The following is a 65,202-nucleotide window of genomic DNA, read 5'->3' as shown; positions in this document are numbered from 1 at the left end:
CTGGGAGGGGGCTTAAAGAGACAGGCACTAAAACAGAGAGTTTCTGACAGATAAAGGTATATAAAGACAGAAAAATAATGTTTTTTTTTTGTCTTAGCATTAAAGCATGTAAATATAGCAGAAACCCAAATGAACCTGAAAACAAGCGTAATATGGGGACTTTAATACTCTTTGTACAAACGTTATTGGACAATATACAGCATTAAGAACAACGTAACATAGTATTTATCTAATAATCACATATGGATGTTACTTGTTGTTACTGAAAACTGGGATGTGGGCCTGTTCACTTATATTTTACTGTAATAACAAACTTCCAAACATTCCCCCAAAACAACGAACAAAAGACACAGATCAACATTTAACTTGGACAATCTATAATTACAGAGTATGTAAAATATGAATAGGTTAGTTTAATAGACAAAAAAGTACTTAAAATCAGTGTTATTTATTTCAAGGTTCCCCTTTAACAAAAAATTGTGTATCATATTCGGTGTTGTTCCCCCGTGAAACTACAGATAGATACCAATAGGTATATGTTTCTAGGTACCTAACATTGTAATTTAAGGACGTTATTAAACTTTACCAAATAAAGTCTGCAAAAGTGTCACAGACAAGATTGAGAATAACACAATTTGGGGCAAACATTTCTGGGAGCAAAATATATCTCTGGGATGATTTATGGGTATTTATGGCGTCTGGAGGTGCGGGTGTGGTCAGGTAAATGAGATGGGTGAGGGTGTTTGTTTGGTGTCGAGCTAGTAGGGGGTGGAGACGGGGTAGCGGTAGTGGTAGTGGTGTCTTCCCGACAAGCTGTGTGTTGGCGTCTACACAAAAACTGACGCCTACAGGCATGGCCCCGCCTCTTTCCCACCAGATCGACTTTCTTCAACGCAGGAATGAGACACAACACCTCCTCCAGGCTGAGACATATAATCTGGGCCTGTCAGGGCCTTTATCAAACAGGATCAACTGGTGTGCTGGGCCTTTCTCCACAGTCCCCACAGGCAGCAGGATACCTGCACATGCATTCCTTCGACACATCCCTGTCCCAAGAGGCGTATCACCTGTCTTTTATGGCAGCTCGGCTCGAGGATGAGGGGGGAGAACCGGGGTACATTTGCTCCTCTGCATTGTCCTGATTGAAAACTAAGATAGCAGCATGGCCTTCGGTTTGGAGTTTTTTTTTCTTGATCCCCTGAGTCTCAAAATGTCAGAATGCCGATCAACAGAAAATCTCTGTCTTAGAAAAAAAACGTTTTTTGTGTTTGTTTTGTCTCTGCAGCGTGTTTTCCTGGCAAAGATAATGACAATATGACCTGTTGATTGTCAGAGATTAGTTCAGGAGGCCTTTCATAGCCCCCTGAGGATACTGCAGCCCACCTGAGGGAGCCCTCCTTGGCTCACTTGCTCAAGCCCGTCGCTCTGAGTGACCAGATAAGAGAGGGTATGAATCAAAGCGGCAGCGTCGTTGTGCACAGAACTCTAATCATATCACGCACCCCTGAGCCATATGTCTTTGTACTCTCTTTAATTGAATTGAGCCCGGGATGAGATTGGCTGACATACCTTCCAGTGACTGAACCGCACTTAGAGAGCGAGGCGAAGAGCAATTTGGGACGGTTATTTTTCTTGGCACAGTTTGGTATAAAATCCTAAATGTATCCCACAACCCGCGGTTTCATTTCACAGGTTTCGTTGCTGCTGACATACTTGCCCGAGGTACCAACCTTTATCGTCTAATATGAAATAAGTGTGAATGTGATTGGCATGTTTGCAGCCTGCCGATTGCTTATTAAAGACAGACTCATCAAACATGACAGATTTGTGCACAGCAAGGCTTGTAGTGACAAACACTTACCTTATTGAATCTCTCGGTCACGTGTGAATGCATTATTTGCTCCTGACTCACAGAGGAGGACATCTGACGTCAACTTGTCCTCAGACTTGGCCGACTGAATTACTGGCATCTATCAGCTAGTGACCTCATGACAACACATGAAGATTAAGTTAATGATTTAATACCTGGGAATCGCCTGTTTATTTGTGCCCTTGTCCACCTCTGTTAATCACTTTGTGTAAAGAGTTGCAGAGGAAGTGTTCACGTGTCTCCAACAGTACAGCATCTACAGCACAGAAGCACCATGACATGTAGGTGCACGTCTGACTGAAGTCTCAACACCTTTGTGACTCTTGTATGAGACACATCGCCTGGAGCGGCTGGGATTTTCCCTGAAAAGAACTGAGGTGAAACACATTTCGTCTTTCTTCCTATTTTGTTTTTCCTGCTTCCTGTGCAGCCAGGAGGCTAGAGCGTGAAAGCCAAACAGAAATGGAAACAGACAGACAGAGAGGTCTTTTCAGGCTCCTTGGCCCATAATCAGAGTGGGATGTGGGTTTGAAACTTAAGTGAACAAAGTCTGCGTTGACCGTGGTCGTGACGTTTCCCGGCAAAGAGGTGAAAAGCTCTGATTTTAGAATACACACGAGCCAGACAGCAGGAGATATAATGAGACGGTGAGAGTCTGGCACAGGAGGCAGGAACATTTTGAGATGTTTGATGACTAATTTTTGCCAAACTCAGCATGGCCAAGTGTTCCTTCCTTCCCTTAATGCTGAGCCCTCAGAGTGAGTGCTAGCTTGGCTGAACTTCTTTTATCACTTGAAAAGTTGATATGAAACGAGGAGGCTTAAGATGCACAGCTGTTAATGTTATACAGTACCCGACTGACTGAGAGATGTGCTGAGGCTGCACTTGTGGAGACGCACTGAATCCTCCCTGTTTGTCCTCACTGCTGCATTTATTTGCCTGAAAGCGGCTAGAATTGGTATTTTTTTAAATAGTGTGAACGACAGAGAATTATAATCGGCTCTATGGAGCTTTAGAGTTGGTCTCAGCTTGCTGTCTAGCTGTCTGGACAACTTCACTGTTTTGGTTACTCCCGTCGCTCTCATGGTGCTGTTTTCGGCCACAGTCAAGTGGCTGTTTTCAGTGAGAAACCCACTGTACACTGACTGCCCAGCACCAAACAGCAGTTAGCAATTAGCTGGTGAACACAGTGGAGCATTTCGCAGCTCGACAGTCAGATATTTCTCTCAGGAGCTGGTGGAAAACAAAAACAGAACTAACAGTCAATATTGGACTAACATTCGCAGGAAGCCAGAAACGCCACTGTAAATGAATAATAATGTCTCTCCATAATGGCTAGATGAGTAAAGTATCAACTGTTTGTTAAAAACTTTGCCATATCAGCTTAAAGTTGTTGTTTTTTTGTAGTTTTTTTCAAGTTTTTATTATATAGGACAGTCAGGAAACAGGGTGAGACAGAGAGGGGGAGACATGCAGCAAAGGGCCGCGGGTCAGAGTCAAACCCTCAACCTCTGCCTCGAGGACCTTCAGCCTCTTTACATGGGGCGACCGCTCTAACCACTGTTCCACCGACCGCCCCATATCAGCTCAAAGTTTGATTTTTTTCCCCCCAGTTGCCAAAAAAGTGAGTTGATATGAATAAGAATTTAAAAAGTATTTTAAAGTACAAAGGAATAGTTTGAACATTTTAAAAATAGGCCTCATTGCTTTATTACAGAGATACCCAGGTTAGCACTCTCATTTTTGTATGCTAGCGTTAAATAAATGAAGTTGGCTTAGCTTAGCATAGAGGAAGCAGGACGAAACCCTTAGGCTAGGTTGGGGTCATCCCTATGTTCCCTTTGTTTTTCCCGCATAAGCCTATTCCTTTGCTGATTTAATGGCGTATTTTGTCAGGGTTAAGGGTTACGGTAAGGTAATGGGGATAAAAGTGTATTAGGACTCCTAAGAGTCCTTTGGCGCAGGTTTCTCTTGGTATATTCTCTTATTGAACCCAAAAACAAAAAGGGAGAAAAATGAAAACATACCTTGAAAAAAATAAATAAAAGAAAAAGAAACCAAAAGAGACAAATTGAAACGGCGTAAAATTTCAGATAAGGATGTGATGTTGATGGTGATTTAAGTTTAGGACAGGGTCCAGAGATGGGTCAGGATTAGGGTTGGGGTTAGGGGCTAGTGTTAGGGTCTTCATTTCGTCACTAATTGTGAAAAAAATAACATGCCCGGGAACATAGGCCCTTTCTGTGAAAAGCGGTCATAGGACTCGGGGAACATAGGACCCGAGGAACATAGGACCCGGAGAACATAGGTACACACTCCCCTTAGGTCGGTCCAACCTCCACTTATGAGCACATCTAAAGTTGATAACGCTTCACACTTTTTTAATGTTTGTTAAGGATTAAACAAGATATTACGTAGTAAGCTTTTAAGGTTCTGGTAGCTGCTGTTTCCTTATTTCCACTCGTTTGCTATGCTAAGCTAACCGTCTGATGGCCCTAGCTTCACACCAGTATTCACCGTACAGGCATGCAACTGGTAATGGTTTCCATCTTCTCATCCAACTCTACAAGAAAGTCAATAAGCGTATATCCCAAAATGTCCAACTATTCCCTATTCAAAATGCAACATAGCTCTGGGCCTAGTTGCCTAGTTCTCTGATGTGATAACACATTTATTTCACCCAGCACATTTTCCAAAACAGTGTTTTAGGCTGAAACCGGTGATTTACTTAAATACTCTTGTACAGAGAGATTTTGTGGATTAATCTCAGCAGCATTTTAGATTCCTCAGCCTCACACAGCGGGGCATGTTTGGGTTTCCAGCTGCTGTTTCATGCTCCGTTCTCTATGCCATGCAATTATGCTGGTTCCCACCGGAGGTTGGGTGGAGCTCAGCGAGGAGTAAGCTCAGGCATTAACTGCTCCTCACTGAGCGTAACTTACATGAATCCACAAATACAGTTAGAAACAAACAAAAAAAGAGGCTAAGACACACGCAAACACACGGCACTGAAGTACAAAAGAAAATCAGCCATAAAAATAGCTGTTGCACAGGAAATGGCATTCCTTAAGTGGATAAGGCGGAGACACCACCCATACTTTTGTAACTGATTCACATGTGAAATCACTCTCTGTAAAAAGGCCTGTTACCTAGCCGCAGAGAGGCTTCACGGACTTGAGGGATGGACAAGAAAGATTCTTTGAAATCCCTTCACCGATACGCATCAGACTGTCCCGAGGCAAGAAAACATCTAACAGATTTCAAATGAAGCCCCTGAAGACATTCTGAGCTTTTCCGCTTTCATCAATCAAGATAATGCTTCTAATGTGATTTCATAGCCTAGGGTAGGCGTACATCAGAGCACAACATAGCACCAAAAGAAAGAAACGTTAAGTCAAAACTGATTGAATGAATAATAGGTTAAATATTGTCTTATTAGTTATTGTCATCTGCTCTTCAGTTTGCACAAAGAGCTTCTGCCTTGGATCAGATGTTTAAGACCACATGCTGTGTCCCTACTGTCTGTCTGTCTGTCTGTCTGTCTGTCTGTCTGTCTGTGTGGGTTGGGAACAATGTGCTGCGACCCGGACAGTGCAGTTGCAGGGTCTCTTTGCTTGTGACAACAGAGTCGTTGTGAGGGAAGGCTGGTAATGCCTGGCACTGAAGCTGCGGCCCTGCCCGTGGCCATTCAACCACCCAGCAAAGTCGCCTGCCCACGATTGACTTTATTTTGTGGACGACAGCGCCCTCTGCTGTCATAAGGCTGAGTTACAGGGCAGAAACGTTTTAAATCATGTCTTTTCTGTTTGTTATCTGCCATTGTGCATCAAATAATTAAAATGAAACAAAATGCCATTCTTACACGTTCTGGTGGCATTAAAGCTAAAAATAAAAAACGGTTTGAAAAAAATATCTAAAAACAAATTATATTAAAGCGTTCAGCCTGTGAAAAACAAATGTGTGTCTTCTGTGGGTCTGACTCAAAGCAGCCAGGCCCTTAATCATACAGAGCTTTATTTCTTAATGTCATTTAAAGACTAAGTTGTATAAAAACTTGACCCCATTATGGGCAGAGAAATCAAGGATCAAGACAGTCTTGCACCAGGCTGTAAACATGTCTATCGCTGCTGTAAAGTCAACCCAGTCGCCAGTATAAAATGTTGCCATTGTAAATTTCTGCAAGATACAAATACGTTGAATCTCGACATTTCAGAAACGCTGCAACCCCTTCTCGTTCCACCTGTTACGTATGGAAGTTCTGTTAGGACCCCTTGGCAACTTGTGACGCTCCACAGTCCAGTTTTAAACACATGGGTATCATTGTAAATTCAAACAAAATGTACTTGGTTGGGTTTAGGAAAAGATTGTGGTTTGGGTTAAAATATGAACGTGTGTTAAGTTATTTAAGCTTCACTTTCACACAGGACACGAACAGAACCTGCACCGTGGCCTCCAGGGTGAAAGTGGTGTTTGTATGAGCCAACCACCCACCCTGACTTCCTACCAAAGCAGAGTTTGGGGCTCCTTTTACCACGTCACCCTTACTTAAGGAGACACTGACACTTGCTCTGAGCATCTAATATTGACGTGGATGCTCTGGAGTCAGTTGTAAGCCCAGTGTGTCTCATACAGATGCTAAATGGTGCCAAATACTTTTCATATCTGTGGTTTGCCGAAACGCACTAGGCCAACATTCTTCTCCGGTGACTGGGCTGGTAAAGTCATTTTCACATGGGGCTCTATGAGGATTGACTCACTTTTGGAGCGTACAACAGTTGTTTTGGCTCTTCCATGTTGGCTTCATTATTCAGCCCTGGAGGTTGCCATTTGGTCTTGACGGAGCTTTTGTCTCCGTCTGAAAAAATAACCCTGATGATGTAATCAGGGTTATCTCAGATTGGACTTTTTAAATTTTTAAAAGAAAGCTCATGTTACAAACTGGGGGCAGAAGTTTGAAAGACATGGGTTGAGATGCTATTGAGTTCTATTGTAGGTTAAGGTTAAAACAGTTTAAAATTAGATAGGTTAAAGGTTAGATAGGTATGATAGGTTAAAATGTTTCTGTATAGTTGCACTGTTGTTATTTGCTGCTCTGTGTGCCCTGAATTGCCCCCCGGGGATAAATAAAGTTTTTTGAATTGAATTGAATTGAATATTATGGCAGTTTTAGGAGCTTAACCCAGACTACAAACAATAAATCTCAGCATCTGATGTTTTGATTTAGATCTGACCTCCGACCTAATGGAAGTGCAATACTTGAAGGTGTCGCTCATCTAATGTTAATAAAGTCCCAGTGTGTGTGCCTCTTCATGCTGATGCTGTGAGAAAGTCAAAGCACTGGTTGCTGTTTAAAGAATACAACCAACCTCCCACACACAGCCACTGACACATGGATGCATGCACACACTTCTCCCTGCATCCTCCTGGTCTGCTTTCATAACTGCAGCAGCTCGACACAACTTCACACCTGATAAGAGCTCCACGGAACATGGCAGTAAAATCTTCCATCAACACAAACCCGGCCACTTCACACACACACCCCCACCCGCTGCTGTTGGTTTCCTGCATGTGCAATAGTAAATAATTCATTGTCAGCTGTGCTGCCTACAGGTCTTAGTGCGGAGAAAGCAGCCTCGCTCGTCATTCCTGCAGTGTGCACTCTGGCAGTAGCTCCTGGGAGAGACAGACAGAAGGATCGCACAGACCCAAGGAAGCTGCAGAGCACCCACACCCACCAAGGATACACAGGACCATTACTTACTCCCCCCTCCTCCCTCCCTTCCTTTCTCTCTCTCACCCATCCCCTCTCTCTCATGCTCTACTCTGCACTCAGCATTATCAAAACTGCTGGGGTTGTAGGCAGGCTGACCATCGCCTCTCAACAAGCCACTGAGGAGAAACTTCAAGACACTCATCCACACAGCTTCCCTCTCCTCCTGCGCAAGGATGCTGGAGCTCGGAGAGAGATGGACGAGGCTTATCTGCTTGTCACTTCTGTGCCTCTGTGTGTGCCTGCCAGAGGAATCGAACGCCAGGAGAGCCCCCAAGACACCCCGCTGTCCTGCCACCTGCTCCTGCACCAAAGACAGTGCCTTCTGTGTGGATACCAAGGCTATCCCAAAGAGCTTCCCCCCTGGAATCATCTCTCTGTGAGTCCACCGTGTGTGTGTGTGTATGTGTGTGCGTGTGTGTGTGTGTGTGTGTGTGTGTGTGCTTTTCATAACCTGCATGAAGTGTGAGCACTATGCAGGCTGTTACAGATGGCTACATCACTGATGTCACCCTCCATTATGTAATGATGCGTGACTCCCTACTTGTCTTTTAATTACCTAAAAGAGTTTTCTTGATGCAGTGTGTCTTTGCGTTAACAGAGAGATGTATACCAGACAGCATTACGTAATAATAATAATAATAATGTCACTTTACTGTACCATATACTGAACTTCGTTGAGGGGGCACAGCAGTAAAATCCTGTCGAGCTCCAGGGAGGAAAACTAACAATAGATTCCCTATCCCTGTGCAGGGGACCTGCTTCTCCTCTGAGAGATCTAATCTTGAAGAGTTACGCTCAATAAATAGAGCAAATGTAATGAAGTGAAAAACTTGATGGGGGAAGGTTATGTTTTGCTGGTTTGAAGGTTACAAGGTGCCCCCTTTCATGTGATATTGACCCCCATCGCTCATGGATTGAATATTAAGGCGAGGGATTTCCAGAGCACAGGCCGGTGGAGGTGCCCTCGTTTTGAAGTTAGAGAAGAAGGAACCTGTGTGTCCTAGTTCTGTAATATTCAGCCCTACTGGATATTAAAGCAATAAAAAAATACACTGTGAACAATCTTCTACCATCTGATGATAACTGATGTTGTTTGTCTGAACAGGACGATGGTGAACGCAGCCTTCACGACCATCCCAGAGGGAGCTTTCTCTCACCTCCACCTCCTGCAGTTCCTGTGAGTGTCACACAACAGAGCACTTGTACAACTTGGAAACATCCTAAACTCTTAATTCACTCTTTCTCTCTCACCAGTTCACACTGTTTTAAAAAAATACAGGCACGGCACTTAATGTCCCACGCATGTTTTCACACAGCCGACACTGTTGCACACGCAGACGTCTTTTGTTTTGCCGTGACAATGAGAGTGACTTCAGCTACTAGAAATGAATGGTTATTGAAAACAGTGGTGACATAGCAGTAATAAGAAAGTGGCTCTGTATCAGTGTCATTGCTAATCACTGACTCCCTTCAGTTCTGCTCTGCCAGACAAAAGGCCATTTATCTACTCAGATGCAATCATGAGCGTGGGTAGTCACATCCTTGTGTGTGTGTGTGTATGTGTGTGTGTGTGTGTGTGCGTGTGTGTGTGTGTGTGTGTATGTGTTCCTGTGTGTGTATCTGCGTGTTTGTTTAGATTTGAAATGCATCATGTGTTTACATTAGATTAGCTTATGTTATATGTGATAAAGACTGAAACTGTTTTTTATAAATGCATTGTATTCGCTTCTTTAAAAAGCATCTGTAAATCAGCCCAGAGACGAATGAAGTTTAGTTTATTTGAAAACAGGGACAGTGCACATTAATAACATTACTGTAAATGCGCCATAATTATCATCTGTGGTCCCTAGACAGATGTTAAAGTCACCCTAAAAACAGAACAGAATATAGAATATTAAAAAAATTAGATTAAAATTACAAAATTACGAGCCAGGGCAATCTACAAAACATGCACAGCAGTTAACAAACATGACCAAATAGCATATATAACATCAATTTAGACAACATCATTCAAGACGCAAGACACATCACACCACAGCATGCAAAGCAGAAGCACAAATACAGAATGCATGCAACAAGACCACAATAAGACAGCACGCAGTAAAAAGAGAAGATGGCTACCGGTTCAGCACAGACGGACCCAGGACAGGCAGGTGTAATCAAGTGTTAGTGCTGACAGAGCTGAGCACCAATTAATGGAAATAGTTCTTTTTAGATATTAAAGTGGCAGCCGGTTGTTTAGCCCTCTGGCTTCAGTTAAAGATGAACTACATTATTGACATGACTTAATAATGACCCACCTCCTTTTTGCAGGCTGTTGAACTCCAACACATTCACCATGATCGCTGATGATGCCTTTGCTGGTCTGTCTCACCTGCAGTACCTGTAAGTGTCTCACTGTGTACTTCAACGATGAGTTTGAACAGTCTTTTAACCTGCTGTGTTCTGGTGAACCTGGTTTTTCTGAAATATTGATAAAATGTAATAAATATGTTTGAAGTGAGACTATGTAACAACATAACACATACTTTATATTACAAATGTAAAGTTAGATTCATAAAATCAATACAGTCAGGGCTTAAGCCACCACAGCTTTACCTGTTTTGGTATGATCGGTAGCTAACGGTGGCTAATGTTAGCAAGAGTTAAAGTGAAATTCCAGCATAAAATCATCCCAGGGTCTTTTTCGGCAAACACACTCATGAAATAAGCCATCGAGACAATTTTTTTCATGTTACTATTAACGGAGAAATCCAGTAGAGTCACTAACAGACGAATGCGCCTAACCCTGATCACCTCAGGGCATTAAAACTTTTTTTTTAACCACTAATACTGCTCAAAATAACACCAAACCTCTGCAGTAGCATGAGAAGAGTACCTACATATAAAAAAAAAACATTTGGTAATCGACTTAAATGGGCTTTACCATGAGAGGATCTGCTATCGGGGCCAGTAGGTAAGTCTTTCAAAACACTCTTTTAATAATCTCTGGGTTCACTAACTACGTTGTTGGTGTTTTGTTTTATGTGTAAGGACTCTTATCATGCTACTGCAGAGGATTGGTGTTATTTGGAGCAGTATTAGTGGTTAAAAAAAGACGTTTTAATGCACTCATCGTGCATCCCCGAGGCAATCAGTGTTAGTGCACATTCAGCTGTTAGTGATTGTCCGGGATTTCTCTGTTAACATTTGTTACAGTAAAAAAAAAATTCTCGATGGCTCATTTGATGATTGTTTTTGCTGAAAAAGACCCTGGGATGATTTAACACCAAATTTTAACTTTAAAGGTAACATATCATGCTCATTTTCAGGTCCATACATGATGAGATACTTTAATGTTAAAAAAAAAAAAACAACACTTAATTTTTCTCATACTGTTTGTCTGAATATACCTGTATTCACTCTGTCTGAAACGCTCCGTTTTACTTCCTGTCTCTTAAAGCCCCCCTCCTGATAAAGCCCCGTCTGCTCTGATTGGTCAGTGTTTCTAGATCTGCACTCTAGGCGTCTCTGCACTGTCATTGCAGCTGGGTAATGACTCTGACTGCACTGGTGCGGCACTTTCTACCTATATATAGTATAGTTGTGACATCACGACCGTACAGAAGTCCTGGAGGCTCTTTTGAAGACAGTTTCTGAATACGGGCTGTGTGTATTTGTCTGTGGATTGAGCATTTTGATAGTTTCAGTATCTCTATAGAGTAGCAACTCCACCTGCTTTATTATCAAAAAAGACATGGAAATCTCCCTTTTTACAATAAGAGACCTTTACATAAACATTGTTGCATAACTTATGTTTCCGAGTCAGCTACTTTACCTTTACTAGTTTTACATTAAGTTTTGCATTCACCATGGTACTATAATTATTTAGCAAAAGTTACATAAGCTCAGTTTGAGGCAAAGTTTTCAGCAGATCAGCACTCCTTCCTTTCTTTCCTTTCATGCGTTGTTTTCTTTTGTGAATGATTAATTGCAGGCGGGGTTTATTTTTCTGCAAAGTGAATACAATTAACCTCAAGGATGCAAAGCAAGTTTTCGGGATTGGCAAAGGAAACCAAAAGTAAAAGAGAAATAAATCCTCCTAGGACAGCGAGCACACAGCCTCTGTAGTGCGATAAAGCTGAATGTTCCATTCGGTGAATTGATGGGCTTTAGAAAGTAGTTAGCTGATGGCTCGGAGCGGGCAGCTCTCCCCGATGGCCGTGCCTCTGGCTGCGTACTGCGTGGCTCTGGCTGCGGCCCAGCAATCAGGCCTCTCTGCATCACTGCCACTACCGTCGCTACCTGCTGTGAATGCTAATAAAGTCAGACTTCCATATCCAGCCACCTCCAAAGAGTATGCACATGCCGTGTGGCCTCGAAAAATCAATAGACAGACGGAGACAGGATTGAATTATGCTGACCCGCAGATCTTTGTAATACTCGCTGCACTCAGTGTCTTATTGTTATCACATTAATCAAAGGCATGAAATGAGCTTTTACCATTAAGAGTCGTACAATTTATTACCTTTTCTTTGCAAGTGAGTATTAACCCTTTAAAGGGCACTCTTTTATTGAAATCTTTGGAAATTCAAAATTCTAACCTCAGAGAGCTAATGGAGGGGTGTTACACCACATTTTTTGGTAAAGAAATATCAATATTTTTCCTCTTTGCATTGCAAATCAAGGTCAATGAAGTTACTGAATATGAGCACATGCCTGTCTCGGGTAAAACAAATTACAGAGTGAATTAAAAAATATGAGAAAAACACACATAAACTGCCAGGAACATTTATTTAGAGACATCTCTGTCTTGAGGCACTGATACTGGCTTGACTGTCATACAAGAAAAATACATATTCAACAAACACATATATAAATACATCTACAAACAATCAGTTTCTGGGGCTGATAACAAGCCCACTTGTTACACAAGTAAGAGTCAAAATTTTGCTAAATAAGAAGTAAATACATAATAAAATTGGCATAGAAATTGTGAATGAATAACAATATGTGAAACAAACGTTATAATTGATCAAGTGAGTATTAAATAATATTATCTGTCGAATACAAAATAAAGATCAAATATCTATCCGTATTGTCACATCTTTAGTTGCTGTCAACTTCGGCTCAGTCCTCACAATAGACAAGCCGTAACCTTTTGATAGTAAATCCCCCATAGGCAGCTGCTCACAGTCACACTCTGCACACTATGGTGCCCCGCAGGAGGACATCCCATAATACTGGCTGCATTTCAGAGTTTGGCATTACCGTGTGACACGTGAGTGGTTTGTTGTCTCCTCAGGTTCATTGAGAATAACGACATCCAGGCTCTGTCAAAGTACACCCTCAGAGGACTCAAATCGCTGACTCATCTGTGAGTATTTTGATGAGCTAATAAGATGGAGAACGCCTGTTTACTGTTTGCACTATAGACTTTCTGAGTCTGTGTCAGAGAGAGAGTGTCCTTCATACGATCAACTTCACACTTTCTGGGTAGTATTATTATGGCCAGATGCTGGCACTATAACAACAAAGTTTATGTTTCGTCCTGTAACTTTTTAGAAACCTGGATTCTTTGGGTCCAAACGAATGCCCATTTGTGTCTAGATCAATCTCCCGCCACTTAAATTGTGTTCAAATCCGTTTTTTTGCTACGACTCCTACACATTTTGAACAATAACCAAATTTTTTATACAGAACATCTCTGGACCAAACTAGAAAATGTAACTTTTTGGGGGGATTTTGATCTCCCATACAATTATTTTCTAAAACTGGCCCACAAAGTTTGGTTACAAAACCAATATTTTATGGTCAACACATTGTTTTCCCCCAATTTCTCTCACATCACAGACACATGCACGCACACACACACACACACACACACACACACACACACACACACACACACACACACACACACACACACACACACACACAAACACAAACACATACGCACAGTGATCTGTGTTTAAATATTTAATCATTTTTATGTATTTATTTATTTTATATGTATGTATTTTTACCTCTATCTCCGTTATACATTTAAAAAGTAAATGTATGACTGTATACATAAATAAGTATATGTATTTGATATATGTGCATTTACATATTATCTTGTATGAACACCCCTCAACCCTATAAACTCTCACACTTCACTCCGACCTCTCTTTCTCTCTCTCTCTCACACACACACACGGGCACGCACGCACGCGCACGCACGCACACGCACACACACACACACACACACACACACACACACACACACACACACACACACACACACACACACACACACACACACACACACACACACACACACACACACACACACACACAACCATCTGCATATACAGCTTCTCTACCTCATTTGCTTCATACCGAGCTGTTTGAACGAATGTAACTAATGTAATTCTTGTTTGTTTTACTTTTTGTTTGTACTCTTCGATTCTCTTTTTGTCTCAAACTTTCAGGCTGTCTGTTCCTGTACTTATCTGCGCCTGTTCTGTCATCACAGCATCACACAATAATAAACAGAAAAAAGACTTGGAAAGAGCAGGGACACTGTTTCTTTAGCATGTCCATACAATACGAGCGTGACAAAGTTATAACTCTTTTCATGTTTTATCAGGTCTCTCTCAAACAACAACCTCCAGCAGCTGCCGAGAGATCTCTTCAAACATCTAGACATCCTCACAGATTTGTAAGTGTGCCTTCACTGAAATAAAAACTTGACTTCTTGACCTGTCACTACAAAACACTGGTTTGTTGGTTCCCTGAGGGTTTAGTGGACTACCACACTTGCAAAAACTGTCATGCTTGAGTGCGTGGTTTGTATCTGAGTCAAACCATACTGGTCACAACAACACTTCTCTGTGTTTTCCTTCCTGTTGGCTCTGGAAGAGTTATGTTTTTTGAGCATTTGTGATCTAAACCGATGTGTCACCCTATCTGTTACTCAGAGACCTGCGGGGGAACTCTTTCCGCTGCGACTGTAAAATTAAATGGCTGGTGGACTGGATGGAGAAGACCAACACTTCTGTTCCTGCTATCTACTGTGCCAGCCCCTTTGAATTCCAGGGACGCAGAATCCACGACCTCGCACCACGAGACTTCAACTGCATCAGCGCAGGTTTCATCTTGTCTCTCTCCAACATTTTGTAGTGTCATGGCACACAATCTTGTGTTGTGTTTTGTTGTAATTCTCTGCTGTCTTCCTATAGATTTTGCTGTTTATGAGACCTTCCCTTTCCACTCTGTGTCAGTGGAGTCCTATGAGTTCAATGAGGACCAGTTTGTGGCATTTGCTCAGCCTGATTCAGGGTTCTGCACCTTGTATGTTTGGGATCATGTTGAGATGGTCTTTAGAAGGTTTCATAACATTACCTGTAAGTCGCCAGCGATTAAAGCATCACTATTGTACAATTCTGTATTTAAACAAATAATAATTCTACTGTATTTTCTGCTTCTGTGTATCTCTCTTGCAGCTCGCTCGGCTGTGTACTGCAAACCAGTGGTGATAAGCGACAGTCTTTACATGGTTGTTGCTCAACTTTTTGGTGGATCTCATATCTACAAGTAAGGCTTGCAATTGAATCAGGCGAACAGCTGGTGACCTGTTCAATTTATCCAGAAACAAAAGAAAAATAGCTGGAGACTTTGGGAAATACACTTATCCGCCTTCTTGTCGACTGTTAGATGAGAAGATTGATACCACTCTCTTGTCATGCGCGAGCGGGGAGGTGGGATCTGTGGCGTGTGCACGAACTGTGAACTGCACTGAGTGAACATGACGATACGGGCGCGGTTGATTTATGCAAAACAAACAACAAGCTCTATGTGCACGTAGAGGCGCCTTTTTTTCAAAAAACGGATGATTTATGTTGTTCTATCAGTGCATAGTGTCGGCGTCAGTGAATATGATTAAACAAATGTTGCCGACTGCGTCATTAATGCACCAAAAGAAAAAGTATACTCACAACTTCTTAATTCATTAGTTGATTTATATTTTGTAGTAATAATCAGAATCTGCAAACTACTTTGTCACATAAATATAGTGGAGTAAAGAGTACAAATGTAGTGGTGGATTAGCAGAATAAAGTAGCATTAGAGAAGTTCTGATAGCATTTCTTCCTTCCTGATAGCGATTCCTTGAACTTGCATATCGGCCAAGACCGAGTACCAAACCAATAAGATAACGTTAAAAACAAAATATTATATATTATACCATCATAGTTGTATTGGCTGGCTCAGGTTTGTAAATCATGAACAAGAATACAGAGAATTATAACCACAGAGCTTTCTTATATAATGTAGTTGGACAGTCAGTCATAACGGTAACAGAACACAAATAAACTGATAAACTTGGCTGAATTAAGTGGTATCGGATCGGTGCATAGACTTGTGTACTTGAAGATTTAGGCAGTATCATTTCTGATACTTGTATCGGTATGAACAACTAGAATGAAATGGAAGTACTTCAAAATTGTACCTAGTTACCTTAGTACATGTACTTTGTTAGATTTCCAGCATTAGCTTCAATCTTCTCATCTAACTCTGTGCAAATAGGCACATTTCTTTTAATTGTAAACAGCTTAAGGAATATTATAACATCCTCTTTGTTATCACAGGTGGGAAGAGGGCCCGCAGCGCTTTGTAAAGATCCAAGACATTGACACAACTCGCGTGAGGAAGCCCAACTTTGTGGAGACCTTCCAGCTGGATGAGGAGTGGTACTTTGTAGTAGCAGACAGCTCTAAGGCTGGCTCCACCAGCATTTATCGCTGGAACAGCAATGGTTTCTACACCCACCAGTCCCTCCATCCCTGGCATCGGGACACCCATGTGGAGTTCCTTGATGTTGGGGGAAAGCCTCACCTCATCCTCTCCAGCGCCTCTCAGCCCCCAGTGGTTTACCAGTGGAACCGGGGCCAGAAGCAATTTGCTTTCTTCTCCCAAATCACAGAGCTAGCAGACGTGCAGATGGTTAAGCACTTTTGGGTGAGGAAAGTTCTTTACCTTTGCCTCACACGCTTCATAGGTGACTCCAAGATCCTCCGCTGGGAAGGGCAGCGTTTCATAGAGATCCAGACTCTCCCCTCTCGGGGCTCAATGGCGGTGTATCCTTTCACAGTGGGCCTCCGCCAGTACCTCATTCTTGGAAGCGATTTCTCCTTCTCCAGAGTATACCTGTGGGATGACCTCACTCAGCGCTTTCAGCCCTTCCAGGAGCTCAACATGAGAGCCCCGCGAGCATTCAACTTGGTATCTGTCGACAACAAGGACATTCTGCTGGCTGCCAGCTTCAAAGGCAACACCCTGGCCTACCAGCACCTGGTGGTGGATCTCAGTGCCAAGTAGATACAGTATGTCAACGTCAGAGCGAAAGGAGATGTTTGCGAGCATTTATCAACAATGTGCCAAATAAATGAAAGACTGCAAAATGTTTTAAGCCATGTAACTAAAGGTTTGCTGTTTTACCTGATGTTTTAAGCGAGGCAGTTAATCTAAAAATGATTAATCTATTTTATGCACTATCCCTTAACATCTGAATGAAATTTGTGATAATACACAGTATCGGTAACATGCCAACTTAAGTGTCATGCCACTGCCGCATTACTGCTTCTGTTCTGCCAACAGTTATTTTTCAAAAGTGTTATATTGTATGCTGCACTTTACTAATGTGAAAATGATGTGCATGTGCATCAACTGGAGTACTCTCTGGATGAGTCTGGATATTGTAACTGACTGTAAAACTGACGGGTTGTTAAGTTACACAGTGTAGTTTATCTGTGTAGCATTTTGCATGACACGGTGCGAATGATATAACTATGTAAAGCAAGCAATACCTACCACTGCAATAAGGTAAATCCCTTTGATTATGTTTTATCGTTATATAAGATGCTCTTGAATTTGTTTGGATTTGATGTTCGTTCTGCAATAATAACATGGGATCAGAGCCTGCCTGAGGCATGAGCAGACTAAGCAGGGGGTGTGAAGATGTGACTGATGCTCTTTACAATTTTAGTTTTTAAAGATATTATCCTTGAGTTTTGTGAATGTTCCCAAATCCCAAAACGTCTCAGGGGACGTGGGAAATGAGAGAACATTTGTGGGCACTATAGCAAACCTGGGGATTATAACCTCAGTACAGTACAGCATTTGGGGAGCTATACAAGATCAGAGAATGTTTATTTAAGTTATAAAAACTTCTTATTATTTCCTTTGTTCTGAATGTACACTCACAAACTCTATTTAATTGTTGCTTTGTACATTTGCACATGGAAGGTTGGATGCAAGAGGGTATCATTAAATCCAGATTATGGACTCGAAAAAGTTCTGTGTCTTGTCTTAGAGTTCCTTTTTTTTTTTTTTCAAAATACAGGATAACCCTAAAACATAACTCCTGCAGCAAATAAATAATACGGCATCACTCTGTAGCCTGTTTGCTGTGAAATCTGGATTATGGTGTAGGAAGCCCTTTCAGTTGTAGACTCAAAAACCATCAAATGACGCTGCTCGCATGTAAAGCAGTTTGTGGGCGACTCACTAACCACAACCCCGCAAGGTTTTAACATTTAATTGAATCACATTGAATTCATTTTTAGATATCCATAATACAATTTCTCCTCGTCAAAACTGAATTCTTAATAGTCAGAATGATAATTTAAGCAATCCACAATGACATTCGTCTTATCTACAATTTTCAATTCTAGATAACTACAATTCTTACTAGTAAAATTGCAGTTGTACATATCCATAATGACATTTTTATTAGTCAGAATGTATTTTGGATAGTCAAAATTACATAATGGATATCTGGAATGGTTTTTCATTTGGGAAACCTGAAATTAAAATGATGACTAGTAACATTTGGATTGTAGATATCTGAAATGTTAGTTGTTTTTTGTATTTGAAACATTATCATCAAAGAGAATGAACAATTGAAAAAGGAACAAAAATTATATAAGGGCACGTTATATTGGCATTTTAGATCAATTAAAATAATGGGAATGAAGGGGTTCCCTCGGACATTTTGACTTTATATATATGGAATTTACCTAGTAACATGAGAGAAAGAGAGAAAGACAAAGACAGACAAAAGACAGAGACAGACACACTTGCAGAGATGCAAGCAACCAAAGAGTAACAGTAACTATAACAATATCTATAGTAATGTGAATATGACTCATATGTTATGGCAGTTAATACAGCAGCATAGTAGGAACATGCACATCTAAGGTTATAGTGTCCGGAGATAACTTTTGTTATGAGTTGGCACTATAGTAGCTCAGTCCATAGGTGACTGGGCTGGAACCCGGAAGGTTGCTGGTTCGAGTCCCTGTGTGTTCCATGAATGGAGTGTGGACTGGTGGCTGGAGAGGTGCCAGTTCATCTCCTGGGCACTGCCGAGCTGCTGTTGAGCAAGGCACCAAACCCACAACTGCTCGGGGCGCCGGTCACTGGCAGCCCCCTCGCTCTAACATCTCTCCATTGGTTGCATGTATAGGTCCTGTTTGCGCATGTGTGTGTATTTCGGGCCTGTGTGTGTGTGTAACATGAAAAAAAAAATAATAGAGTGAAAATTGAATTTCCCCATTCGAGGGACAAATAAAGGAATTATTCTTCTTCTTCTATAAATAAAATTGAATTAAATTGAATTAAAAATGAAATGACATATATGTAATGCAAACATACCCAGTCTAGCTATCACATGTTAAAAACCGCTTGCCATATGCGCAAAAAGGGCGCAAACTAAAGGTGAGCTGAATCCTGGGTGCGCTTGCTTTGTCCCTCACGGTGTCTGCGTGGGCGGAGTTAACGCGTTTGCTATTTTGGGACACGTGTCACCGCCTTTTCGCCCGGTTCTGAACCATAAAACGCGCGTCCACATGTGTTTGTTGTTGAAATGTGAAACGTTAGCTCGTCACAGCCACATTTCAATGCATCATGGTGAAGTGACGGTTTGTTTTGATAACCGGAGGCGACATTTGTTTACGTACAGATATTCGAGCTCAACGTTACACGACTTTAACGCTACGTGGTGATATCTGTTTATGGGAAGTGTGTGTGTGGGGGTGTTTAACCCGGGACTAGCTAGCTGTCAGTTTAGCATAATAAACAAGTCGAGTTAAGCTAAAGTTCAGAGGTGAGTGTCGCAAATGTCTAACCCCACAGAAACCACCTTGCCACCCGAGTGGGACGACGACGAGCGCATGAATTTCATGTTCTCGGACTTTAATGAAAACCGAGATGTGAACACGACGGACTGGGACAGTAAGATGGACTTCTGGACGGCTCTGGTTGTAAGAGGCTGCAGAGACCGAGCCACCGTGTGTGTCAGTCTGCAGGAGCTGAACAAGAGCTTCAGGAGGAAAGAGAAATCCCCGCTGGGCTTGCCCACTGTCATCCAGTCCATGGCCAGGTACCTGTCATTATCAGTGCTGGCTGTCACTGTCTCTGGGCCCGTCTGCTTACCTCGTCTGTGTATATCTCCTGTCAGGTGTGGGAAGATCCAGAGGGAGTCTGAGTTTGCTGCCAATGTGGACTGTGGATGGCTGTCCTGGGGTGTTGGCCTGCTGCTGGTGAAGCCTCTGAAATGGACCTTCTCCACTCTTCTGGGGAGCAGCCAGGTGCCTTTGGAGGAGTCCTTTGTTGTCATTGAACTAGTGAAGGTTTGTTTAACTTAGGATCTCAATACAATCTCATCAATATGTGAGAAGCCCTGATTTATGCAGTTTTCAGTTATACTTCCTGCAGTAATATGCTGTGCATTACATTTATTGTATTTCCCTTCAGTTCGTGTATTAGATTTCCAGTACAACACTTCAATACAAATTCATTAACTAGATTAAATATAGTATGCATCTCATTAAAAGTTAGAGCTGGTTAGTGTGAAGGGAAGTTTCGGGTCCCCTGCTAAAGCTGCTGCCCCCGCGACCCGACCCCTGATAAGAGGTGAAGATGAGATGAGATGAGATGAGATCTGATTTAAAAAAATGTAAACATGCAAACTGGGGAATGGCGTACGGCCGCCACTGATACTTCAAATTTGTTTATTAGAATAAACCCCTTGAGATGCATCATCTTGTTTTTTAAGGAGGCCCAACCAGGGGCGGGTTAAGGTAGTCAGGGGCCCCCAGGCTACTATGTCCCCCCCCGCCCCCCATTATTAATCATGCTTAATCAGAAGAAGAAAAAACGCTATCAGAAGAAGAGTCCACAACCTTGTGAAATCCTGTCAATTTAGGAATTTTCTTTAGTAGATCTTGGTCCCATTGTTCTTTCAGTCGTGCTTTTCTTTTTCGTGCTCCACTATCACATTTCCTTTCTGACATTTTGCTGTTGTACCGTGTAGTAACAGTCAGTGAGGTATCATTTGGCAACAAAACTGACCTTATGAACTACCCACATGATTGCAGCTGATAAATGTGTCCCCTATCTAGCCAATCAGTGACTTCATTTTTTTTTATGTTTCTAAGGGCCCCAATGGAAGGTACGTTTTTTTTTTTCCCAGTGAGGTAAATTTAAAAAAAATATATATATTCTGGCAAATCCCGGGCCCCTTGGTTGCAGCCTAGGCCAGCCTATGCATTAATCCGCCTCTGGTCCCCACATACGGTATATCACAATCAGTATATGACATACTCAATTATCAATACACCAACATACATACAGACTAAAAATAAAACAAAACACAAACCATGTACCATATATTCATCAAAACATTACAACCATTACTAGTTGGCCAAAATGACCAATTATGAATAAACAGTAGTGGATCACCAGATACAATCAGGATAAACATTAGATATAAGTATTACATATAGACAGTGACAGTTTCATTGATAACAATAGCAGACATTGAAAACTGGTCAGCTTGCAATCTTGCTGGATGGTTTCTCTTTCCTTATCTCTGATATTTCAGTCCGACAAAGAAGGTTATTGCGATAGCAGAGAGATATAAAGCTAGTTATCTTTTGTTTTCCAGGAGAAAGCAGCAGAATTACTCAGGGTGTACCGGAGCAGTGCATTTGCAAGCAACTCCATCGTGTCATTTCAAGAGCTATGCACTCTCTCCTCTGATGTCTGTGCTGATGAGAGCACCCTGTGCATGGCTCTCCTGCAGCTGCAGAGGGACAAGCAAGTGACAGTTTCATTGCATGAAGGCGAGAAGGTAAACAAACTGCTTGTTCAAAAGAGGCACGGCAGAGCCTGAGGAGGGAGACAGTTTACTCTCTGACTGATGGTGTACTGTTTTAGGTTTTAGCTGTCTTCATGTGTCATCTTTACAGATTGTCAAGTTTTGTCAGGCTGGGCAAGATCACGTTTCCCCAGTCAGCGACGTGGATATGGGCATCTACCAGCTGCAGCGCAGTGAGAAGCTGCTGGGAGAGCGGGTGGAGAAACTGGGCGTTGAGGCTGACAAGTACATAAACTCAAATATGAACGTAGAATAGAAATAGAATTAGTATTTGTTGGAGACAAAGAAAATGGTACTAATATTCAAGACAATGACATTTCTGGGTTGTGATTTAGTCACAGTTAACTTAATGTGTGGAGTTTGACTACGTCTTTTCTTCAGGTTTTGGACTAATAGTCATTTAAATGGTTCTGAGAGTCAGCCTTTCTTGTGATTATTGCTAAAGCTTTGCATTACCTAAGTGCAGGTGCAAAGAGGAAGCAAGGGTACTGCTCCGGGAAGGAAAGAAATCACAGGTCCTAATATCATTTACCTGGAAAAAAACAACATACAAACAAATGTCACAGCACTTGGTTCAGTAATATTCACGGTCCATCCCACAGGCAATGAGGTGTTTAAGAGGACGCAAGAGGGTAGAAAAGAGAGCCGACGGCTTGTTTGCCAAACTGGAGTCCATTAGGGGAATCCTGGACAGGATAGCCCAGTCACAGACTGATAAGATGGTAAGAGGCAACATGAACACACTTTCTGTGTTCTCTGTGACCAAGTTTGTCGTCAGTATTTTAAGAGCGTGTTGTTTTTAGGTTATGCAAGCGTATCAGGCCGGAGTGTCAGCCCTGAGACTCTCTCTTAAGGATGTGACGGTGGAACGGGCTGAGAGCCTTGTGGATCAAATCCAGGAGGTACGGCAGCTGTTTATTTCAATGCATTGTATATTTTATCATTTTAATTGACGCTTACACGCAAACATCTTAATGCATCTTTTCTATGATTTAACCAGTTATGTGACACTCAAGATGAGGTGAATCAAACTATATCCAGTGGCGTGACCAGCGCAGGTATGGCACATTAGTGGAACCATATCTTTAATACATTGTTTATATGAATATCAAGGAGATCTAAGAGTTTTTTCTTCTTTTTTTTGTAGATGAAGACATAGACGAGCTGGAGGAGGAACTGAAATTTTTGTTGGAGGAGTCAAAGCCGGATTCTACCCCAAGTTTCCCTGAAGTTCCAACAAACGGCGTGCGACCCTCTGGGGTGCCCAACCTCCCAAGTACTGACCTGCTCAGCTCGCTGCCTGCGGTCCCTTACCGCCAGTTGGACATTACCGCTGAACAGCTGGAGGAAGAATTAAATCAGTTAACGCTCACAGATTCAGGTTTGCACTTTCAGATGTCTCCCTTTTCTCTATTGGACTGTAACATATATAATGTTTTTTAGTCATGTATGGTCTCCCTTCTCTCTGTCCAGGCGTTCAACAGAAGAAAATGACATCACCAGTCAAGACATTAGAGCCCGCACAATGACGACACGCGCAAAACATGGCAAGTCGGGGATTCCTGCGTCAACATATCAAACTGTATCTCTAAAACATTTCTGTGAGCCAAGTAAATTAAAGAACTGAATAACTACTTTCATTCATTTTAAAATCAATATCAGGATTGAAATGCGGCATTTCTTTCAGTCATGAAAGTGAAAATGCCTTTTCTGTGGAGGCATGCCAAAAAGGACTTTAAAAATCATTTTTCTTTTGTAAATTCAGATGCTTTTCAACTTGGAAGCTTTCAGATCTGCTCTGCCAACAGGATCTGAAGGCTCTCAGGTCAAACGTGCACATTTTAACAGTTTAACATGTGCTCTTTGGTATGCCGCCACGAGGAATGCTTTAAATTTTGAGAGTGTGAACAAGTATATTTGTCGGTTGTTGTGTGTGTTTATTGATGTCTTTTAAAAGTCTCTCATTGACAGTCCTGTAAAGTGAATTAAGTGGCCTTTTGAACTGTACATGTGAAAGTAAAGAGAATATCATGCCAAATGGTTTAATCAGTAAATATATTTAGTTTCATTGCAACATACCTGCGATGACTAAGAAGTCCACCTTAAGTGGATTTAACCAAATATGTTTCTGAAAATAAAATTTATTTTAATCACTCGTCTGTAGTGGTATTTACATGTCAGTATGTTCGAAGCAGACCCTTGGTTTTTTCCAGGGTTGTATTTTTACTATAATTTTCACTGGGCAGCTGTGTATAAGTGGAAGAGTGGGTGAGGGATCGGCGGTTCGATCCCCAGCTCCCCTGGTCTGCATGTCTAAGTGTCCTTGGGCAAGACAATGAACCCTGCGCATGGGTGTGTAAATGTGGTGTGAATGGTTAGATTAGATCAGATTAGATGGTATGTAGATGTCCACTGCCATCTGTGTGAATGTGACAAACACTGTGAAAGCGCCTTGAGTAGTCAGAAGACTAGAAAGGCGCTTTATAAGTACAAGTCCAAAAGTCCATTCACTGATACAGTCCAAATTATTAGTGAGCGCAGTTGTGCTGGTTCATTTGTGTGTGCTGGTCCATTTGTTGATGTTAGCTGACTCTATTTAGCTGTGAATTATTCATTCATTCATTCATTCATCTTCAACCACCACTTATCCCGGGGTCGGGGAGCTGACATCGGGTGTGAGGCGGGGTACACCCTGGACAGGACGCCAGTCTATCACAGGGGACATAGAGACGTACAGAGACAGACAACCATTCACACCTATGGGCAATTTTAGAGTCATCAATGATCCTAACACACACATGTCTTTGGACTGTGGGAGGAAACCGGAGAACCCGGAGGAAACTCAGGCAGACACAGAAAGGCCGAGGCCGGGATGCGAACCTGTAACCTTCTTGCTGTGAGGTGACAGTGCTAACTACTACACCACCGTGTAGCCCTAGCTGTGAATTATGATAGTCGTAAAATGTTACACACAGAACCTTTAATATGCATTTAATTCTTTGTCTTGAGATTGTTGATTTGATCAAAATGAACCATTCAGAGCAAGTCTTTGTTATTGGGACTTATATGAAAGCATTTAAGGATGGATGATAAGGATGCAGTGGCAGCACAGAGGAGTGGGTTGCAACATGGAGACCAGATTCCTTTTAAGGGAGAAAATGTAGGATGTTTGAGAGTCAGATCATTTAAATGCAATCTGTTGCACATTAATTCAATTCAATTTTATTCATAGTGCCAAATCATAACAAAAGTTATCTCAGGATAATTTACAGAGTAGGTATAGACCACACTCTATGACTCATTCATGATTTACATAGACCAAACGATTCCTCCGTATAGTACTGAATAACCACTGAAATGTGCTTTGGAATAATGATGGATTAAAATAAAAAAAACTAATTGATGCCTGCTTAAAGCACAGCAGGGATGATATACTGCAGTATCAAGATCCTTATTTCATGATGCGCGTGGTGTTCGTATCAAATGTCCTTTTCCTTAAAACCTGTTCAGTGCTTCTTAAGCAAATATTTAAATGTGTTTACATGAAGACTGTGTTTTAGTTCTTAAAGCATCTGCAGAGTCTAGCAGTGTTTAACATTCAATACATAACATTCAATCCTGGTTCTGGTTCCACATGAGAGACCTTTGAAATCCAAAGATTTAAAAATGTATCACTCCAAGTTACCCGTAGTGTTGGTATGCAGTGGTGGCACTTTTACTCTGATTCAAGGAGGACACCTAGTGGCCATCTTTGTGAAGTACACATACATTTGGACCAGTGCTGCTGAAATAAACTCATTGCTTTCCCAATGAGATTTGTGTCCCTGTTCAGTAACAGAGTCACACTAAGGGGCTGTTACTGCTGTGGAGCACCATGATGTTATTCATGTGATACTGAATGGTTGTTGGTTCAACCAGATAATCATTTCCCCCTCCTTGTTAATATATTTACTTATTTCTTTTGGCCGTGACTATGCTTTTAATGCTAATGCATTTAGTTTTCATGTAAAAAAAACAAAAAAAAAACATGGTTGCAAAAGAACATACTGTTCTCTTTGTACTTTAAATGTGAAATTTATAAATTAGAGTCAGCAGAACTTCAGGCTAAATATTTCCAGCTCTTACAACAAATGATAAGAGAGACAGGCAGAATGTATTACTTGGTTTGATTTCTATTGTTTTCTTATTTTGTTTGCTGGATCACCCAGCACTGAATGGGGGATATTTCCCCTACATATCACCAACCCAGATACTGGAGATGTCTTTGCACACAGAGGAAAAGAACCTGCAGATGGCACAGTGGTGGTTTTGGTGGTGTCATCAGGTGATCTTTGACAGAGGAGGCAATACAGTTTAAGTGCTGGTTCCCTTAACTTCATGGAGATCAGCACCAATTCTGCATATCAACACATCTTAGACAGATCCTGGAAAATGGCCTCTAATCGTTTTTTAAAGTGTTTGAGGTGGCATAAAAATCTACATCCTCCACTTCGGCCCATGTTCCTTCAATCAGGCGCTTACTGTCTCGGGTTTTCTCATGGTCCAGTTCACTTTTACAGAATTGAATATGTGTGAGAACAAACCTCCAGGCTGTTCTGCTGCAAAATGTGTGCGTGCTTCCTCACATACTGAGCCAAACCTTGCAGCAGCTGCCACCGGCACCCTCTCCTCAACGACCTCTGGTAACTGTGTCGGTGCCAGTGACTCCTAATCCATTGTCACCCTGAGCTTTCAGCCACCATCTTATCAATCCCAGGAGACTCCACGCATTGTTCCGAAATGTCAGCATTAATGTCAGCATGTGACTGAGGAAGGTACACTGTCCTGCAAGATTGCTTGCTTCCAGTTGGTTCTGGGATCGTCTCGGGCACCATACCCTGTGTGATGTGACCGTAGAGGAGATCACTGGTGCTGTGTGATAATCAGGGCTTTACCAGGGGAAACTTTTGTGAACTTCTTAGGGATACAAACTTCCTTTCCAACATTTGGCTTTTCATCATCCTCTTCCAGCAGCAGAGTGAACACGCTTTATGTGACTACAATGATTCCCTGCTTTCATCTTTGGAGTCCTTTTGGGATTTTGTCTTCAGTTGTTCCACTATATGATGATTCCATGTTTTGGCAAAGCGCTAAGCCAAAAGGGTCTTGATCTTGCCCCTTATTTGTTTCATACAGTTTGCTCTTCTGTAAGGATTCTGGACTTTGGCCTGCAGCATCTGTCTCCTCTGAACTCTTCAATTGTTCAGCAATGAACTAAGCAACGTCTTCTGCAGCAGCTTCAAGCTCCTTAGCTTTCAGATTAAGTCAACACACATAGTAACCGTAAACGTGACAAGAACAGGCTCACCTGCAATTATTGTACATCTTATCGCCAAAGAGCCGCTAGAAACAAGGTGTCTGAAATCTTACTGATATGACTTTAAAGAGAATCGGACCGTGCTCTCCACGATCATCAAAAAAACACAAAATTAGAATATCTCTTGAAAAGTTAATTGACTTATTTTGTGAGGAGTCTGGTGGCTTTAAAAGGAGCATAGATAATGACATCGGTTCCGTTCTCCTGCCTGCTTTTCCAAACTGGGGGCTTGCTGACCACTTCAAAATTTCCCTTCCTCGTTTCCTCGTCACCCATCTGTACAAACCGAAACCAAGTAACCAAATTAAAAAGCATTGCTTTATTATTTGATTGGTTCATACGTTAACTTCTAAGACAAGTGATATTAATGTGAAAAGCAGGTTATTGAGTGACTATAATTATCATGTTGGTGGTGCAGTAGCAACTGTCAGTATCTGAGGTGCTTTTGTGTTTCCCTATTAAACAATAAATTAAAAAAAAGAATTCATTACAAACGTACAGCCTTTATAAAGTACAGTTAATAATATCACAAAATCCTATTACAGCAGTGTTTTCAAAAATGCCCTTTATCACAAATAAAACAAATCAACGGTTTCAGCCAGAACTTCATTCTCCCATTTCTCCCTTAAATTGTCTCTCTCACACACGCAAGCACGCACACCCTTGCACACACACAGACACACACGCACACACACACGTCCTGCTCACCATCACGTCATACTGCATTAACACATGTGCACCGCTGTTATTTTTGCAAGCCAGCGAATGAAAGGTGAAATTACAGCTCTTTCACCTTTTACCAGCAAATCTCAATTGCACATTATGCAGCTCGTACTTAACAGTTACGTTATTATACTGATATCACAAGAAGATGAAAGACATTCGGGGAGTATTAGTTTAATAATTTCACTTCTATCCTATGCAGCTGCAGACATCTTGTTATATAGTTTGTTGATATGTCCAGACGGTTGGTGAGAAGATGGAGAAAACAGAGATATGTAACGAATCGATAATTAGAAGCCATGACTACACGACACAGCTTGTGTATTGTTGATCCGGTCGAGCAGGCACTGATGCAGATATTTGGCTGAGAATTGGTTGTACGCACCACACAATGAAGCAAAAAGTCAAGATGTGTATAATACAAGATCTCATTGGATTTTAAATAAGAAACATTTGGCATGCTTTATAGTAGTCCTTTCCTAATGTACTGAATATTAAGAAAATCAAAATGTCTTTATAGAATACCATGAACAAAATTATAATCTTGTACTTTTTTCATATAGCAGTGTAAAAAGCAAAATACACAGTGGGTCAGGCCCCTTCCTGCTCTTGTAGTGTGTATACAGTAGATGTGTGTGTGCGTTAATGTGCATGCTAGCATTGCACTGTTAAACTGTCCTGTCGGCTCCCGAGCGCTTCCGCACCACCTTCTCTTCTTTGACCTGGTCCACTGCCAGCGTCTCCAGCTCTGCTTGTGGTGGGGCGAGGGGAGGGGTGCCATGTGGGATGCGGTGTGCCACGCCCACATGAGCCCTGTACTGGCGGTCCCGAGCAGGGCTGTGACGGGGGCTGGCTATAGCAACCCCCTGGGTGGAGCGCTCAGAAGCAATAGGAGGGATAACGGCATGCCGTTCTCGCACTACCTGCGGTTCAGGAGATTCTCTACCAGCCTGCAGGAAGGGTGTGGGGTCGGGCATGGCGTCTACCGTTTCTCGTAGAACCAGCCGCCTACCGTCCGGGCCGAGCCGATACACCTCTGTTAATTCTGGGTGAAGAGGCTGGGAGAGACTCTTCTTCATGCGGCGTCGTGGGGTTTCAGGCTGCCTGTCCTTGGCCGGTGGAGGCGTGGGCTTGTATGAGGTGACTGGACTAACGTTGGGGCTGGCCTCAGACGAACTGCCAGCTAACAGCTTCTTCTTGGTGGCATGCAGCTGTGAGGTAAGGTAAGCAATAGTGCTTGCTCTCTGCTCGAGCTCGCCGGATAACACAGCCAGTTTGTGGCTTTTCATCTTAAGTTCCTCCAGGTACTTCTTCTCCCTCTCCTTAATGGTGTTTTCCAGGACGGAGATCATGGCGTTCTTCTGTTCAAGGTCCCTGAGCAGCTCTGTGTTCTCCTCCTCCTTCTTCTTCAGCTGGGCCTCCAACTCCTCACATCTCCTTTGAAGCTCCCTGCAGCGGACCTCACCGCTGTCTGCACACGCACACACGCACGCACACACACACACAGACGCACGCACACGCACGCACACACACACAATTAAAACAGAAGCTGTGACACCAGATGCACAGGTGCATACATGTAGTAAACAGCAGACATAAGTATGTGCATAAATATGTGCGAACACAAGAAAACACACAGAGACCAGAGACATTCATATCCAGAGAACAGGCCAGTCATTAGTACATTAAGCGCAGACACTGACTGTGGACAGTCTTCCACCTGACAGAGACACTAGGATCATATAGATAGATTCATCTGCAGTGGGCAGAGCTCCAGTCTCACATTACAGCTCTGGTATACGGCAAGGGCGCCGCTCTCCTCTGACCTTCATCACTCTGACGCCACCTTGCCCTGCCTCATGCAGTTAGAGCCTTCACGGCCATGTCCGTATATGTACGAAAACCTAGAATAAAGTACAATTGTGTATAATGTATTTACACAATATATACTTTACATTAACCGTTCCAAAGTCTCCTAACAAATACAGGGATGGTTAGAAAGATGCTTTACCTTAATTTTTTGAAGGGGGGGTGATGGGGACTGACATATTTTCACCCCAGCTGGAACAGCTGAGTCCAGCTGCACTAAGCAGCAGGCAGTGCATTAGCGCTGTGACAGATAATCTCATTTCCTGCACTCCAATCTCTGAGATGTCCCACGCTAACATGATAGTGCCTCTAACTGGGGGCCCTGACTGCTAAGATCTAGGCCGGCAAACAACACATAGTGATCATGTGGAGATGCTTCCTATTCTGTTACACACATCAGCAGGGTCATCAGTATCATGTAAGTAAATCAAACTGTATGCAGCCTGCCAGGGGCCTCCATGACTCTGCTGTACGTCAAGCCATTACAAAGACAGTGGAGCTGGGGCTGAATCAGTGTTTTGACTCCATGTCATGACCATGGTAACCTGGGGGGAGGGGCAGTGAAAGCTGTAATGAACAGCAGGGATTCCCACATTGCAATGCTTCCTGGGTGGGACTTTGTTACCAGGAAACAGACAGAGCCTCCTGCTCTCACGTCAGTCTACTGAAAAAAGCCTCTTTTTCAGCAGAAATCACAAACATATAGCCTTGACTGTTTTGTCTGCTGTCGCTGTGTATTTACAGAGTGACACAATAGTGATGGTAACTTAACATTGCATGGCAAAACTGATGTGCATGTGATGTGTACTATACAGTATGATGGGAGTCTTACCGGAGGGATCTGAGCTTCTTACAGTGAGCTCATATGTCAGATCTGTAAAGAAAAAAGGGAGAGGGTTACTGTTTCATGTCACATGAGGTTGCAAAAGGACAGCAATCAAACAACAAAGACTAACAGCATGTTTTGGAAAGCCTCGTCAATTCATTTAACAAGATCAGTGAGAGTACCATGTCAGCTTTGGTGCCAGGTTAGCCAAGGATACAGGAAATCAGGTTTAAAGCATACAGTGCACTGTGTTCCTGGGTACCCATATTCATATCATTTTTGTGGAAGAGTATATCTAGTACTGGTGGTATACTCAGTACAGGTTTCACCTCATACATTGCAGGGTGGACTCACTAATGCTTGAGTGCTTTTCCCGTAAGTCATCATATTCTCTCTAAAAGATTTAATAGTAGCACTACAGCGTCTTGTTGACTTTTGGTCTCAAATATCCATTTAGGTTATACATCAAGGATACCTTCCGTTTATTTTTCTGTTTATTAGTGTTCCATTTGTTTAGGGCTCTAACTTAAGGGCATCCTGGGGATGGATGAAAATGTTGATTCTATAAATCGGGAAAACCATATAAAACTGTCTATAGCTTATATTTTCTATATCTTTTCTATCCATTTACAGCAATATTTAAGTCATTTGGATTATGCTATCACACACACTGACATGCACACACAGCAGGAAGATTCTCTCCCTCCCTCCTTCATTGGAGAAAACCACACACCTGGCCCTCTCAAGTACACTGCACATGCCTGTGTTTAACAAATGTTTGTAGAAATAATGAGCTAATTTCAGCGTTTCCACTGTGTTGATGCGAAATAAATGTAGTGTAGAATAATAGTCACAGTTCGGTCATCAATTAGTTCAGGGCAGTTTACATTGTATTTCTGGATTGTGGTGAAAAAGGATAAGCTAGAGCCCTGCATCACATCCTAAGACATTCTTTGATGTGCTGATTTTACCCAGCAGCATGAAGAGAAGAGAGGCGGATACTTGTGGACGCATTCACCTGTGCATTGTTGTTGTAATCTCTTAATCTCTGCGTGCAGTCCCTTTAACGTGTTGGCATGGTCTTGCTGGAGGAAGAGCAGGTTTTTCTGTGCACTGTGCAGCTGATTTTCCAGTGTAACATTCGCTGATGCCATGGCTGATTATGTCCAGACACACCGCAGCCTTGCAACCTCCAGACACAGGTGACAGAAAACAGGGAGAGAGAGAGCAAAAGAGAAAGAGAGGGAGAAGAGGATAAACAAAAGTCAATCCATCTGGCAAACAGACCATTCATTTCCCACTCTTTCACCTATAAACATCTGGGTTTTGGGATGTGCTCCAACTTTGCTCTGTCTGCCAACTGGCCAAGACAATTTGCTTTAGATTACAGATTGTGCTAATCACTATTTTAAACCTGTTGATAAAAAAAGAGTGGCAAACATGTTGAGGAAAAAGTAAGCATGCATTTATTAATATGCAGAGCAGGTGTGTAGGCTATCATCATTAAAGGCTGGGTCAATGCTATGGTGAGACTCTAGCAGAGAAAGGCTAAGTAACCGTAAATACAGTACTCACACTCCATTGATTGAGAACCTGAGAGTGAGCAGTATGGGCCTTAAAAAATCAGACATTTGAAAGGTAACACTAATCTAATATATGCTAATCTAATCTCCACTGTATATTGTAATTTTGTTAGGACGTACAGTGGAAATACTCTTCCTCAGCAGAGAAGATAGGTAAGAAAATTAAGTGCATATCTTACACTGGAGTTAAAGTGGCACATAAGAAAAGCTTTCTCTCTTTTCCTGCTAAAAAAATATTCACTTTCAGTGTTCATACCATCGTCAATAACAACAAAAACTAAAAAAATATATATCAAAGCTGAACACATTGACAAACCCCACAATAACAATGGGTGTGGCATGCCAATCTCAAATGGATGCACTTAGATGCTATCCCTTCTTGCCTTGCCCCCACCTTCCATCTCCCTCCCTTTTCTGGATGTCCTTGTCTCCAGAGCCAAGCCGGAAAGAGAGAGAGAGAGAAACAATCACTCAGTCCAACGTCTCCACCCTCTGCCACACAGCTGTACTGGGCTGAGAGTTGAGAGCCCATTGATTCCTGCAACATCCCTCCTGAGTGCAGAGAAAGCCTCTCCCTGCATACATAAGTGTGCTTCAATAAAACATCCCAGAGCTTCTCACTCTTACATCATCAGCTCACTAACATAAATAATAAATCACATGACACCTCTCTGGACACACAACAGTCTTCTGTGTGAAAAAAGGTAAGCGTGCGATAGTAAAAAAACGAAATTGATAATAGCAAATAGAGCCAGTGATGTTGTATCGTAAAGGCTGAGGAGATAATCTATTATTGATGAGTAATGTGGAGTCCTTACGATAAACCCTGCACTACAAGCATATCACTCATCATCCCAGCTCTTTCCTAGAATAGCTTGGATGGCTTTCCATTTGCATGACCTCACCTCAAAACATAACTCATAGCATGGGCGACCAAGGAGTATAGGGGTGTAGGACTTCAGTGAATTAGAGAAAGACAATAACGTGTATCTCTCTCTCTGTGTGTGTCCAGAAACAATGTAGGGGGTAAATGCAAATCAATCAGTAACTTTATTTTTTAAAAGAAAGCTATTGATGTCATATCAGTATGACTTTTAATGCCTTTCCTCTGCTAATAAACAAACCAGCATTTCCCCATACAGAGAACATAAATAATCAATGAACTGCAGCAGCATGAAACATTAGCAGCAGCATTAGTAACTACCATGCTTAGCCTGAATAAGAGCTTAGCAGTCACTGTATTTATGTCATGAAGCCCTTTCTTTGCACACAGATGCTTCACCTTTGGTTTAGACAATGTTGACTTTTGCTTTTCTTCTCATCTTATCTATTTTTTGCCAGTATTTTAGGGCAAACATGCGAATGGGAGCCTCTGATCATGGTTTATATCGATGTAACCTTCCACGTCTAACGCCTACCACGTTAACAATAACATTAAAAAAGGCAAACAGATAAAGAACTAAAGGTTAGCCATCATAACCATTAAAAGCACTGCCCACATGACATGAGCTACGTATTATCCGGCAGGGATACTTTCCACGGCACTTTCAGCACCTGCATTGCGGACAGCACCCCGAACCCACATTTCACAGCCAACCTGCTGCCGGTCCTGGCAAATGAATCATTACTTCACACGAACGTTACTGTCAAGCAGCTTCAGACAGCGGCATCATTGACAGGACATGACCTTCTTTAACACCATCAAACACGGCGTTAGCGGTCGTCAACCCCGGGGGGCCGGCGAGCGGAAATCAACATTTCACTTCCCTGGTTGTTTTATGAGCTGGTGTACTGTAGGATGCCATCACTGCATTTCCTACGGTCATCACAGAGGCTGTCCTTGCAGCTAATGTTATGTACTGCAGCAGTCCAGGGAGGAGCTGTCCAGTTTTAAGAACCGAAACAAGCTAGCACCCAATATGTGCTATTCTCTATTGAATGGGGAGGAAACGTCAAAGCAAACTCCCTTTACAATTCCGCACCCAAATAAAATACCCTGCTATACAAATAAAGAAATATATCAACCGTGGAATATAAACAATGTTATTGGTATCGTGGAGGTGGTAAATTCGTCGTAAGGGACTTCATTTCAATGCAAGTCCGGGGTGTAGCATCACCGCGCACACCCTATTATTCAACGATTTAACATGTTTTGATGAAGAAAACAACATGACAGGCGTAAGAAATACAATATCAACCTGCTTGGGGATTTAAAGAAAGCCCCGTTATAATAAGCAACAATAACATGCGTTTACAGTGATGTAAAATAAAGGGATTTTAAAATGTCTTTGAATCAAACAATCAGAAGTACGTATGAGGCTTTAATTATGCTAGCCTAGCTGAACAGCTAACGACGCTACAACCGCACATTATCTGATGGAGAGCTTACCTTACGGCTTAAAAATGCGCTGCCGTCGAGTATCTTGTAAAAAAAAATATATTGTAAATTGTCGTTGAACGGACCAGCCTGACCGGCTAAGAGCGTTCAGCCTTGCGGGGCATGTCGGTGATGCTGTCAGAGGGTCGCCTTGGTCGGGTGAGAGGGGAGGGTGGCAGTGTCAGCTCCTATCATCTCCCTGAGAGACCAGACAAAATAAAGCGATGCATCATGGGAAACCGGGGAGAGCGATACACGGCCTAAAGGCATCCAATCAAAGTGATTTCTAATCATTCAACATTAGAATAACAATTACAACTTGAATTTAAGAAAATAAAAAATAAAAAATCTGCAGTACAGGTGTTACTATATCCTTACTAAGTTACTAAGCAGCGGTTGTCAGGGACGTGCTACAGTTCTGAGTCACTAGCGTCATCACCATAGCAACAGAATATGTCACCTGTTCAATGACGGTGCAATCGCGCCATCTAGTGGGCTGTCTTTACCGCAACAAGTCAGATATCTGATGGTTTCTTCAATCAGTCAATCAATCGACCAATCAATCGACTAATCAACCAATCAATCAATCAACCAATCAACCAATCAATCAATCCACTGGTTCTCAAACTGTGGTACTTGTACCACTGGTGGTACTCAAGCTCTCTGTGGTGGTACTTGAAGGAATCTCCTAAATAAACAAAAGAAACATTAACTACTAAATAAATATAATAATAAGAAAATACTCAAACTTTTAGGATCATTGAAATGTAATCTAAAATAAGTTCAGCATTCCCTAAAATATTTTTGTTTCTGGAAAGTTTCCAGCAATTTATCAAAACCGGGCTGTGATAGGTAACCTACAGTGTCTCACCCACATTTTAAGAACGCAAGGTAACTGGAAGGTATCAAATAGTTCAGTCATGTAATTACAGCCAGATTACTGTCATGGCAAGAGAGTCAGCAGAGGTAAAATGATTAGTCTGAAAACAGTGACATGTCAGTTCTGATGCTACCCTTCCTACAGCGTGACTGTGGCTGAAGAAAGTTAATAATAAATTATCTTAACCCTTCCTGTTCATATATGAATAGTGTCGGCCTATGCTGCTGTATTTGAACATTGGTCTTAGAGGTGGTACCACTGAATCAATCAATCAATGACCTTAATTTATGCTCGAGAGACACACTGAGGTTTCCCTCATTTACAGTGGCAACGAGCACACAATAAATACAATTGCATGGATGACATAATAAAACCGAGTAAAAACAACAAAAAAATATAAATGACCATGATAAAATAGAAAGAAATACTAAATAAGTAAAAAGTTCTGCTAAAACAGTTACAGTGGGATGTGTAAAAATCTAAAATCATAGATTTAAATATACCAAAAGTAGGAAGAGCAGTCAGGAGGTAGGGGCACTTTATGAAAAGGAAGTCATTCCCAGGGTGGAGTGAGCTCGGGCAACCTTTAGTGGGGGCAGCTCACTGGACCGGGTACAATATACTGTAGGTCCCTGTGTCCCAGTCAAGCATAGCTGACATGTACAGTAGGGTGGGTGTCTCCCAATAAGAGCTTTAAAAATAAATAAAAAGCAGTGTTTCTCACGTCTCGTTGAAAGAGAAGGCCAACCAACCTATTCATACAGGCTGCAGGGATGAGTTTTAGAGAGAGCTGAATGGTAAACTGAGTCCAGGGGTTTTAGGGTGGAAGCAGATGCATGTTGTAAACTACAAACCTATAGTCTAACACTGCTTTAATAACCCTCTGTCTAAATACCATTATGAAGCGGGTTCTATTTCTGTATAAAAATCCAATTTTGTGACGTAATTTGCAAACAAGTTTATCGATATGAGATTTAAAAGAGAGTTTTTCATGAAGCCAGATGCCTAACTATTTATATTCAGAGACCTGTTCAATAACAGACCCATTTATAGTGGAAATGCATAGACTATTGTGGTCCAATACTCCCTTACGCCCTTGAGAACATAATTAATTTAGTTTTAGTATGATTAAGGACTAGATTGAGTGAAACAAAAGTATTCTGAAGAGTATTAAAGGACAGTTGCAGTTTATCAATAGCTGATTTCGCAGAGTCTTCACACTACTACACAGAAGTTAGGTGTCAGATTTAACGTTCATCGTACCATGTGACAAACTGCCAGGATTAAGTAAATTACTGAACATATAGAAGATGAGAGCTGTCGGGCAGAGTACAGCTGGTGGACAGCAGAGGGGAGTGTTGCCCTTCAGTGGCAGATTAGGGATACTACAACACCATGTTGCTATCACTCAATAATAGCCTACTATTTTTTAACTCTAAATCTCACAGTGATTGGTTTCATGGTAAGTATGTTATAATTAGGCCATGCCTTACTTTGCCATGAGTATATGCAGACAAATTCATCAGTGAATCTATACTCTTTTCTGTTCTCTCCTGATTTCTTGTCATAAGCGATTGCTTATTGAGCAATTACATTGAGCAACACATACGTTTATTCAAGAACTTATGACTTTATTAATACCGCAAGGGGAAATTCATTTGTTTTCACTTTGTTAGTATACATGTTACACACACAGGCACAAAATTCCCACATGCACAAACAGGACCTATATACAACTAATGGAGGTATGTCAGCCAATGGTTCGGCACCCCGAGTTGAACTGGCACCTCTCGAGCCACCAGTCGACACTCCATTCATTGTCCACACGGGGACTTGAACGTGCGACCCCCTGGTTCCTAGCCAAGTCACCTATGGACTGAGCTACTGCCATTCTTTTTACCATGATGGTCAAACATATAGACATTAATCAGCACGCCCCATGCCTTGATATGTATGTAATATGATAGCCCAAAGTACAATGTGCAGTTTGCCATTCGAGCCCTTTTGCTAAATGTGTTTGAGTCCCTCACCAATCTCATGCATGCTGCTGCAGTGTGGGGTTAAGTGGTAGACTAGGTAAATAATGCCCACCCAATGTAACCATTCAAGTGGATATGCATCTGTTAGAAGTGGCAAGAACTTTGTTGATGTCATATGACTGCATTCAAGTGTGTGTGTTGGCTTATCAGCTGTCTTTAGCTTTATTTATTTTTTTTGAGAGAAATAAAGAACAAATGAAGTCCGTCAGTGAGACACAGAGTGGATGCAGTTAATGAATATACCGGAGGGTAATACATTAAGATCCTAATCAAACAAGCCTTATGGCCATCATCAGGACAGCATTGAAGTGCATCCATTTGATTTGTTGGGATTTATTCATAATACATTCAACCATTTACTGCTCCCCATGAACTTTTCCAGAGCAATAATTCAACTTGATCTAATCTTAAATTAAAGAAATCAACAGTCTTGACTCTGCGTTTCCTCGTCCGAGGTATAAAAAACTCGAGAAACAGTAGCCTTTTCATACTGACTCATAATATCCCCTTAAATTATTTCTGGCAAGATAAATTCCTCGGCGACATAGCTACTGCGTAAAATGATACAAACCAAACAAAGCATCAGTTTTCATTCCCAACCTGAGAAAGAGTCTCATGTGTGAAAAAATATATCTTGTGGAATAAATGGAATTATTGTCCACCTTCAGAAATGTTATTTTTTGGAAGCGGCCTTTAATCTCTCCCTGGCTTTGGTATATTTGTGATAGGGATTAAATTCTTCTCATTTCTTTATTTTTAGTGTTTCTGGCACGCTTCCCAGCTGCCTGCACAGAGCAACTGGATGAGGAGAAGGTAAGTTATCCTCACCCAAGGAAAAGTGAGGTGAAAAATAATTCCCCAACTGAGACCGCTACCTTCCCGGTGATTTGTTTTACTTACACACTGTTCGAGATCTCCATATATCATAACAGGTAGTAAAGTAGCTCAACAAGAGAAACTAACCAAATAAAACAAGCGTGATTGACTTCAGACCCCTGCTGTGACTCTAACCAGTTTACAGTCGTTGTTTTTTTGGCCTTTGCCTACGGGCGATCCGGTTCTGGGAAGGATCCAGCTGAGACATGTCCGTCATACAAACTGGCCAAGGCCTCTCTCCCACCTGAGGTGTTCACAGTGGGGTTTCCTTTAACAATGCTCAAGTTTCAGTTTTATTCTCATTAGACAATACAGGATTGTACAGCTACACTCAGAAAATGTCCAAACGAATGTTGAAATGTTTAAGTAAATAATACAGCGTATAAAGCTAGCACTGCATGTATATTTACACACACACACACACACACACACACACAGGCTGGAGAGGCCCACGGAGACCTGGCTACAAACAACCACCACATATTACTGAGAAACACGCACACACACACACACACACACACACACACAGACACACACACACACACACACACACACACACACACACACACACACACACACACACAGGCTGGAGAGGCCCACGGAGACCTGGCTACAAACAACCACCACATATTACTAAGAAACACACACACACACACACACACACACACCCACACATGCACACACACACACACACACACACACACACACACACACACACACACACACACACACACACACACACACACACACACACACACACACACACATATCCATACTAACCTGTAGAAGAAGAGCAAAACCAATAATCTAGCAGGCGTCATAAATGTGCCTGTGATTTACAGCCGAGTGCGTCTGTAGATTGATATTGCGTTTTTTTTTATTCAGAAAACGAGGAAATACATTCTTTCAAACACGGCCATCCACTCAAAAATATTCAAATTGATGCCATACAGATGGTGACGAGGGTGCTGGACCTGGGCCCAAAACATCATATATTATACTACTGGAAAAGTAATAAGAGTGAACTATTACGCTTAACAACTAATGGGCATCACTCACAAATCAGTGAGTGTCAGAAATACAAATTTATATCAGTCTTGAACGCGTCTCGTCGGTATAGTCGCTGGATCGTGAACAGATAGTGCAGGCCCTTTTCAAATTCATGGGATTACAAATCAAATCTAAGCACATGGCAGCCGGTCTCAAATGGCACTGTTTTACTGCCCCTGCTCTGACAGGATGCCAATACCAACACTTCTCAGGTTGTAATAGTTTTACAGTTATTATATTGAGGTTGGCAAGGCAGAATGCCTCTCTCTCTCTCTGAAAACCTAATTTAATTTTCCAAGACCTTTTTTTATTTGTCTGTCCAAAGAAATTCATAATCGCTCGACTGTTGAACTGACTGTGTCATTTATGTGAACGCTTCAAAGCAAGCCACTGACAGTGCAATGGCATTAACTCCTTTCAACTTTATGATGTGTGCATTTAATACCGGATATACAGTATCATAATGTGAAATTCAATTGGCTGACATTTTAACCTCAGATGGATTCTTTTTTTAGATAATTTGCCATCGTAGAAGAAGAAGTACTTTATTTATTCCGCAACGGGGAAATTTAATTTTTTCACTCTTATTATTAATCATGTTACACACACAGGCCCGAAATACACACACAGGCACAGACAGGCACAGGCACCTATACATGCAATTAAGGAGAGATGTTAGAGCGAGGGGGCTGCCAGTGACCGACGCCCCAAGCAGTTGAGGATTCAGTGTCATGGTCAACAGCACCTCGGCAGTGCCCAGGAGATGAACTGGCACCTCTACACATGGTCCACACAGGGACTTGAACCATAAACCCTACGGTTCCCAGCCAAGTCACCTATGGACTGAGCTACTGCCGCCCCATAAGAGTCCCCATAAGAGTCCCCATAAGAGTCATTATAGACAGTAAGTGTACATGCATGCAAATACTTACACCCCCACATACAAACACAAGAGTCGGGCCTTTCTTGCGGGGCTGCTCATCATGTTTTAGACAGATGTTGAGTCTATAACTCGCATTTTAATCTTCTCTCTGTCAAACGGTAAATGGACCCAGATACTTTTCTATTTGGATTTGCTCTGTGCTTGTGTGGTATGGAAAGTATTTGTCCTTTTAGACCTTACACAGTATCTGCAGTATGAACGCCAGTAGCATCTGGACTTTATATGAGGCTATTTGAAAATAAAAAGGGCCAGAATATGTGAAAATGAGCAAAGTAAAGGTTTCAACAGCAATCAGCTTCTCTGACACAGTTTTGTACCTTCCAATTAATTCATGACAAATTTACGAGCTGACAAAACATAGGTGAACACAGAGAGGAAATTATAGCCAACACGTTACATACAGTAGAGCCCACATGGAAAGCCCTACTATGGAATCGTTACAGCGCCACTGCCAAAATATATCTGCCCTTATTCTGGTAATGAGGGTGGACTGCAGGAAACCAAGCTTTCTACGCAACCTTTTTTTTCTTTTACACTTTTGTTTTTTTTACAGTCCAGGGATAGCAGTGTTCTCCATGCCATTTAAAGTGACACTTTAATTACTAGTGGTTAATGGACCACTAACACCAGACTTTGAAGTGGCTGTTACTCAAGGTGCCCACACAGACAGCCTTAGCAGGAAAATGTGTGCCGTGGTATAATCCATCCACACTTACTGGTGCAAAAGGCGTTGTGATAAGACACATAACTGAGTTGAAATGAGCTGATGAAATAGAAAGCATGAAGGCTGACAGGAGAAATCAAACGAAAGCAATTATGGGAATAAGCTTTGGGGATTTTCTGGTATTTTTCTTTGGGTAAGTCGGGATATTTTGCCAACTAAAATAATAGTTTAAAGTATTGAGGCGCATTTAAAGTAATGAAAGTGCATATGTCAGATAGGCTTACTTTCTTCTTCCTTTCAGAAGCTACGGTTTTGAAGCTGTGTCGTGTTTGTGAAGTGATCGTTTTTATTAACATCACAAATAATAACACCGACTAGTGTGCTTCATTGACTGATTTATCTTATTTGTATTCCAGGAGAGCTCCGTGAAACTGAACATCAGTTAGACCAAAGAGATGCGTAGCCAGGCACCTGACACCCCACACCCCACACCTTGTCTCTGGACCACTCAGCCTGGAGGGGCAGGTGGTGGAACAGATCTAGATTTTTAAGTACCTGGGCAGTGAGCTCGACCACCATCTGTTCTTCACACAACATGCAGACAGGGTCTACAAAAAGACTCCACAGCGCATTTTTCTCCTGAGGAGGCTGAAAGGTTTTAATGTCAGACCGGACACTTTAGCAGCAGTATACCAGCCACAAAACAGATCATCAAATCAGTCCGCACATTCAACATTGCATCCTTACACAACTTTCTCACAGTAAAGAACTCACGAGAATCATCAATCATGCAACCGAAATCCCCTGCACCCCTCAAACCCAACGCTCAGGCTTTCACAGTCATGCAGTAAGAAGAAAGGCAGACTTCACCACTGAGGACCCTTCTCCACTTCTACACCACAGCTGCTTCAGAGCACCTCTGGCCAAAAAAAGAAAACTTACAAAAATTCTTTCATTCTGCAAAATCCATTTTTTAAAAGGCCAAACAGACTGTCACTGCATGTTAATGCAACTTTGCCCACCTGTTATTTATGTCTGGAATTGTTGGTTTTATGAAGCTGAGAGCCAAGGCAATTTTCTATCATTATGTGATATACAACAAAGTTTTTTTTTAAAATCTTGAAGCCTTAACAAGTACAGTATTACTCTGAACAAACTAATGCTTTGGGCTAACTTGGGTGGTAAGGTTATGTGCAAAGTCTTTTTGCGGTTTGTGGTGGACAATCTCCTCTTGGATTATCACAGTTTGGTCGACAACCAGAAGAGAAGCAGAAGCAGGCATGCCTTTCCTGGATTCAGAGCAGTCATAAAATCCTCCGGGCTCCTATTTCGACCACCTCAGCCATCCACTGTGCACCACCATAATCACCGCTCTGAGATACAGCCCAAAGATTCTCTGTTTTTCCAGAGAAATAAGAGACTGTTTGTAGTTTTTTTTACTTTTATTCTGGTGTCTAGTCACAATAGGAATGGGAGTTCTGCTGACTCCTTCATTTCATGTGTCCACATTTATCCATCTTCAAACCACTGGTTGAGTATTCAAAGAAGAGATGTTTGAATGCTGGATGTTCAAAAGCAGAAAGAGCACGTCCCTGAAACAAAATCCATAAAACTTTAGCCACAGTATTGCCAAAACATGCACATGTAGACTAACTTTCATGTAAATGTGCTCAATAAAAGGTTACAGAAGCTCTTAAACACTTGCTAGTGCTTGGTCATTACTTGCAATGTCATTGTCCTTGGCTGCTTCTGTCCTAATATATCATATATGAATCTATACATATACTTAAGATCTGTGCAATATGGCTGTGACTCCTGTGAAACACAGCACCGGAGCTTTAATATCTGAAATCCTGCTGTACCTAAGTATGCTGTATAACGCTAACTTTAAAAGTGTACTGAGAATACTGGAATTTTGCACTTTTTCTCATGCAGTTTTAACCTGTGAGTGATGGAAGCCCCAAAACCTGACCCTAACCTAACACTAAAACACCCTACATTAAACTCTCCCACTTGCACTGCACACAGTGGAACAAGTCCAAATGCTCACCAGGGACCCACTAAACACATCCACAACACCTCAAGAGTAATTCGATGTGCACTTAAAGTATTCACTTGCAGATTTAGATGACAACATTGATACTAGTCTTATATCTTCCCAGCAAATATAAGGTTAAAACTAGCAGTGAGTTTGCTTAAGACATAGCTTAGCATAATGTCTGTATATAGGGGGAAATAGCTAACTATTGCTGTTTTATTTCTGTTTCTCAAATCGTGCACTGCAGTGAGTGTACTGACATTCATCCACTGTGTACCCTATGTACTGACACTTTCAGTACACTTAATTCCCCCAGTAAGTAAGTGCTGTCTGAAATCACACACTGCCGTGCCGCACTTACAGGAAATGATGATCGTATTTCTTCTTCTGTTTATTTTTACAAAAACTCTTCTGACTCAGCACGCTGCCAACAATCCTTGTGATCCTCTTTTAACATTTATAAAGTAAATCTATTTGTCGCCGCTCCGTTGTGCTGTTGTTTCCATTTTCCAGTTTGAATTAAGTCCCGCCTCTTCCGCTACGTAGACAAAATGGCGGCGACCGAGGGCTTGGTTTGGCCGTTTTTGAGTGCGCAACAGGATAAATGCAGTACACTGCCAACCTCAAAAAGTCAGTTTGCAGGTGGGAGCGCACGATTTTGGACACAGAATATCACTCGAGGCATTTTCTAATGTTCTAAACATCACCCTCAAATTATTTCACGATGATATGTAAATATAACGTATATTATACAACTCAATACAACAATTTTGTATAGGCTGCTATATATCAAAAAAAGATTTTTTCCCTCCACCTAGACCTGCCATTTTTCCTCTACTCCTTCTGCTGTAGCTTGAGTCACTAAATCTGATTATCCAAGATGTCACAGCAGGTCATTTTATTCAGTGAGGTCAAGTTAAGTTAAAAAAAAAAGGTCTCACTACAATGCAGAGTTCTCATCTTTACAGACAAACCCAATTTAGGCATATCCCAGACTGTTTAGGGACCCCAATATGCAGAAATATTCTAAATCACTTTCACCAAATTCAATAGGTGAAAGTGTCCCAAGCAGCATGGGATTAGCATAAAATGGGTATGTGTCTGTGAAGGGAAGACTCACGGGTAACTTTTTCTTTCAGATATCTTGAGGTAAGGTCTTCTGAAAATGACCATTCAATTTTTCTCTCGACAAAATGTGGCACAACTTTAGAGCGTTATTTAGCCCCCTTTCCAACAAGCTACCAAGATTGGTACTAATGGATGTGTATGTGGATCTAGTTTCATATAATACCATTAATACACTTGCTTTAAAACGGACCCTGCTACAGCCTGCGTGGGATTAATGTTTTGGTAGTAATAAAAGACCTGTGGCTGAAGAAAAAAGACCTGTGGCTATCCTAATTTCCTGGCCCTAAACACGCCCCTGGCTACCAGGACCTCTAAAGCTTACTAATGTTTAGTGTAAAAACAACAATTCACAGTTTTATGGGGAGTTATGTGGCTTATGAGTCAGGCTAGCTGTTTCTGCCTGTTTCCAGTCTTTATGCTAGCAAAGCTAACTGGCTGCTGGCTGTAGCTCAAGCATATCATCATGCATAGGGCTACAAGAGAGGGGTATCATCTTCTCGCCCAACTGTTGATAGTGGTCAAGATGAGTGTCTTTAAGTGGCTATCATCTCCAAATCTGGAGCAAAATAAGACATTAAATGAAATTTCTGTACAGCGTACTAAAATTATTACATTGGCAGACATGTTTGTGAAATGCCCTTAGGTCCTCTTTACAGAGTGTGGAGCTAGTACGCATGGGGTTCATGCTGACGGATGCTGTTTATACATCTCACATATGGATTTTAGTGCCTGTGTGATCTCCATAGACCTTGGGCCTGCTCCAGTCGAACCGGGCGACTCATCCTTTAGTGCAGGACTCCAAATAAAACAGAGCTGCCTAGCCAAGCAAAACCCACTAAAGAGCTATTTTCCACCATCTCTGTGGCCAGGCAAAATACAGGGAAATCATTTCAACCCTGAGGCCTTTCCAGATCAAGAAACACTAGAGCAGTCAGATTGATGAAAAGGCCAAATCAACACACTGTCAAAGCCCTTTCTAGAGTTGTCCATTTCCTCTGTGGGGCCAAGTGAAAAGCTTCCCCTAGCCCTATGTCTCTCCCAGCAGGAGAGCTGCTTCACAAGCTCTGCACACCCCACCCTGTCTGAACCTTCCTGAACTGAAAACATTTGCTTTCTCAACAGTGTCTTTTATTTCTTCACCATTTATAGTCAGACACATTTCACCAGTATTGACAACATCCTGAGTTCCCACATTGGCCCAGGACCTTCCAAGTCACTTGCCAGATATTCTTCACACTGGCGCTGTGTTCACCTGTTGCCAATGTCTCCCAGAGTCTTCCAGTTGCTCTTTGCTGGCCTGCAACAGGGACTTCTCTTCTCAGTGTGGCTGCAGTGGTAGGGTCCTCAGGGCCTCGTGGAGGGACTCTAGATGACTATCCTCTTTCAAAGAGGACTGAAGAGGACCTCAAAACACCCTAGCCCAGCTGCTTGGCTGGAAACCCAACACCAGCTGGACTCTGAGAGACCAGTCGGCACAGGAAAGCCATGGATTACAGCTTCCACTGCCACCCCATCTTCAGTAACGCCACTGTCGTCCTTGGCTGCCAGTCCGCCATCCTACTCTGAGGAATGGCTGCTCAGTGACAAAAGTCAGAATATTTCAAGGTCTTAGATGGAAGAAATGGGATAATTGTGAAGAGGACAACCAATATCCATTTTTATAAATCATCCATCATATAATGTTATTGTTCCATCCACATATTTTTCCCTTTCATGGAGCTGCAGTATGTTTTTTTTCTTGCCTGACTTTGATTGTTGGGCTTCTATAACTTTCAAAGACTGCTTTAACAAGCCATGCAAGACCTTGCTGATGATTCCTCCAGCCCATATTCGGCTGTTTAGTGGCAAATGTGATTGAGTTTCATTTCAGGAAATTCTTTCCATGCTGCAATTTTATTCAGGCAGGGGCACAACTATGCCTTGAAACTCTATGACAGGCCTGCTCCAGTGCCCCAGAGTGTGCAATGAAAAGAGTCTTTATCTGCCACTCACTCAAACTCATTACCACGAGTGGCACCTTGCCAGAAACACTTAGAGTTTACATTAGTCAGAAAACAATCAACAATTTGAATGGGGTGCGTATCCACATGGTGGACTGACAATATGTATGCCTTTCCTTGTAGGCTATAATACATAACCATTTCATTCAGAATTTCTGTTAATTCTCAACAAGTAAACTTTGATGTGAAATCTGGTGACACGCAATCATTTTTATAGACTGTTATTTTAAAATACCATTTTTTAAAATTGTATTTCCCTGGAGAAATATCACTGATAAACATGCATTGATATAAATCATTCCTGTGACTGTTTTGTTTTTGCTCCTGGAGGAAATGAGCTGTTAACGAATTCAAGCTTGGCAGCATTCACAGTCACATGCTTTGATAACAGCAACATCAGATGACACAGTTTTCTGACTACCTAAAAAACCTGCAGTACCGTAACAAATTCAAAACCAGTATTTACCTGAATGACATTGATGCAGAAACGCATTGAAAGTCCAAAAAGGTCTGGCTGACGCTTGGTGCAAAGACAACACCATACAGTGTAAAGCAGCAGTGCGCGACCAACTGTGGACTATAATACAGTTACATATCACTCCACAAAAGCGTAAAAACTGTTTTCGTCTGCGACCAAAAGTCTACGGTTGCGGTATGTCATGAAGAAAATGATACTGACAGAGTGACATTCATGAAATAAATTACACAGAATTGATGGAGAGGAAAATTGGAATTGGGGGTTGTGTAAACTAGCTGCTGTCTGTGCTGTCGACTCGCCGCTGAGCGAGCAGCTGGTGAGATGTCAAGGTCAAGTGAATGGAGCAGGAACAACAAAATACTGCTATCACAGCTTCTGCCCCAAAAATGGTAATTACTTACTAAAGTAAGCAAAGGTGCAAAGGAGAGCAAGGGTAGACCAAAAGTTTGGTTTGCACGTTTTGCACATTTATACTTATTTTCGGTGAGACTATAAATCATTTTAGTTGTAGGGTGTTTATTTGAGAGTTGCATTATCTCCTGTGGGCGGCATAGTGGTGCAGTGGTTAGCACTATTGCCCTTCAGCAAGCGAGTTCAAACCCGCTTTGCAGCTTGGGCCCTTCTTCTTAGAGTTTGCACGTTCTGACCGTGTTTGCATGGGTTTTCTCCGTCTTCCTCCAAAGACATGCCGGTTAGATTAATTGTTGACCCGTAGGCGTGAATGGTCTCTCTCTATGTGTGCTTTTATTACGTGTCCCCTCCCTTGTGCCTTGTTCTTGCGTCTTAGCTCCTCATAGCGAGGATGTGAAAAAGAGATGCAAAGAATGAGGGGTAAGGACAGAGGAGCTGAAGCTGCTAATGAAGAAATCCTTGGTTCCATGGCTTCAAATTTAATCAACATACAAGTTACTCATGACGTGCTGCACAGCTGTATCATGTAGCATAAACCGACTAGTACTCTGCCTCTGATTGGCTATCATGAATGTATTAAAGGAACTGGATACCAGATCCCAAAATGGTACCAATTCAGTTCAATGAGAATTGAAAAAAGTTTCTGGGCTACCAGGTTTACTTCTGTGAATTGCGGCCGACTGTATATGCGCAGTGGTGTGTCTCCCGCCTGCAGGTCCCTGCTTGTTTTATGGAGGGTTATGTGCCAGATGTTTTGGCCAGGACCAGTAACTTTCTGGAGTCTTTGCTGGTTGCCTGGCAATGCATTAAAACGTTTTGTGTGGATGATTAGTGAGATTTAGAGATGCTGGTAGGTGGCTTTTGGTACCTTTGGAGAGAGCCAGGCGAGCTGGTTCCAGGCTTCATGTTAATCAGCAGCTGGGTCTAGCTTTATATTAGGCATGTTTCCATTAGGATAAAATGTGGCCGCTCGGAAAGTTTCAGGGCACGCCCTCTCAAATGGCCGTTCATTCGCAGTGTTTCCATTACAAAAAAAAGGCCTGAGAGGGATTTACGAGACTCCGGAGGTGACTTACCACTCTGAATGGGTTTGGATCGCTTTTGATCAGCTGATCAGTGTTACAGTGGCACACCGCTCTTGTGAGAGATACAGAATAGTTGTAGTTTGATTTAAGGTGGCCCGTATGATTCACAACGTCCACTTGTGTACAAGTTACATGAAAGAAAATACTCCACCTTAAAAAATTCTGGTCGTTGTAAAAGTGTTTGTTAACAGACAGGCTTGCACCCAGCTTGCAGTAGGGTGTGTGTGTGTGTGTGTGTGTGTGTGTGTGTAAAAAGCAAAGGACCACAGGTCAGAAGCCAAAACAAGCAAGCCTGTTTAAAGATGCGCGTGCATAGATCATTTCCTGTGTGTGTTCTACTACACCACTGGATAAAAGTGTCTACTCTACTTCGCTGTCTTGTTGTGCCCTCTGTAACCACACGTCACATCCCACTGAGAGCTACATCCAGTCAGCAACCTGGCTTCTCTTAGGGGTTTGAGCGGCCATTTTTTGGCCCTCCTCTCCCACAGGGCCAACAAACGCCCGCTCGAGCAACTCACATGCAAATTAGGCGTGTTTCCGCGAGATACAACCGTTTCAATCTGGGTATTTGACCATAATGGAAACGCACCTATTTACAGCACGAGTATGGTATAGATTATTTTATTTTATTTACTCATGTCAAGAAAACAAGTAAGAATATTTTCTAATACTTCAAATTATTCCTTTAAGACTTTTGGCAAAAATGTGTCAAGAATCAAGCATAGAAAATATTGGTACAAAAATATTTGCATTAAGCAGTTTTCAGCTCAAAAATATCAGTTTTGACTTTCAAACGTGAGTCACGTGCAGGTGAGACAGACAGAAAGAGAAAATGGGAGCACAGATGATACCCGACTGGCACTGAGGGCAAAAGAGACGTGGTGTGTTTGTGCACATTCCTGGAAGCCACAGCTCCTGTTGGCAGGTTGTCCTTCTGTGCCTGTTAGCTCTCCCGGCTCCACGTGTTTATGTCTTCGGTTTCTCTCCTCCTCCCTCCCTCTCCAAATATTTTCTAATGCCACTGAAGAATGTTCGAATGTTGTTGGAGTAGCGGAGCGGCCATATCCAACGGGCAGGATCATTGTTTTTCTCTTTCAGCTCATACTTTATACAGAGGCTGTAGTCTGCTCTCCTTCTCCTCCTAATCCCACTGACAGTGAGCAAATTTCTGAGTAGGGCTTCACTATCTTTGTCAAAGGTTGTAGCATAAATGTAAATACATACCATCATTTATTTCTATAACTCTCTCAGAAATATTTGCTTCTGGATTAACTTGAATGACTTCTTTGTTGAGCTGAAAAATGTTGGTTAAAAATAAAGCTGTGGTGTAACGGAGGGTTTCTGTGGCCCCGTTGGTTCTCCTGCTGGTGGGCTCAGAGTGGGTCTGCAGGGCCTCTGTCTCTCCAGTTCAGCCCACATATATTCCTGCGTTTTTCACGCGTAAATAAACAGAAACCACACAGTCTGACCACAGCTTGACAGGGAAGGTGTAAACTACACAACCACATAACGACCAAGCCTCAAAGTGCTCTGGTATACGGCACTCAACTGCAGCCAATATGTGAAATCACTCTTAAATGAATAGTTTGACATTTTGGGGGAATTTGCCACACGCTTTCTTCCTGAGAGAATATGGAAGAATATGGATTCCACTCTCATGTGTGTGTGAAGTACTGGAGGTAAAGCCAGGAGGAAAAAAAACAAATTAGTTTAGGATTAAGACTAGAGGCATTGGAAACAAAGGACCTTTTTTTGGGAAAAGCAGAGAACATCTGACCTTTTTTAAAAAAAAAAAGGGTCCGATGTTCCCCGGTCACATATAAAGCGAGGAACATAGGACCCCGGCAACATAGGTACACTCAGTCTGACAAAACCAGTCCACCAGCACCTCTAAAGATCAATAAGTAACATGTTATTGTTTAATTCATGTTCCTGGAGACTCCTCTCATAATTCCTTTAACCAGTATGGCAGCATTCAGAGTCGACAGCCATGACAAATAATAAAAAAACGTAATAATAATTGATTAAAATAAGCCAGATATAATAGGCTTAATTAGATATGAAAGCTTCAAGTTTGACAAAGTACTGTATAAAGTACGTTCTTCCATCTGAGATCTTTGATAAAGTATACAACCCTGTCTGGAACATATTCCTTTGACCCCTGTGTGTGTGGACAAGTCAGACCATGTTGAAAAATAAAATGGCTGGTTAGTCTTTCGAACTGTAGCACATGCAGGCTTCAAGACATTAAAACAAGGCTTCAGTGGCTGACATGGTACTTTTCAATGTTTCTATTAAATCTAATTGTAAAAGGTCTTTCCTATATGTTACCTTTACCTTAGGAACATGCTGAAATGTGTAGATTTTAAATGTAATAATTGTTATTATGTTGTACTTTTCCTCAGGCAAGCAAATAGTGGAACTATGGTGTGTCTCTTATAATGAATGTCTCTCTTCTCAAGTCCCTGAATATGAGAAGCTTTATTTTGAAGACTCAGCTGATTCCTCCTCTTTCCCACAGTAAGTCCGTCTCTTCAGAGAGGGCGGAGAGGACACATCTGCTGCAGCCGTGCAGACGCATTGCTGATGATTACTGCAGGTAAACTCGCTTATTACTGAACTGAAAATGAAGGGCTGCGGCTGCCAACAGGGACAAGTGTACACACCACACACTCATTTCAACATTTTCGATAAACAAGGCTTCCATGAGACAGCATATTTAAGAACTGTGGAAGTATATAAACTGTGGATTTCTCGGTGATGTGATTTGTGTGCACAGCTGGCACTTTCAGTATATTTAGATGTATACATTTGGTAAATTTCTCATGGCACTGAACAGATCGGGGACTGAAGGGTGCCTGCTCTGGACTGTTTCAGGTGCCGCTGCCAACATCCCACAGTGGAATATTTACCTTTCGCTCTAAAACGGGGGAAGGCGAAGCCAGTACGCAACACCAACCTGTGTATTCACCAGATGTTTGCTCAGGTGAAAAAGCCCTGATTGAGGCTTTTTCTACTTATTCTGGGTAATATTATTGAACTATCATCCTTTAAAGTGTAATTCTGGTGCAAAACCATCACATGGTCTTTTTCAGGGACTCTTACCATGCTACTGCGGAGGTTCGGTGTTATTTTGAGCAAAATTAGTGGTTAAAAAAGCTGTTTTAATGTCTTCACAGTGTCGCCCAGAGCTAATCAGTGTTAGCCACGTCTGGCTGTTAGCGACTCTCCGGGACTTCTTTGAAAATAGTTGTGACACGAAAAAATCTCAATGGCTTATTTGATGTATGTAAGTGCCGAAAAACACCATGGGATGATTTTGCGCCAGAATTGCACTTTAAAAGCTGTGATTAAAAGTTAACAGCTCACACAAAATAGACTCTACAAAGAAAATCAGGCTCCTGTGCTCCAGAAGCAGAAATATCTGATTGCTCCTGCCCTTAGTCTCAATTTGATGCCCAATCAGCATGCAGAATGGACTGGTGATCTCTTGTATTAAAGGGGACATACTATGCTTATTTTCAGAGGGGACACAATTTTGACGATTAAGTCATAGTAGAATAGGTTGCTTCAAGTCATATCATTTTATTTTCACATGTGTTTTCTCCTGTGAAAATAAAACATTTCTACCATACATTAGTGCACTAAAAAAATCAACCCAAATGCAGGGCATTGTGTTTGACGCTCAAATGTGTGCTGCCCCAAGTGTTTAAAGGGAATCTGCACCTTTAAAATGGGTCCTTTAATGTGTGTACCCTATGTATCATTTGTTGATGCAACATAATGATCTGTATTTTTTCAGTAAAACCTCCTAAACCAACCAGCTGTTATAAACTCTTTTACAGAACCACTTTACAGGAGTGTTCCCCTCAATGAGAAGAGATGTCGAGACTGGACTGTATGTCCAAGCACTGGAAAAAAACAAATCCCACAGAAATAAAGAAATGTTTTATGGGAACAAGTAGATTAATAACAGGCAAGCTGTCAGGGATATTTTCCACTCTAAACATGAGCCACACAGGAAAGTGCAAATGAGCAACCAAACAGCTGTTAAAGTTTACAGGCCTGCAGCAATTTAGTCAAAGAGCAAAACTTTGAAGAAGTTGTTTACTTGAGGTCATACATGACAACCCATGCTGTGAGAATAAGACAGACGTGGGGGAGAGACAGGGAGGCAGCCACCTTTCATATTTAAGAACACAAACGTTCAGACAATTGTGAGTAAACTTGTAAAAACATTTACACACTGAGGTAAAGTTGTTAAATTCCCAACAAACTAGTGCCAATCAAGACACTGGCATACAATCTTAGACTTACCAAGGAGGGACTCAGGTTTCCTCCCACGTTGGCTCTTTAAATATTTAAATACAGGATACAGACGGACACTTTTGCCCTTGATTCATAGACATGTGCTTTCTTTCCAAAGAAAAAAGGGTCCACATTGGCAGAATCTGACTTTAAAACCTATGCAACACACAACATTTTGTACAGAGATTCATGATCCCCAGAAGACGAAGCCAATACTCAAATTTATGATCAAACACATGCAAAAGAAGTTACATTACCCTTGTGTTTAGTGCTAATTTGTAAGTGTTAGTATCTTTAGCTGAAAACTGTACCAAAACACAGCCTCACAAAGCCTCACTAGCACGGATGTCGAGTCTCAGTCTTGTGTAATAATTAGTGACGGAAGACCCTGAAAAGTGTCTTTCACTTCAAAGCAAGTTAGTCGTACTTGACTTTTACTTGTATTTAATTGTGATAATAAGTTGTCCTCCCTCTTTCTCTGTCTAGAGTGAAATAGAAGTGAAGCTTTCCATCTCTTGTTAGCTATAATCGAAGCCTCCTGCTGTGAGAAATGTTCTACATCCGTGACTGCAGAGACCTTTAACATAAAATAACACCCTGCTCCTTCCAGACATGCCTAAACACACACTCACAAAACCACACAGGCTTTGGCAGCGGCGTGTCTGCATTTATCTGTATGAGTCGTTAGATTGCTGAGTCACAGAAAGCTATAGGCTCTGAACTATAAAGACCTATAACTGAGAACATAAACTGTTGGATGCAAATAAGGTTGTAAAATATATTGCCAGCAGTCTTGGCTTTGGTGCAGGCGAGGGTCCTTGTTCTGAGTCAGACAAACAGGACAGCAGTTACTGTGGTCTGCACCAAGTTCAACACAATAACAAAATGTACGTGCTTTACTCATATGGCGGTCATAGCCTGTAATGTGTTTCATAAGCATGTCAGCCTATAGTATATATTTGTCTATGTGTCTTGCTGTCTAACTCACATAGACAGAACCTTATTTAAAAAAAAAGTGGCCAACTATCCAAGTTTAAATTCAAGTTTCTATTCCAGCTCTCCTCTGCTTTCCCTCCCTCTCTATGTTTGTACAGGTGCACACACGTGATGTATGTGTTACAGCCACTGTGTGACTTAGCACTGACCCACTTCCACCGTTTGGCACGCCGGCAGTGCTGCCTCTGTCCTCAGCAGGGAGACCGTGAGACTGAAACAAACAGCCCTCTGTCACTAGGAAGAAGCCATACTTAGTGGCTTTATTTTAAAGGTCCCATAATGAAGAAAAAAAAAGAGATACCATGAGTGTTTTTATATTACGAAGCTGGTCGAGGTGGTATATATTTATATATATATATATATATATATATATATTCTGAAAGTACCAAAACGCTTAATCCGCAGAGAAATGCACACAGCCTGTATTCAGAAACTGTGACTTTAAATGAGCCGTCAGGACTTCAGTACAGTTGTAATGTCACAACTATACTATATGTAGGTAGAAAGTGCAGCTACGGTGCTTTTACGGTCAATCCGTAGCTGCAATAACGGTGTAGAGACGCTGAAGGCACCGATGCTGAAGACCCAGAAACACTGACCAATCAGAGCAGACTGGGCTTTTTCAGGTCGAGCTCTTAAAGTGACAAACTGAGCCTTTCAGACAGAGGGTGAATACAGGTATTCAGACAGTGTGAGGAAAAAAAATGTAACATTAAAGCATGTAAACCAAAATACAACTATGAACCTTAAAAATAGCTAAATACATGTCCCTTTTAAAGTATTCATAGATTTATGAAGTCAGATACCATGTACATTCATAATACTGTAACATGTCTGTTTGGAACGTAAGCACCATTTAAAATTTGCACACATGCCCACATACCTCAGAATGGCCTGTACTGTAAGCGTCCTATGGTACTACTGCTATTATGATTAACACCTTGGCTCTGCTGCTGACCCAGCACCACCTTTAACCAAGCATTTAACAGCAAGGAGTTTGTCAAAACACAGCCAGAGTAATGGGTGGCAGAAACAATCGGCGTGGTAACCATCAGGATGAGGGAGCCTGATGGGAAAAGGAGAGTGGGGCGCATAGTCGGTAATTAAACCTGAACTCCGGGGTTAGCTTACATTAACTCCTGTGCCAATTCAAGCAAATTAAAAGCCGGAGTCAACAGGCGAGCGAGTGTGTCCCCATGGGGTCCCAACGCACACTCTCATTCTTCAGAGCAGCACTCCGCTGCCTTATCACTTTCTCTTCCACGCTTGACTGTTAACCAACTTCACGCAGACTCAAGACATTGGTACATTTAAAAATTTTAAATGAACTATAACATCGTCATTCACATGTTATAATGTTATAATGACCTTAAACTGCAGGCGGATGGGAAAGCATTCTAAGTTCCACATCAGAGACTAAACAGACAACTTCAGCAAGTGGCTGCGACGCTGGGCGGCGGTGAAGGGTGAGGCTGCAGTATATCAAATTTAGCAGTGAAACCTAAATACATGTCAACATAAAAAAATAAAGCATCCTTTTTTTATTAAGATGTGTACATTATGGAAGCGTGCTGGAGAGAACCAAACTTTCTTAGTCCTCTTTCTTTTAAGGACTAAAGTTCCTCCTTACTAGATCTTTATCTTATTCAAGAGAGGAGAAAAGACCATAAGAGAAGAGAAGAGAAGAGAAGAGAAGAGAAGAGAAGAGAAGAGAAGAGAAGAGAAGAGAAGAGAAGAGAAGAGAATAGACGAGAAGAGAATAGAAGAGAAGAGAAGAGAAGAGAAGAGAAGAGAAGAGAAGAGAAGAGAAGAGAAGAGACGAGAAGAGAAGAGAAGAGAAGAGAAGAGAAGAGACGAGAAGAGAAGAGAAGAGAATAGACGAGAAGAGAAGAGAAGAGAAGAGAAGAGAAGAGAAGAGAATAGACGAGAAGAGAAGAGAAGAGAAGAGAAGAGAAGAGAAGAGAAGAGAAGAGAAGAGAAGAGACGAGAAGAGAAGAGAAGAGAAGAAAAGAAAGTGCAGCTTTTGTTTCAAAATGATATAAATTGTAAAGTAAACTGAAATTCTCTGTGCCAAAATCCAAACAGGCCACTAGATGTCTCTTGTCACTGCTTACAAACACACTCTCTGCTTTTGTACAGAAGTACATGAGGAGCTACACTATTGTAACTATAAAGGAGGATTACATTAGCACCACTGCATGCTAAGCATTGCACCATACGGCCAAAGACAGCAGATAGGACTCCCTGTGCAGCCAATATATTTAAGTGGAAGAGCTGGGGGATTAATAAGACAGATGTGGTGCATGTAGTCAACTCTGAAACAGGTTGTCATCACCACAACTACAAAAAAAGTGTGTGTCACAGTGAAACAGGCGTTCTGCACCCGATAAAGAGGAGTGGGAGATGGATGAACATGCATAGAACAGAAAAAAGTAAGAAGGCCTTTTTAGGTCTGTTCATCTTTTTTTAGACTACAGACGATTTTTCTTATTGTCCATATCTCACTATTTGGGGGGCCTATGGGTAGACTTTATGAGCCCTGGACCACACATTCAGTCACATAATGCAGAGACATTTCTGGCAGCAAGAAGACAGACTGACACGGCTGATATTGGCTGACATGGCCAAACGATAAGCACAGAGTGAACAAAAAATATAAAAGCAGATATAAATGGACAATGCAAAGAAAAACATTCAAAGCCTGTGATCTGCCCCACTGAGGCACTAACTAAGTGAATCGAGTTCAGTTGGCCGGTCCAGCCCATCAGTCCACCTCCCTGCCATCTCTCTCCCCAACTTGGCCAAATTCAAGCTGGGACTGGGAGTGGCTTTTCCTTGCCAGCTTCCTCTACAGCAGCTGTCAGACCTCCGTACTGCATCATAATAGTTTAAATTATAGCACTGCATTATGGCTGCCTGGCAGAAAGCGGGTTCCCACACCTGAAAGCTGACAGGGCAGTGAGGCGGTTTGCTAATGGCAGAGGTTAGGGAACAGGGAACAGTCTTTTCGGCCATGGCTATGGAGCTGTTCTACAACCGTTTTGGGCGTGCGCCTGTTTTCACGGCGCTGTAAAGGAATATTCTGACAAGCTGACATTCCTGTCCAAAAACAAGTGACAGTTGAGCGTCAGAGAAGGTTTGGTGGGGTGTTAGGTCTCAGGTTGACTCCCATTGACCTTAAACTGCAGGCGGATGGGAAAGCATTCTAAGTTCCACATCAGAGACTACTTCAGCAAGTGGCTGCGACGCCGGGCGGCGGTGAAGGGTGAGGCTGCAGTATATCAAATTTAGCAGTGAAACCTAAATACATGTCAACATAAAAAATAAAGCATCCTTTTTTCTTTTTTCTTACAGCAGACGTTGCATTTCACGGGGCATGAGTCAAAGGGGGAGGTCAGTAGTTGGAGGCAAAATGAATGAGTGACACTCTTTCTTTGGCGAACTTTCAGGTGTACTGAAATAAAATGCATTTTTCATAGCTACAAATATTCACTTCACAAGTCCAACAGCTGGAATGAAGCGCCGTCAATCGCCATTAGTCCATTTTGAAAGCCAGACACTCCTCATCTCAGCTGATCTTTTGACGGGCCCTGACTGTGCATTTGTATGAGTTGAAGAAAGCTCTGAAAATACTGGTAACTACATTCCTGATCTGCATGCGGTTTATCTTCGCAGCAGCAAAAACCACTACTAGGTCTGCATCTGATGGAGGTCTGGCCCGTGTTCACTGAAGCATGGGCGAGCCCGTCCAGAAGAGGCTCAGGCAAATTGGTGTCAGCTGTTGAGATCCTCCCAGATTTGAGGTGCACCTCCAAGAACTGATTTTGGTCTTTTTTTTGTTTTCTTTGTTTGAACATTTCTTGGGATCAAGTAGTTTCATTTCCATTTGATAAGAGTGTGTCCACTGTTGTCTCTAGGTTACGCCAGAGTACCCATTTTTGTTGCTGCAAGTCTGTGAGCAAAGTAAGGGTTGCTGGAGGCTGCTGCAGAGCAGATTTTGTGTCTGGGCCTGCTCCTTCCTGTCTCTCACAGGATGTGGGGTATCCTGTCTGGCAGCAGCAAAGAAGGACACACAGCTTCAAAGGCAGGAGGAAGTGGTCAGGGGATGGAGAGAGGTAGGCAGTAAAGGGGGAGGAGGCAAACAAGGCCAGAGACCTGCAGCCTAATAAGTTCTCTTTCTTGAATTCAGTACAGTATACCATGAACTCAATGAGCACTGTGATTACTTTATAAATCGCTAGTACAAAGAAGAGAGTAGTTTTACATTTTGGACAGAGACGTTGGGTTTTTGATTAACTACATTTAAAACAATTCAGAACCACACTCTGACGTTTCAGATACGTATTAAAGAGGATACTCATGAAGTACAATACTCTATTCAGTGTTGTTAATAGCTCTACAATTCTCATAAGTGGAGTTCAGTTTCCTTCCCACAGGCCCTTGTTCTATTTACAAGTGAGGGGGCTCTCTGAAAGACATTTGCAAATCTTGACTTCGAAAATATGTGCAGTTGGCAGCGGAAGACGCACCCTGTTCCACTGGCATCTGAGTCATGCCATAGTCTGTGGCAAATGTGTCAAGAGACATGTATGCATGAATACAAACACAGCAAACAAATGGGAGCAATATAACAAGTGTCAAAGGATAGATAATAGGACGAGAGAAGCAGGGAACAAGGGAGGAAGAGAGCTCCCCTAATTACACATGAAACAGTAAAGTATGGGGCTTTTAAACTCATTACTCTCTCCTGTAATTTTATGCTTGTCTTGCAGGAGATCAAAGGCTAACGCCAAGAGAAGCGGAGTAGGAATCAAGTACTTATCACTTAAAAGATGAAGCGTCTTTGCCTGCCTCCGCTGTAAACCCTTTTCCTCCTTCTACATGTGTTTAAAATTAGTCGTCCTGTAGCCCACATTGGTAAAGACATTCTAAGACCGCTAAGAGAGCCCGACTAAAAGGAGGCCCGAGGCACAAGGAAGCCTATTTATAGACACAGTGTGGGTCACAACAAGCTGCCACTAATTAGTTAGGTTCATCACGAGCGGGAAAATGTAGTGCAACATAGGAAAGGAGGCGAACCAAGGTGCTGGAATTATGGATTTAAAGTTTAAAGAGTGACACAACCTGTGAATACGGTTAATATTTTAACCAACACTGTGAAACTTCCCCAGCTGACATGACATTGTTATGTTTAAATATGCTAATTTGCAGAAATGTCTGAAAGAAATGTAAACATTGGATGAAGCCATGTTTTAAATTCTTTAATTTCCTGATATACTAAAATCAAAGGTTTTTACACACGGCATATTGGATATATCTTTATATCATTTTATAAATCAGAACAGCCATTAAAACAATTTTTTATCCATGTTTTTAGGAATATAATGTATGAATCTATGAATGAAATATTATATATATAAATATGTTCATAATAAAGCTTATAATGGAACTGGCCAGGCAGGCAGAAGTGGAGATTTCAGGATTTTTCTAAGAAAACATTTTCTTTATTGAGTTGTTGATAAATGAGTAGCAATCTCTGATACTTTAAAATAGTGAGGATATAAATATGTGAGAAACAAAATCAGTTGTGAGAATCTGCCAGGCCAATTTTGACCAAAATATACTATATATAGGTTAAGCACTAGTTTGTATTTTGACATATAGGAAATAGAAGCCGCCTGATGTACTGACATCCTATTATAAAGTTGATATGGTTAACATGCTTACACATATAGCAGACCAAGATCAACATTAGCATCAGCACTCTCTTTTGTCTCTGTTTTGGTTTTAAGTGAACAGCTGCCTGCTGCAGTCGAAAACTGCTCTAATGAGAGCAAACCAAAATAGATGTGTCGAAGGCCGAAAACCAAAACAATGTGAGCAACATAGGCACCAGGTTTTCAGGAGGAATACAATGTCAGAAGTGCAGATCGAGGGGCGCACTCTTTTCAAGGTTCCTACTGGCAAAACTTTCCTGGCTACATAAACTCTAATTTAACGATATTTGATTTAAAAATTAAGCAGTATTAAGCAGGTGTGACTATAAGTGTGAGTAGTTTTTGTTACTGTCCGGAGTATCTTACCTTTTGCCCAGTGCATGCTGGGAATTCCACATCTTCAGTAGTGTGCACACTGCAGATATTTACACTGCAGTCCAACCTTTAAGCATAAATATCAGAAAATACATTGGGCAGTAAACTCGACTGAGCCAGAAAAATAAAAATATACATCCATTCAAGTACAGTTCCAAAATCCGCTAATGTTGCATGTGGTGCGACTGAAATACTTGGCTGAATTCTTATTTGGTCTGTGGCTCGGAGACGGGGGAGTTACTCTTCACAAGAGCAGAAACGTTGGAATAACAAAATGCTCCTGATGCCAGAACCTCCTCATAGATCCTGCCAGGGTGTCAACATGCCCCGCAAGAATGTGCTGAGCTTCACTCTGGCCAAGGGTCAGTCGAGTATATGCATGTGTGTGTTCACGCGTGTGTTTATGAGTGTGGATACGTGTTTATCTGTGGGACTGTTTCTTTGTATATGTGGGTGAGTATGAGTGGGGTTTGGGGTGAGACAGCTGGAGACAAAGAGTTAGGTTAAGGAGTTGCTGGAGGAGGACAACCACTGACTAAACGTAATCTATAAACAATCAGTTGCACTTTAATTAAAACATGAACTACTGTTACTCACTACATTAGAGTATGAGTAATGACACCAGCTTTCGGTCTGGCCTTGACCTCTGACCTGCTTATGAGGAGGCAAACTCAAAATGAATCCCTGATTTTTCAAATTATTATCAATTAAGATATCTGTCTCGTTACGTTTACTGAAGACGATCGTTAATTCTAACATGCACTCCCACAAATTCCTGGGGCATAAATTATGGTTAAATCTATTACCCTGCTGCAAGGTGTATTCTTTTTTATTTTCTGACAATATGTAAATTATATCTCAGTACTGTTTCAGGGAACTGGGAGTGGAATTTTTCAGCTCCATTTTGTTCGGCAGCTGTTGCCCAGAGAAGCAGTCGTCCCTGTCTGCCTGCGGTGCCTCTGTTCGCCAACTCGGCCCACACACTGTGGGGAAGAGAAGTGGCACAGCAAGCTCACTGGACTTTCCCATAATCCCTGTTGGTAACAGTAGATTGGGAGAAGATAGAGCATAACCTCTGTTCTCTGCGTTAATGCCCCAAACTTACATTTTTCTCATCTATGCACGCAACATGTTCTCATGAACAGGTCCATACCAAATTCTACGAAAAGTTATGCGCAGAAATTTGTGCGAAAAATATGCTGATGGACAGCAGGACCGTACCGGAGGTCAAGCGACGCTAGGCCGGAAGTGCAAAAACGCACAAAAAACAACATTACATGACCGTTTATAGCAAGCAAAAGGTGACGGTTGGGGTTAGGCATGAAAAACACTTGGTTAGGATGGGAAAAAAGGCTGTGGATTTGACCTGGCACACAATAAATACGTGGAATACACACAGAATTACTGTGCATTACTTATATGTATTAGTTATATGTTAGAAAACTGCATGAAAACAGTCTGATGCACAAGGGAATTTCTCCACAATGTGTTATTTACATACTGTAAGTCCCCATACGCACTCACTTTGTCCATCGTATTGGGGTGAAGCTGCTTTCACTCAGGTGGAAAGGCACACCAGGTCAGTGTTTATAACAAGGGGAAATACAGTAACTGCTGTGAAGGATGCTGCTCTGCACAAAGACTGATTCACAGGGCTGATGGGAACATGTGTGCAACACATGGTGAGGCTTGAACAGAGTGAGAGCCACAGGCTGGAGAGGCCCACGGAGACCTGGCTACAAACAACCACCACATATTACTGAGAAACACACACACACACACACACAAACACAAACACACACACATGCACACATGCACAAATACCCATGTTCTTGTACATTCTCCACTTTTACAGGGAGTTGAAGCTTAACACTTTGACTTTGGTTTCCAGGTAGAACTCAGTGTGTGGGTGTTTATGTGTGTGTTTGTGTGTGTGCGTGTGTGTGTGTGTCTGTGTGTGTGTGTCTGTGTGTGTGTGTGTGTGTGTGTGTGTGTGTGTGTGTGTGTTGTGTGTGTGTGTGTGTGTGTGTGTGTGTGTGTGTGTGTGTGTGTGTGTGTGTGTGTGTGTGTGTGTGTGTGTGTGTGTGTGTGTGTGTGTGTGTGTGTGTGTGAGAGAGAGAGAGAGAGAGAGATTTGGATGCAGTGATGTGGGATATCCGGTGGAGTGCCAGCGTGTGAAAGTGTCTTAGAACACCCATAGAGCTCAGAGAGTTGATTACAGCTAATTGCCCAGATGAAGCACAGGATGATGAACAGCTGGAACTGCCGAGCTGCCATTCAAAGACACCAAACTCCCACAGAGACACAACCCCTCCCGCACACCAACGCCCCTCTGTTTTTTTTTACTAGGACAGAAATGAGCTCCCTCTTTGCACCTCACCCCTCATTCCTCTGGCTTCCCTGCTCTTGGCAGGACCAGATCTATAGCTCAGAGAGCTCTGCAAGATGACTCAGAGGTTGTTGTAGTTGATATGAGCTGGCCTGGGCTCAGACTGCTGAGGCGGCTTTTTTCAGCTGTGGGGTTTCCCCCCTTGCTGTGGCATTGATGGAATCCTAAAGATGCTTGCAGCCAGATGTCTCAAAGACGGAGAGAGAGACAGAGAGTAAGAATCAGGCAGCTTGCAGCATTAAAAAATAAATCTTCAGCCTTAAAAGCATTGTTTTTATGACTATTATTTCATAATTATTTGCATCCATCCAAAAACCAGCAAGAGCCTGTATATAAAATAGTAAAAGATACTCATGAAGCATAAAAGAAGTGTCACACGTGAGAATTTGTGTCAGAGTTCCAGGCAGAAATTGGATTTAGTTCTTTGCTCTGAAAGACCAACAACATATTCATCAGGAGCCAAATCTGCTCCAGTTTGACCAATAATAAACACTGACAATGACTTGGCCTCCGTTCAAGGCAAAAGGATGGAGATGGTTGTTGTTTCAAGGAAGTCCAGCAGACTAAAAAAAAAAATGAAAAGAGCAAGTTTGTTTATAGCAATTTCACCAGACTGTTCCTCACAAAGGTGATCACTGACAACAGACATACGCATCACATTCCTCTCCTCTGCAACCCATTTGTCTCTCTCTCTCTCTCTCTCTCTCTCTCTCCCCCTTTCTTTCTCTCTCTCTCTCTCTCTCTCTCTCTCTCTCTCTCTCTCTCTCTCTCTCTCTCTCTGTCTCCCTGTCTCCCTGACCCCCTTTCCTGTCAATCCTCTGGTCTTTCTCCCAGAGACCAACTCGTGCAGACAGGAAGTGTGGCCTCCTCTGGGTTTGGACCCATCAGTGCAGTGTTTATTGTCCTAACCTCAGAGAATTAGCATTGAGGACATTGGGAACAAAATCAAGGGCATCCGAGCCGTTGGAGGTTGCAGGGGAGAGAGAGGAAGCAAAACAGGACCAGACTGGGTTGTATATTTGTTTAGTGTGGGGATGCCAACAGGCAACGTGATGACCAGGAGGGTGAGGAGAGGGTTAGTCAGAGTCGTGTGATTGGTGCAGAGCTACACCCATTCCTCCAATTGTGCGCAGCACAAAATGTAGAAATTATCTGCATAGATACAGTGTGTGTCTGTGCAAGCATTCCTCCATCTCCTACTTATTCCAGTACTTTTGTATGTATTACTATTGTAATTGTAAATATAGTATATTGTATGTATATATTGTTGTCTTTAATAGGTTGTTTTTATAGCTGGAGTTTGCAACGAAAATAATTTCCCCCTGGGATAATAAAAGTTTTTCTGATTCTGATTCTCGTCCTGTCCAGGGTGTACCCCGCCTCACGCCCAATGTCGGCTGGGATCGGCTCCAGCCCCCCCGTGACCCCGATAGGGACAAGCGGTTGAAGATGAATGAATGAATGGATGATTCTGATTCTGAAAAAAACCCTAGCTGAAATTCTTAGTTATACTGTTCAGCCCTCAAATCTCAAAACCACTTTACCATAATGTGTAAAATAGTCAGAGGACACGGACAATGAAAAGCCTGCATATGGCACCTTTCTCTAATGGCTACTTTAGGGCAATAAAAGGGGAGGTTAACGACTGAAAGTGTGTGTTCCTCCTTTGTAAAATGCCATGCAGAGCAGTTAAAGTTCCTCTCCTTCACAGCAGCAGGGAGCAGGAGGCTGCAGGAATGTGCTCCGTCCACATAGAGGGAAGCAAGAAATGCTTCTTACAACTATAGAGAGAACGGAGAGGAGCTGCCAGCTCCCACCATCATGCAGGGTAGAGTAAACATACCTAAGCTCACTATAAATGCTGTCTTAATAGCAAAATAGTTTGTCCATCTTTACAACCCAACATGTGTTTTGTACAGCCTGAACTCATACCACTAAGGCAAGGCTGCCTTTTCTCAAAGGTTCTCACAGATTTAACATGGATGACTGATATATTTATATGTATAAAATATATGATCTGTGAACATTTTACACCCTCTGACATTGTTTTCTAATAAAAAACCTTGTTTCAATTCACAAAATAATATTTTAATTGTTCCCAATAAGAACTACTGTAATAATATGAGATTATTTACAGACGCATGCTCCAAGAGCTTCCAGTTGAAAATATCTGAGCTATCACTAGAAAGACCGAAAAGCCCATTTGTGGTGAATTGAAACAAAATAAGTTAAGTTCAGAAAAAGATGATGGCTTGTATTAAAATAATTGTGTTTGTTAAGTAATTTAAGTTACATGCGTAAGTAAGTATGTGACACACATAAACATGTCAACATTTATTTTTGGTTTCACACAGGGACAACGTATTGTGTTTGTTTGTCCCAGACAATGACCCTGACCTCGCGAATTTCGCTGACTTTGATTAAAGACATGTTTTTATGCTTTAAAGATATAATCCTGGACAAAAAAAATTGCCTTTTTTGAGTTTTAGTTTCTCTGTGCCTAATTGAGACGACTTAGCAACACAGTATAAAACAGTATCGTCTGCATAAAGATGAACTTTATAATCAAACAGTTGCTAACCTGTTAGTTCTCTCTGTCACTGGAAGCTTAAACAGGCCCTGGCCATAACAACGGAAACCACCACCAAAAATAACTTTGAAGTCTTAAGCAACAACTGTATCTTCTGGATGGTGTAATTGTAATGTAGAGGGGATAGGATAATTAAAATAAACCTTTAATTCGTGTTAAATACACTGTTTTCCTTCAATTGCTCTTTTTGTGGAGAGACTGTTGATTCACACAGTACGTAGAAGTAAAGAAACAGGGGACCTTCTATGATGTTTTGTAAACCAAGTCAAATGTCAATGGCTTAAGCAGTTAAAGCTAATCCCTATGGTTTGTGGTAGTATAAAATTCCAAAAGCATGAAGCCAAAGGTGGTCAGTGAGAAAGAGTACCCACATTCAGCGTGTGCCAAGAAATTATCTGTGTCATTAGGAGAAGAAAACCGCTGCAGTTGGTGGTGTTGGTGACCAAGTTTAGTAAAGACTTGCAGAGAAAAACTCAGAGGGCCGAGCTCCCCTGGTGCTCTGCTTCTCTCCTCTGAAATAAAGGCTATTTTTCTCCTCGGAACAAAATGCAAAAGGAGAGCGAGTGACAGAGTGCAGAAGCAGAACACTAGCCATGACGAATTATACTGTGAGCAGCCAAAAAGAAAGTTGGACATTAATACGGCAATTATACCTGCTAAAAATCAAGTGAAT

General features: G+C 41.9%; 3 protein-coding genes across 4 annotated transcripts; 2 read left to right on the top strand and 1 right to left on the bottom strand.

Moving 5' to 3' along the window:
• The first annotated feature begins 7,734 nt into the window (after nt 1–7,734).
• On the top strand, nt 7,735–17,900 carry lgi3 (leucine-rich repeat LGI family, member 3). The gene is made up of 9 exons (XM_083911686.1): nt 7,735–8,019; nt 8,749–8,820; nt 9,957–10,028; nt 12,928–12,999; nt 14,254–14,325; nt 14,585–14,754; nt 14,846–15,010; nt 15,110–15,200; nt 16,253–17,900. Exons 1-9 carry the CDS (start codon nt 7,817–7,819, stop codon nt 16,980–16,982), a joined length of 1,647 nt encoding a protein of 548 aa, XP_083767812.1. The 5' UTR covers nt 7,735–7,816; the 3' UTR covers nt 16,983–17,900.
• Nucleotides 17,901–19,568: 1,668 nt separating this feature from the next.
• chmp7 (charged multivesicular body protein 7) lies at nt 19,569–23,979 on the top strand. The gene is made up of 10 exons (XM_083912330.1): nt 19,569–20,046; nt 20,125–20,296; nt 21,613–21,798; nt 21,917–22,050; nt 22,292–22,340; nt 22,428–22,547; nt 22,629–22,727; nt 22,826–22,883; nt 22,973–23,206; nt 23,299–23,979. Exons 1-10 carry the CDS (start codon nt 19,784–19,786, stop codon nt 23,352–23,354), a joined length of 1,371 nt encoding a protein of 456 aa, XP_083768456.1. The 5' UTR covers nt 19,569–19,783; the 3' UTR covers nt 23,355–23,979.
• A 4,342-nt stretch (nt 23,980–28,321) lies between these two features.
• ccdc92 (coiled-coil domain containing 92) lies at nt 28,322–34,650 on the bottom strand. 2 transcript variants are annotated; one of them, XM_083912603.1, is made up of 4 exons: nt 34,572–34,650; nt 31,618–31,789; nt 30,606–30,647; nt 28,322–29,375 (listed from the first exon to the last, which is right to left on the bottom strand). In XM_083912603.1, the coding sequence occupies exons 2-4, from the start codon at nt 31,751–31,753 to the stop codon at nt 28,573–28,575; spliced, it is 981 nt and encodes a 326-aa protein (XP_083768729.1). In that variant the 5' UTR covers nt 31,754–31,789; nt 34,572–34,650; the 3' UTR covers nt 28,322–28,572. The 2 variants fall into 2 exon arrangements, with proteins under 2 accessions (XP_083768729.1, XP_083768730.1); XM_083912604.1 differs by lacking the exon at nt 34,572–34,650 and adding an exon at nt 32,577–32,664.
• Between the last annotated feature and the right edge of the window lie 30,552 nt (nt 34,651–65,202).

This window comes from Echiichthys vipera, assembly GCF_963691815.1.
Source record: "Echiichthys vipera genome assembly, chromosome: 4".
Lineage (NCBI taxonomy): Eukaryota > Metazoa > Chordata > Actinopteri > Perciformes > Trachinidae > Echiichthys > Echiichthys vipera.
Note: the sequence above shows the minus strand (reverse complement) of the source record. Positions and strands in the feature narration are given on the sequence as shown.

Excerpts from the sequence above, each read along its gene's own strand:
- lgi3 (XM_083911686.1), top strand. The coding sequence starts at position 7,817 with ATGCTGGAGCTCGGAGAGAGATGGACGAGGCTTATCTGCTTGTCACTT. Across the intron at positions 8,821-9,956 it reads CTCCACCTCCTGCAGTTCCT|GCTGTTGAACTCCAACACAT; the intron begins GTGAGTGTCACA and ends TCCTTTTTGCAG. Across the intron at positions 13,000-14,253 it reads CTCAAATCGCTGACTCATCT|GTCTCTCTCAAACAACAACC; the intron begins GTGAGTATTTTG and ends ATGTTTTATCAG.
- chmp7 (XM_083912330.1), top strand. The coding sequence starts at position 19,784 with ATGTCTAACCCCACAGAAACCACCTTGCCACCCGAGTGGGACGACGAC. Across the intron at positions 22,548-22,628 it reads AGTCACAGACTGATAAGATG|GTTATGCAAGCGTATCAGGC; the intron begins GTAAGAGGCAAC and ends TGTTGTTTTTAG. Across the intron at positions 22,884-22,972 it reads CAGTGGCGTGACCAGCGCAG|ATGAAGACATAGACGAGCTG; the intron begins GTATGGCACATT and ends TTTTTTTTGTAG.
- ccdc92 (XM_083912603.1), bottom strand. The coding sequence starts at position 31,753 with ATGGCATCAGCGAATGTTACACTGGAAAATCAGCTGCACAGTGCACAG. Across the intron at positions 30,648-31,617 it reads ATTACAACAACAATGCACAG|ATCTGACATATGAGCTCACT; the intron begins GTGAATGCGTCC and ends TTTTCTTTACAG. Across the intron at positions 29,376-30,605 it reads AAGAAGCTCAGATCCCTCCG|ACAGCGGTGAGGTCCGCTGC; the intron begins GTAAGACTCCCA and ends GTGCGTGTGCAG.